Source organism: Cajanus cajan, chromosome 8, assembly GCF_000230855.2.
Source record: "Cajanus cajan strain Asha chromosome 8, NIPB_CcT2T_4, whole genome shotgun sequence".
In the NCBI taxonomy this organism is placed as follows: domain Eukaryota; kingdom Viridiplantae; phylum Streptophyta; class Magnoliopsida; order Fabales; family Fabaceae; genus Cajanus; species Cajanus cajan.
Genome location: NC_138524.1, coordinates 30026356 through 30098444, shown reverse-complemented (window position 1 = coordinate 30098444; position 72089 = coordinate 30026356). Strand labels below are relative to the sequence as shown.

Here is a 72089-nt window from a genome sequence, read left to right as displayed (position 1 = left end):
GGTGGCGACAAGAACTTATAAACTACTCTTATTACACATTATGATATTCATATATTCTTCTTGACTTAGTTTGTGTCCTTGGTCAACTTCAACTCTCAGAATCCATCCTTTGTTATCATCAAAACTCTCGTGCTCTCTCATACTTCAGAGCTTAGTTGATTCATTACCCCATGAATCTCAACACTGTTAGAAAAGAATGGCACAATCCAAGAGGGGGGGTGAATTGGATTCTATGAAACTTTAAAAATTTTCAGAGTATTTAGGATCTTTATTTCAATTAAACTTTTCTAAAAATGAATTTTCAATGAAGTTTCTTAAAGACTTGTTATAGAAGAATGAAACCTATATGTTTTCTTGATTACCCAACAATGAGGTTCAAAGTTAACACAAATATGTAATGATTTAATTCAGTTTAAACCAACATTATTCATGCACACATGTTAATCAAGAACAATCTTCTTTAATGCACAATCAAGATATTATACAAAGTAAAAGATAAGGGTAAGAGAAGATTGCACAAGTCTTTTATCCTGGTTCAGCCACTCCAAATGTGACCTACATCCAGTCCTCAATCACAACCTGATCAAGATTTGTTCCACTATCTTAATGAAGAAGGTTTACAAGCATACCACACATGCATATACTCCTACATTCAAGATAACCACTTTCTTGACCTCAAGAAAGCACCCCTTGTAGAAACCCACTACAAGAGTTCCTTACCACTTGAGAAACCCTCTCAAGATTTACAAGTATTCACAAAGAATTAAGGAACGAATTCACCTAGAATTCAGAAGCAAATCTTAATCTCTTCCCTTTCAAGAATGTGATGATGATGATGATCCTTTCAAAGTTTTTCAAAAACGTTTTTCTTCTTGGATTCACAAAGAAAACTCTCCAAGATTGTCACAAAGACTTCACAAAAATGCTTTTCTAATTTTGATTCTCAATTCTAACTCTGTTATGAAGTTTCAAAAAGTTCAAACTATTTATACAAGTTTCAGAACCAGATAATCGATTATTTTAAATAATAATCGATTATTTTATTCTTCATGATTTCTGAAAATCAACCAAGAACAATTTAATCGATTATTTTGCTAGATAATCGATTATTCCAGAGAGTCGTTTCTGGGATAATCGATTATTTCACAAATAATCGATTATTGCAGCAAGGCATCCCCATTTTCCTGTTGCTGGAATAATCGATTATATTTAATGATAATCGATTATTTTGAGTTAGTTTTCAAAACTTTGTTTTAAGTCTCAAAATAACTTCTTAACCTTTAAACTCATCATCATACACTCCCTAATCAGATTATATATAGATTTAGCTTATGCACACAGCACACACAAAAGATAAACTCAATCAAAACAATTTTATAAACTATTTCCTATTACATAGCACTTTCTTCTGACTTTGTTTTTGACTTCTAAGTTGTTGTTGTCCTTGGCACATATTTTTTTATCATCAAAACTCTTCAAACTTCAAAGGTGATCTCATCAAGCTTAGGCTCCCCCAATCTCAACAATCTACCCCTTTTTGATGATGACAAACCAAGCTTAGCTTTAACCATTTTGCTTTTGTTTTTTTTTTTTCACATTCAACACCTGCAAAACACAAAACCTGCAAAGCACACACACAACCTTTCTCCCCCCTTGGGCATCATCAAAAACAAATCAAGCTATGTTTGTTCACAACACACAATATAAGCCATATGCACACACCTTATATGCTCAGGACAATACCAAAACTGGTTTAACATATCATAGGTATTAGTCAACAAACAAACTTTGTGAACTTTGAACTATAATATCCAAGTCAGAATTATTAGATCAGCAACTCAAGCATGAATTGGTCAGCCAACATCACAAATTTCAAACCACAATTCAGAATTTTACAATCCAAAAACATTATCAATTTAGCTCACCAAATATCAAATATCAAAATATCAATGCTCAAGAAAAAAACAGAACATCATCATGCTCAAAAATAGAGCATCATAACATCAATCAACCAAATCAGAATTTGTCACACCATCCAAACTAATATATCAGCAATGCAAACTTCAAATTCCATCAGAAATTAAATTGTTCAGCAGATTTAAAGCATTAAAATTGTTCCAGAATTAAAAATATTACAACCAAATTGAAATGAAAATCCAAAAACAGAATTTAAACTTCCTAATTAAAACAGAACAGCAAAAACAGAGCATCAATCTGAGTCTTCAGGCATCCCAAGGTGATTCTTGAGTCGATTAATTTCATGATTAAGGGTATCAAACCTATCAAGAATAGCCGAATATATTGACTCATGCCTTCTAGACATCTCCATCACAGCATCAAGCTTATTAATCATAATTTGCTTGAATGGAGAGAATAGCTTAGGCTCTGCTTCTTGCTCCCGGTCAGGTTCAGCTTCAACCTGTGGTGGCTGATCTTCATCATGTGATGGAACGCCATCTTCATCTGTCGCCGGTTCAAAGGTTGGAGGTACATCTCCCTTGAATACCCACTTGTCTTCCTGTTTGAGCATCCCCATGTGATGCAAGGAAGATTTCTCAATTTTGTTAGAAGCATGGAGAATTATTTTCTTCTCCCCTGTCAAGTCTACCCCTGCATTCTTAAAAATTTTCGACAGCAACAGAGCATACGGAATCGGACCATCCTCTTTCCGTCTTGCCTTCCACATACAGTCATTTACAATTGATACCCAATCAATCTTGATTTTCTTCTTAATCACATGCATTAATAAAATGTCATCCTTGACATTTAGGCATGGTTATGCAAACGGGGTTTTAACATCCAAGCAATTATAAAAGAAATCAAACGGGAGTTTTTCTTCATACCTCCCGCCAGAAACTTGTTGTAGTTGGTGGTTGTCGCCACCTGCCGAAACAGACCTTGGCATTCGCGACGATGGTTGGACTCTTTTTTTAGTTTTGAAAGATGATGGATTGTTAGGACGACTTGTTCTCAAACTGAGACCTCATCGAACTAACAATTTTGTTAAATGATTCTCACCAATCCATGTTAATCCCAAGCGGGACCCTCCATGGATTAGTGGTTTTCGCAAAAAGGGGTTCTTGGAGTCGCCACCAATGTTTTACTCAAAACATTGGAAAAAGATATAAGGCAATTGATTTTTACAAATCAACTTGGCCATCACAACCAGAGTTGGGTAAGGGAGTCGATTACGTGCGGGGAAGGTGTTAGCACCCCACAACGCCCCTTTCGGGTTCCCTATGACGGATTATTTCATAAATAATAGTGTAAAGTTACTAAATTACCCCCATTTATTAGAAACGATTATGAGTAAAATATTTACATGATGAAAACTCTAAACATGCAATGCAACAATCAAAAAGCAATAAATAAAAGCGGTAAAAGAAGGGATTTGGAAAGAAACCTTCGAAGCGGGCTTTTATATATTCAAAACGAAGTTTAGGAGGCTTTTTGGCGCTCCTTCCCACTACACGTCTGCTCGCTCCTTTCCCTAAAGATAATTTTTACTATGGAAATCAAAGAGATTTCCCTTCGACTTGTTCGAGTCTCAAGCTAATGGCTCATGACTCAAGAACTTCGTCGGATTGGCTCTCGGAGAGACTTCTAGGGCAGAGAATAGCTCAAAAACCCAAGAATACTCAGCACGAGGGTCCAGAAGTGTGGAAAAAGTGTGGAATGACGTGCAAATGACGTCCTATTTATAGGATTGAGGCGCAATACGGCCTGGGAGGTCAATACGGCCCGTACTGGGTTTTTGAACTACAGTACGGCCGTATTGAATTTGGTACGGCCGTACTGAAGTTCAAAAACTTCAGTACGGCCGTATTGAGTTCACTACGGCCGTATTGCAGTTCAAATGGCTCAGTACGGCCGTACTGAACCTCTGGGAGGGTGTATTGAGCTCCAATCCTCGCACACCCTTATTCTAAGCTACTCTAAGACTTCTAGACCTACAAAGAATCATCCTAGGGTCTTCCAGGAGTCCTTCCGGCTGACTTTCCTTCGGTCTTCGAGAGTCTTTGAGTCTTATTTCCGACCGGACAATTTTAGGGGTCTACAGCTGCCCCCCTTTACTTAGTCGAACGGCTTTTTTTGGTGTACCGGTTGACAAGTAAAGGAGTTGACCCAATTGTCCGGGGAGTAGGCCATCCTTCCGACTTGTAGTGTCTTCAGGTGGGAAAATTGTTGAGTAGCCTCTCCAGGGTGAGCATTAGTCGTCGCCTCTCCAGGCTCGTGCGTACCTCGGTGTTTCTGACAACCTCGGTAGCGTGAGTTTGCCCTCTCCAGTGTCTGCATGCCTCCGTGTTTCTGACGACGTCGATAGCTGAGTATTAGTCGTCGCCTCTCCAGGCTCGTGCATACCTCGGTGTTTCTGACAACCTCGGTAGCGTGAGTTTGCCCTCTCCAGGGTCTGCATGCCTCCGTGTTTCTGACGATGTTGGCAGCTGCATACCTCCGTGTTTCTGACGACGGCGGTAGCTGAGTATTAGTCGTCGCCTCTCCAGGCTCGTGCATACCTCGGTGTTTCTGACAACCTCGGTAGCTGCATACCTCCGTGTTTCTGACGACGGGGTAGCTGAGTATTAGTCGTCGCCTCTCCAGGCTCGTGCATACCTAGGTGTTTCTGACAACCTTGGTAGCTGCATACCTCCGTGTTTCTGACGACGGGGTAGCTGAGTATTAGTCGTCGCCTCTCTAGGCTCGTGCATACCTCGGTGTTTCTGACAACCTCGGTAGCGTGAGTTTGCCCTCTCCAGGGTCTGCGGTTTGCCTTCCCTAGGGTTGCATACCTCCGTGCTTCTGGTCACTTTGGTAGCGTGAGTTTGCCCTCTCCAAGGGTGCATACCTCCGTGCTTCTGGTCACTTTGGTAGCGTGAGTTTGCCCTCTCCAGGGATGCATACCTCCGTGCTTCTGGTCACTTTGGTAGCGTGAGTTTGCCCTCTCCAGGGATTTGTGATGATTTTGTCTCCACAGTCCACGATGCTGCTTCGACGGTTGTTTTTGATTTTGGTGCCGCTGAGGGCTGGATAACGCAGGGATCCGTCTAGGGGATGTGCAGTTACTCATAGGTTCTTGTGTCCCAACTTTCCATTGCGTAGTTGGTGCCCATTGGGGAAATTCTGATTCCTTGGGGATGCAGACACAAAGATGCTCTTTCTGAGGTGAGCGATGCCTTATGATTGGCTGACGTCCTTTCGACGTTGGTGGAGTATCCCGGTTATCCTTATTCGGGTGACTCTTTTGATTTTCTGGTTTTGTTGCCTCTGCGTAGGCTGTTATCCTGGGGGATTCTGTTGTGATGATTTTGTCTCCACAGTCCACGATGCTGCTTCGACGGTTGTTTTTGATTTTGGTGCCGCTGAGGGCTGGATAACGCAGGGATCCGTCTAGGGGATGTGCAGTTACTCATAGGTTCTTGTGTCCCAACTTTCCATTGCATAGTTGGTGCCCACTGGGGAAATTCTGATTCCTTGGGGATGCAGACACAAAGATGCTCTTTCTGAGGTGAGCGATGCCTTATGATTGGCTGACGTCCTTTCGACGTTGGTGGAGTATCCCGGTTATCCTTATTCGGGTGACTCTTTTGATTTTCTGGTTTTGTTGCCTCTGCGTAGGCTGTTATCCGCTGGGGGATTCTGTCATATTGATCTTGATTGGCCTCTTCTGTTAGGCGGATTATCTTGACGTTCGGTGTTTGGTTGAATACCGAATTCCGCTTGGGGAATGGTTATTGATCTTTTCGGATTTTCTCTTTTTGAAGGAGTGCCTCTGAGTAGGCGAATGGGGGTTGAGGATCTTATGTATCCCAGAGTATTATTTAGAAAGCCTCTTCAGGCTTAGCTTCACTCGTCGCTTGAGTTGGAAAGCTATCTTCCACTGAGGAAGTCTATGTTCTTTGACTTGGATATTTTGTTTGGATGATCATGCTTCCATTGGGGAATCTTGCTGATCTTGCTCTGATAGCTTTCACTGGGAATTCGGCCCAAGAGTGCAAGCTGAGATGTCTCTGGGGAGTATTATTTCGGCAAGCCTCTCCAGGCTCAGTTATTCTGTACAATTTGTTGGATTTTCTGAATTTTTGCCTTTTTTGTCGATTTTTTGGCTTTTTCTGTTGGCTGCTGTCATACACAACAAATTTTTCCTATTTTTTCTATTTTATGCGACTGCCTCATGATAAGGTCTTTGAATGTGCAACTAATGTGGTGGACGTTATGGCCAATACGGCCGTATTCATTTCAGTACGCCCGTATTGAGTTGAAAATTTGTTCATAACCCTAATTTTAGTACGGGCATACTGAACATGGTACGGGCGCATTGTTTTTTCTGAAGTTCATTTTCATTTTTTATTTTTTATTTTTATTTTTATTATTATTATTTTTTTTTTCAATAAACAGAGAATAAGTGATCTTCCAGTACACCTATCATCTGTATGCATGTATGCGGTATGATGCACCTAATTCTATTTGATTTATTTTTCAAAAGAATTAACCGATGCGTTTCTTTGCTTGGATTTTGCCATTCCTCTAGGCGGGCTGTGCGCTGCCGATTTCTGTAACCGAGGAATGATGCGTGTTATATCGGGATTGGTGTCATCAACCCAGTGATCCTTCCCTTCCTTTAGAAGACGTATCAACCCTCCTATTGACCACTATATCTCCATGTTTCCACTAGATTATTCTAAAATCGTTTGGGACAAGAGAAAAGAAAGGAAAGATATTTTTGTTCAAAAGTTTGTGTTTTAGAGGGGATTATTATTGTTTTGAAAACGGTTTTTGTAAGAATGGTTGGCCAAGGTAGGCTCATGTGTTTAGGCTTGTTTGATTAAACACTTATGAAGTTAAGAAAGTCTTGTTATTGACGTTGTGATTCGACAACTTAGATAGTTTCCCTTGAACCTTTCTTTTTGAATTCAGCTCATGGTACCATCATGGATTTCTTTTGCTTTTTTGATTGTCCTTATTTTTGCCTAAAACACCCCTTTGTGGCGTCTCAGCGGACCTTTGTTTTTGATTATTTTTGCAACCCTAATTTTTGCCTAGGTCACCCTTTCGTGGGATTCCTAGCGGGTTCTTTGCTCTTATTTTTGCGCAGCCCCCTTTTTGGGTTTCCTGCCGAGCTTTTTTGTTTTTATGATTTTTTGTTTTTAAAGGATTTCTTTTTTATCCATGATGGCACTTGTCGAGGCCAAGGAATGGTGCTCCAAGTTGTCATACACACTTCCACATAAAAATGATGCGGGTTTATTGTTATTAAGACAATTTTAACCTCATTCATGCTTATTCAAACAGGGTTAAAATAATGTGGTCTAGAAATTTATTGCAAGCAAGAAAAGAAGCAATAAGAAATAATAAAGAACGATTTTATTATAATTATAGCGGAAACATGTGCCCTATCGAGGCTCGGGGGTCGGGCTGTCCCCGAGGAGTAATCTCTAACAGTCATCAGGTCTATACATCCCTATCGGAAGGAGAAGAGCACTTGATGACGACGACCGGCCTTGACGCTTGTGAACCGGCCTTCCTAAAGATCTGGCTTAAAGAACGTCGAGAAGGATCTTGGTTCCTCTTCGTCCTTTGATCTTTATTAGGGTTGTATCCTAACCCTTGTTTCCCCGGATTATCCTTAATAATGGGTAGCTCGGGAATTCCTTGGGAATCCTTGCCAAGTCCTTGTCCAGGCAAGTATCCGTTCTTGGTGAGCATGTAGGCTACCTTCTTCATTTCTCGGGGAAACGTTTCGACATTGGCAATCTCCAATGCTTGGAAGGCGGTCTCTAGAGCTTCCTCTGCTGCATCCACGTAAGGTATGGCAGATGGCTTGCTGATGAGTATGTCATCTTCGGCTTGTACGGTCACCAGCTTGTCACCCACTATGAATTTGACTTTCTGGTGGAGCGTAGAGGGAACAGCTTTCGCATCATGAATCCAAGGTCGGCTGAGGAGACAGCTGTACGCGGGAGTAATGTCCATCACTTGAAATTCGACATTGAAGATGGTGGGTCCAATTTGGATTGGAAGATTAATTTCTCCCACCACTTCTCTTTTAGAACTGTCGAAAGCTCGGACGATCATGTTGCTCGGGCGCATTTGGATTCCCTTGATTGCCACTTGATCAAGCGTTCTTTTTGGCATCACGTTCAGGGAAGATCCATTATCCACCAAGACTTTAGCGATGTGATATTCCTTGCACTTTACAGAGATGTGCAAGGGCTTGTTGTGGTTCGGTCCCTTAGCGGGGATTTCTTCATCGGTGAAAGTGAGGTGATCATTAGCCGTGATGTGACTAACAATCCCCTCAAACTTGTCTTGGGAGATAGTGTGCGACACGTATGCCTCGTTCAAGACTTTCAACAGAGCTTGCCGATGCGGTTCGGAGCATAGGATCAACGACAACAGAGTAATCTTTGCTGGCGTCCTATGAAGTTGATCCACAATGGAGTACTCGCTCTGTCGAATATATTTTAACAGCTCGTCAGTCTCCTCCTCGGATTCTTTATTTTCCTCGGTTTTCTCTTTTTCTTTTTCTTTTCCTTTATTCTTGGGAGCTTTATCATGAAGATCTTCGGGAGTGTAGATCCTGCCACTCCTAGTCATGCCCCCAAGTCCAGCGATGTTAGAGATATCGTTGTCGGCAGAAGAATGAATGTCGTATATCCATGGCACAGCCTTATTCGATTCGTAGGGAAAAGGTCTTGGAGCAGTGATCCTTAACGGTGTCGGACCTTCCCCTTTATTCGTCTTGATTACCAACAACGAAGTTTGATGTGCGTTCGCTTGGCGCGGTTGTTGGCTTACACTTAATAACAAACGCGTGCGATCCATTCTGAACATACGCATCGATTAATCCTTTCTTTTTATTAATATTATTAATGAATTACTAGGAGAGATGTATGAAATGCAAACCTAGATCCCTCCATGATCTTTGATAAGAATGCATGATATGAGATGATGGCGTTGAATATGCATGTATTGTGTTTATTCAACTAAGCATTATCATGTTTTCAGGATGCTCCTAAGATGATGCATGATATTGCTTGGTTTGGATAAATAACCCTTTCTTTTTTGGGTATTTTGTTTTTTTGTATTTTTTGGGTGACAAATGGAAACTACCTACATGAATGTGATGAAGGTAGATGTTAACACCATGTAATGGAAGATTCTTATTCCTATTTATTCTTATTCTAAAAGGGGAATGTTGTATGTTTAAAGAATGCAATGTATGCTCAAACAATGTCACATAAACAATGCACAAACAATTCACTCATCCACGAACAGTCACGAGCGAATCACGAGGTAGGGGTATCCTGCAGAAAAGTGCATATTCAAGGAGGTTCTAACTGTTCTCACAGGTCCAAGGCCCCCAAGGTGCCCCCATTATAGGGACCCAATTTCTCTCGTCGTAAGTCGATGGAAAGCTCCAACGCACTGTCGGACTCGACTTCATGGTTTTCACCTTGAGTGATGTTTTCCGACAACGGTCTACGGGCACCTATAGACCCATTCGACAACCGGCCGTACTAATATCCACTCCCTATGGCTTTCCACTCATGCCCCCGGGTATAGAGGGAACTGTTGTGTGCAAAGGTTCGTGTGCAGTTTGTATTTCAAACAATTGCGAAAATTTTAAACATTCAACAGTTATTAAAGCCAATTAGATAAAACATATTATCATACAAGCGAGGGGTAATGAAGTAATTTTGAATTATCATTTTAGAAATAATCCATCACTAAATGGGACTGACTCTCGAGGCTTCCCCAGTGGAGTCGCCATCTGTCGCCACCCGCCGAAATGGACCTTAGCATTCGCGACGATGGTTGGACTCTTTTTTTAGTTTTGAAAGATGATGGATTGTTAGGACGACTTATTCTCAAACTGAGACCTCATCGAACTAACAATTTTGTTAAATGATTCTCACCAATCCATGTTAATCCCAAGCGGGACCCTCCATGGATTAGTGGTTTTCGCAAAAAAGGGTTCTTGGAGTCGCCACCAATGTTTTACTCAAAACATTGGAAAAAGATATAAGGCAATTGATTTTTACAAATCAACTTGGCCATCACAACCAGAGTTGGGTAAGGGAGTCGATTACGTGCGGGGAAGGTGTTAGCATCCCACAACGCCCCTTTCGGGTTCCCTATGACGGATTATTTCATAAATAATAGTGTAAAGTTACTAAATTACCCCCATTTATTAGAAACGATTATGAGTAAAATATTTACATGATGAAAACTCTAAACATGCAATGCAACAATCAAAAAGCAATAAATAAAAGCGGTAAAAGAAGGGATTTGGAAAGAAACCTTCGAAGCGGGCTTTTATATATTCAAAACGAAGTTTAGGAGGCTTTTTGGCGCTCCTTCCCACTACACGTCCGCTCGCTCCTTTCCCTAAAGATAATTTTTACTATGGAAATCAAAGAGATTTCCCTTCGACTTGTTCGAGTCTCAAGCTAATGGCTCATGACTCAAGAACTTCGTCGGATTGGCTCTCGGAGAGACTTCTAGGGCAGAGAATAGCTCAAAAACCCAAGAATACTCAGCACGAGGGTCCAGAAGTGTGGAAAAAGTGTGGAATGACGTGCAAATGACGTCCTATTTATAGGATTGAGGCGCAATACGGCCTGGGAGGTCAATACGGCCCGTACTGGGTTTTTGAACTACAGTACGGCCGTATTGAATTTGGTACGGTCGTACTGAAGTTCAAAAACTTCAGTACGGCCGTATTGAGTTCACTACGGCCGTATTGCAGTTCAAATGGCTCAGTACGGTCGTACTGAACCTCTGGGAGGGTGTATTGAGCTCCAATCCTCGCACACCCTTATTCTAAGCTACTCTAAGACTTCTAGACCTACAAAGAATCATCCTAGGGTCTTCTAGGAGTCCTTCCGGCTGACTTTCCTTCGGTCTTCGAGAGTCTTTGAGTCTTATTTCCGACCCGGACAATTTTAGGGGTCTACAGTGGTCTTAGGATTCCTCTAACAATCTCTGAAGGTCGTCAGCTCGTCAAAATCACCAAAGTTGAAGGGTTGGGGTTTTTCACGTCACGTGCCACTCAGCCTGGCAGCCGCCTTCAAAGTTGGCCTGTCAAGCTTAATCAGCTTCCCCTTCACCACTGATTGCATAATGCCTTCATTGCTTGTTGCAAAACAAAGAAAAAGCCTAATCAACTCAGGGTAGTAGGGTCCCTCCATTTCCAAAAGCTTCCCAAGTTCTTGGTGCTCCAGCAGGGTTGGAAAGCTAAAGCCTTCATTCTTGAACCACTCCAACTTCAGGTTCTTGGGAGGGATGATTCTCCGACCCGCATACCACTCGAAGTAATATTCCTGGGTTTTCTCATCCGCGAACCATTTGGAAATCAGTTTCCCTGAGGGCAGAGGGCGCTTGCTCCCCCTCACTTCCAGCTTTTTGGGTCTCTTGGAGGAAGAAGCCATGAATGGGTCTTGGTGGAGAAGAAGAGAATGAGAGAGATGAGGAGGTTAGGGTTTGAGGGTTTGAGAGAATGTGAGAATGTGGAGAAAAAGAGAGGTTTTGGAGGAAATTATGCCCTAGCACGTTCTGAGTGGGAGAGGTTTCTCAACTGAAGAGTTATGGGAAGTTAAGGGTTTGGCGCGCATATAAACGTTCAAAATGCTTCAGGAATGTCTAAAGTCGCCCAGATAATCGATTATTTGTATCAATAAAACCCTTTAAAAACACTATCTGCTATGAATAATCAATTATTTTTAGAATAATCGATTATGTTTAGAATAATCGATTATTCCAGAGGGTGGTTTTTTTCTAACTTCACCCAGATAATCGATTATTTTCAAGATAATCGATTATTCCAGAGGCCTTTCAAATTGCTCTTCCCAGATAATCGATTATTACCCTAGATAATCGATTATTCCAGAGACTCTTTAGATTCTTCATACCAGATAATCGATTATTGCCCAAATAATCGATTATTACAGAGGCTCTTGGAATTCTTCATCTCCCAGATAATCGATTATTACCCAAATAATCGATTATTATTATGGGTTTACTTGAAATAATCGATTATATTTTAAGATAATCGATTATTCCAGAGAAGTTCTGCTTCTCAGAATTTTAACCTTTCAAATTACTCTAAGTCTAATTTGTTCCTTGAATACTCTCTTTTATGCATCAATGTATCATACTTGCTCCAAACAATCATACAAACATTCTCAAATCATAATCAATTCAAACATGATTCATTGATTATGCTTAGTTCAATTCTTAATTGGTTAAATCTTTCCCTTGGTAGAGGTTTTGTAAATATGTCAGCTAATTGCTTACTAGTCTCTACAAACTCTACAACACAATCATTCCTTTGAACATGATCTCTCAAAAAGTGGTGTATTATCTCTATATGTTTTGTCCTAGAGTGCAAAATTGGGTTTTTGGTCAAATTTATTGCACTTGTATTGTCACATCTTAGAGGTATTTTATTTAACTCAGTTCCATAATCTCTTAGTTGTTGCTTCATCCAAAGAATTTGAGCACAACAACTCCCAGCAGCTATATACTCAGCCTCAGCTGTACTCAAGGCAACACAAGCTTGCTTTTTGCTATGCCATGAGACAAGTGCACTACCTAGTAGGTGACAAGTTCCACTTGTGCTTTTTCTATCTAGTCTACACCCAGCATAGTCTGAATCTGAGTAGCCTATCAGACTTAGTGAGACTCCCTTTGGATACCACAAACCTACATTGGTTGTACCTTTCAAATATTTAAGAATTCTCTCTTCATGTGAGATTCTTTTGGATTAGCCTGAAATCTTGCACACAAGCACACAGCAAACATTATATCAGGCCTACTAGCTGTCAAGTACAAGAGTGATCCAATGATACCTCTATATTTTGAGTTATCAATAGCTATGCCTTTCTCATCTAAGTCAAGATTGTAATTGTTTGATATTGGTGTTTCAGCCTCCTTACACCCTTCCATACCAAACTTTTTCAAAAGTTCATTGCAATACTTGCTTTGACTTATGAAAATCCCATCACTCATTTGTTTTATTTGCAACCCCAAAAAGAATGTAAGCTCCCCCATCATTGACATTTCAAATTCTCCTTGCATGGTTTTAGCAAATTCTTTACATAGAAAGGCATTGGTAGATCCAAATACAATATCATCCACATGGATTTGAACATACATTGTATCATTTTTAAACTTCTTGACAAACAATGTATTATCCACTTTCCCTCTCACATAGTCATTTTCAATCAAAAATTTGCTCAACCTGTCATACCATGATCTTGGAGCTTGCTTCAAGCCATAGAGTGCCTTTTTAAGTTTGTACACATGATTAGGATTTTTAAAATCCACAAAGCCTGGTGGTTGCTCCACATACACTTCCTCTTGTATCAACCCATTGAGAAAAGCACTTTTCACATCCTTTTGATAAAGCTTGAAATTCATTATAGAGGAAAAGTAAGAAGTAATCTAATGGCTTCTATCCTTGCTATAGGGGCAAAAGTCTCATCATAGTCAATTCTCTCTTCTTGATTATACCCCTTAGCCACTAACTAGCCTTGCCTTATTTCTTATAATTATCCCAGATTCATCAAGCTTATTTCTAAAAACCCACTTGGTTCCTATAATTGGATAATCAATTGGTAATGGCACTAAATCCCATACTTCATTTCTTTCAAATTGATTTAGTTCCTCTTGCATGGAAATTAACCAATGTTCATCTTTTAGTGCTTCATCAATGTTCTTAGGTTCAACTTGTGACACAAAAGCCATAGTATTGCAAATATTCTTAATGGCACTCCTAGTTGAAACTCCCTTACCAATATTTCCAATTATGTTATCCATTGATAAGTCCCTAGAAGTTTTCCATTCCTTAGGCAATTGTTCACTTATTTCCTTTGTGTTTTCATGTGATTCACTCTCTTTAGGCTTATGATTAGTTTCACTCTCCAATAGAGGTTGATCAAGCAAATCAGTCAAGTCTTCAATTTCAGTTTGCCTTGTCTCTTGTTTGTTAGACTCATCAAATACAACATGGACAGATTCTTCAACAACTAGAGTTCTCTTGTTATAGATTTTATAGGCATTGCTATTTGTTGAGTATCCTAAAAAGATTGCCTCATCAGCCTTGCATCAAATTTTCCAAGTTGCTCTTTTCCATTGTTCAGCACAAAGCACTTACACCCAAACACTCTAAAATATGAAATGTTAGGCTTCCTTCCATTGTAAATTTCATAGGGTGTTTTCTTTAATATAGGCCGGATCAGAACTTTGTTTAACACATGACAAGCTGTGTTAATAGGATCAGCCCAAAAATATTTTGGCAATTTTGTCTCATTCAACATTGTCCTAGCTAGTTCTTCTAGAGACCTATTTTTCCTTTCAACAACCCCATTTTGTTGAGGTGTCCTAGGTGCTGAGAATTTATGGTTTATACCATGTTTCTCACAGAATTTTTGAAACATAATGTTTTGAAATTCACCTCCATGGTCACTTCTTATAGAGGTAATGTTTGAATTCTTTTGATTTTGAACAAGCTTGGAAAATTTTCTAAAGGCATTAAAAGCATCATTTTTATTTACAAGAAACATAACCCATGTGAATCTTGAGTAGTCATATACAATCACTAAACCATAGTAGTTTCCACCTAAGCTCATGGTTCTTGAAGGTCCAAACAAATCCATGTGAGTTAATAGCAAAGGTCTAGTTGTGGAAATCTGATTTTTGCTTTTAAAGCTAGCCTTCACTCGCTTGCCCTTTTGACAAGCATCACATAGTTTGTCCTTACTAAACTTGAGTTTAGGTAATCCTACCACTAATTCTTTCCTACTCAGTTTATTTAAGTGATCCATATGAATATGTGCATCTCTCCTATGCCAAAGCCATATATTGTCTTTTTGGGTTATTAAGCACTTAGTGTTGGAAATTGCTATTGAGTGTTCTAAGTCAAGCATATATATGTTGTCAATTCTTTTTCCAATGAATCTGATTTCTTTAGTCTTTTTATCACATATCAAGCAACATGTATTATCAAATTCAATTTTAAAACCTCTATCACTAAGTTGACTTATGCTCAGCAAATTATGTTTCAACCCATCAACAAGCAATACATTTTCAATCAATGTTTGAGAGGAGGAGTTACCAATATTACCATGACCAAGAATTCTCCCTTTGTTGTTGTCACCATAGGTAACATACCCTTCATTCTTTAATTTCAGACTTGAGAATTTTGAAGGATCTCCAGTCATATGCCTTGAGCAGCCACTATCAAGATACCATAGTAAGTTCTTGGCCCTCAAGCATTCCTACAACAAAAATTTAGAGAAACAATTTAGGTACCCATGTGAAGGGTCCTTGTAGGTTAGTTCTCAGCCTTTGGCTCTTTTCAATCCAAACCATTTCTCCATTTGGAACTCCATATTTCCTAGAGTAGCAATTCCTTATTGTGTGACCTCTTTTACAACAATAATAGCAAGTTGTTTGTCTAGAGAAATTGCTTTTAAATTTTCTGAAATCTTGGTTTTTCTTAAAAACTCCTTTCTTTGACTTGAATGGCATGCTCATGCTTTGATTAAAACCAAGTCCACTCCTATCAAAAGTGTTTCTTTGTTTTCCTAAAAGAATATTTAAATTTGCATTTCCATTTGTGAACTTTGCAAGAGTGGATTTTAAATCAGCATTTTCTTTTTCAAAAGTCTTGCAATTTTCACAAACATCTTTTGAGGAGGAGGAGGTTTCACAATGAGCTTCACTAAAGTTGAAAATAGTTTGAAGATTTTCATGCTCATGTTTCAAATCCTCAAGCTCTTGTTCAGCTTTAATTTAAGCATTTTCATACCATTTCAGCTTGTTTTTAAGCTTTGAATTCAAGGCATCTAATTTCACAGCCTCTTTATGAATTTGTATAAAAGCTTCTTGGAGTTGATCATAGTCCGGATTAGATTCAAGGTCAGAATCACTTACAATTGTGTCTTGGTCAGCTCCAGCCATCAAACACAAGTTGTTCTCTTCAAATTCAAATTCATCACTTGTTGTGCTTGAGTCATTATCTTCCCAAGCAATGTAGGCTCTCTTCCCTTTGCCATTTTTCTTCATTTTCTTCTCTTCTTGTTGCTTCTTCAAGAGGTTTGGACACTCAGCTTTCATATGTCCCGGATTTCCACACTCAAAGCAATTAAAGGAAGATGTGTTTGCTTCCTCTTTCTTATTGGTCTTTCTATTGAACTTGTAGGGGGAATTCCTCTTTCTCCTTAAGAATTTTCTAAACTTCTTCACCAGCAAGTTGAAGTTCTCAGTTTCGGAATCATCGGAGCTTGACTCTTCACACACCTCTTTGCCTTTGGCAGATTTCAAAACCTTTAATGACACTCCTTTGCCCTTCTTGTCCTGCTGTTCATTTTCTTCAAATATGTGCAGATTTTGCTCATGCTCTCTTAGCTTCCCAAAGAGAGTACCAAGTGTCAAGGAGGTCAAATCCTTTGATTCTTCTATGGCTGTCACCTTTGCTTGCCATGATCTGTCCAAGCATTGCAACACTTTCAAATTTAGCTCTTCTTTTTCAAATTTCCTGCCAAGGTCAACAAGGTGATTTATCAAGTGTGTAAATCTCTTTTGAAAGTCAGAAATAGATTCACCATTGTTCATTCTAAACAACTCATATTCTCTTATGCGAGTGTGCTTTCTAGATCTCTTTACATCACTTGTTCCTTCATGAGTGACTTGCAAAGTATCCCACATTTCTTTAGCAGATTTGCATTGTGATATTCTAAAAAACTCATCAATAAACAATGCAGATGTAATAATGTTTTTGGCTCTATAGTCATATTGGGTTCTTTTCTTTTCATCATCACTCCACTCACTCCAATGTTTTTCTCTCTTCTCATCATCATCTTTTGTCATAGGGATATAGGATCCATTTTCTATTGCATCCCAAACAGCAATATCAATTGCTTCAATGAAAATTCTCATCCTAATTTTCCAGTAGACATAGTTTTCACCATTGAAAATAGGAGGTCCATGAATAGACACACCCTCACCATAGGGTAGGTTTCTATTGACCATTTTTGAAATCTTGAATAACTCTCAAGAACCTTGCTATAGATACCAATTGTTAGAAAATAATGGCACAATCCAAGAGGGGGGGTGAATTGGATTCTATGACACTTTAAAAATTTTCAGAGTATTTAGGATCTTTATTTCAATTAAACTTTTCTAAAAATGAATTTTCAATGAAGTTTCTTAAAGACTTGTTATAGAAGAATGAAACCTATATGTTTTCTTGATTACCCAATAATGAGGTTCAAAGTTAACACCAATATGTAATGCTTTAATTCAGTTTAAACCAACATTATTCATGCACACATGTTAATCAAGAACAATCTTCTTTAATGCACAATCAAGATATTACACAAAGTAAAAGATAAGGGTAAGAGAAGATTGCACAAGTCTTTTATCTTGGTTCAGCCACTCCACATGTGACCTACATCTAGTCCTCAATCACAACCTGATCAAGATTTGTACCACTATCTTAATGAAGAAGGTTTACAAGCATACCACACATGCATATACTACTACATTCAAGATAACCACTTTCTTGACCTCAAGAAAGCACCCCTGTAGAAACCCACTACAAGAATTCCTTACCACTTGAGAAACCCTCTCAAGATTTACAAGTATTCACAAAGAATTAAGGAACAAATTCACCTGGAATTTAGAAGCAAATCTTAATCTCTTCCCTTTCAAGAATGTGATGATGATGATGATCCTTTCAAAGTTTTTCACAAACGTTTTTCTTCTTGGATTCACAAAGAAAACTCTCCAAAATTGTCACAAAGACTTCACAAAAACGCTTTTCTAATTTTGATTCTCAATTTTAACTCTGTTCTGAACTTTCAAAAAGTTCAAACTATTTGTACAAGTTTCAGAACCAGATAATCGATTATTTTAAAGAATAATCGATTATTTTGTTCTTCATGATTTCTGGAAATCAACCAAGAAAAATTTAATCGATTATTTTGCTGGATAATCGATTATTCCAGAGAGTCATTTCTGGGATAATCGATTATTTCACAAATAATCGATTATTGCAGCAAGGCATCCCATTTTTCCTGTTGCTAGAATAATCGATTATATTTAATGATAATCGATTATTTTGAGTTAGTTTTCAAAACTTTGTTTTAAGTCTCAAAATAACTTCTTAACCTTTAAACTCATCATCATACACTCCCTAATCAGATTAGATATAGATTTAGCTGATGCACAGCACACACAAAAGATAAACTCAATCAAAACAATTTTATAAACTATTTCCTATTACATAGCACTTTCTTTTGACTTTGTTTTTGACTTCTAAGTTGTCGTTGTCCTTGGCACATATTTGTTATCATCAAAACTCTTCAAACTTCAGAGGTGATCTCATCAAGCTCAGGCTCCCCCAATCTCAACAAACACCTCTAACCTGAGTATTTCCTGCTTTGCAATCCTTAGCCATGTGACTCACCTTGCCACATTTAAAACATACAAAATCCTTTATAGATTAATCCTTCATCATGTGTGGGCCTCCACACCTGAAACATCTGAAACTCTGAATAGCTCCTATAGTAGTAGTCCCCACTAGTTTCTTATTAGCATTCCCCTTCTAAAACTGATATGGTCTCTTTTGTGAATGTTTTCCCCTTCCAAATCCAGATGATCTTTCTAAACCCTTTGCCACTCTATTTCCTCCTTTAAACCTTTCAACTATTTTTTCATTTTCAACTAGAACTAGGAACTGCACAATTCTCATAGGAACAATAGTCATTTTCAACTCATACCTTAAACCCTTACTAAACTTCCTACATCTCCAAGCTTCAGTGATAGCTTGAGAATAGTATCTAGCCAAGTGTTCAAACTTGACCACATATTCTTGCACTGACATATTCTCTTGCTACAGTCTCAAAAACTTAGCTTCCTTAGCATACTTGGCACTATCTATAAAATATTTCTCTAGAAACACCTTTTTAAAGTTCTCCCAATTTACCGCTTCCCATCTAGCCTCCATCATAGCTTAAGCACCTTTCCATCAAAAACTAGCCTCACCCACCAGCATATAAACAGCATAAACTAACTTTCTCTCCTCAGGACAATTCATCACCCTGAAGATTTTCTCCATCTCCTTAATCCACTGGTCAGCAGCTTCGGGTCCATCAACACCTATAAATTGAGGAGGATTCCCTTTTCTAAACTCTAACAAACCCCTGTACTTATCAGGAACTTCAATCCTAGCTACTTTAGCTGCAGCCCGGTTGGTCTACATTTGAGCCAACAAAGTATTTTGTTGTCCAATAGCAGCAGCAATCAGCTCCATAGCCTGAGCAATCTGTCGCTCATCCACGCCTGAAGAAGGATTAGAATGGTTTCCCCTACCAACCATAATAATTAAGAAAAAAGATCAAGGAACCCATGAGTTTACACTAAAACACATAAGAAATTCCTTTTCAAAATCCATTTCCTCACAATAGAAACATAACAAGACCATTTCTCACAAACCCTAAAGAGACTTGACCAGCTCTGATACCAACAAGTGTAACGACCTGCCTTAGGTCATCACATCAATAACCAACCAAACAACTAGAATAAAATAATATATAATAAAGAAAAAGAAAGAGCAAATGCCAGCTACCCTAGAGTGAAAATAATTTAAAACAAATTGTTTTCATCATATAAAACATAACTTTATAAGAGAGTTATGACCAGTAAGGTTATACAGTCATCCAAAAAGATAATATATTTACTACATCATGAAAACATCAAAATAAGATACCCTAGGTGTTGGTCAAGCTCTAAGTCTAGCCACTTCTCAAACCAGCTACCAAAAGACTCTTTGCCATCCAAAAGCCTCACACGTGATCTACTCCCCCACATAGTGAGATCATCACAGTCCACATCATGGAAATATAAGGGTTAGCACGTATAAAACCAACCATAGTACAATACAATGAAATATCATCAAAACAGATATTCATCAACAACATTTATGCATACCAAGGGAATGATAACATTATTACATGTCTATCTCCATGTCAATATAAACCAAATCCAAAATCCAATGTATACACATCCATACCAATGCATACATAATCTATAATAATAAAGAATCCATAACCAATGTATACAATCCATACCAAATGCATACATATTCCATATCCAAACCAACGTCACACCACTGTATAATCCCATGAAGTAGCCAACACATCCAAACCAAATGTTGACCTCGACACATCCAAACCAAGTGTTGAATTTGTGAACATGTCACCTGCCCATGTCACACACCTAACCTCTCATGGAAAATATATAGTTGGATTACATCGTCATGTAACCCTGGTGATCCTGGCCACTTCATCCATCAGTATGACTCGACCTTGCCCTCATACCGGTAGCAAATAGAATGCTTAAAGGAGTACTTCAGAATCCACCTAACATCTGAAGTGGTTTTTTATATAATCTTTGGAAAAGTTCCATATTAGGATCCTAACCATGGTACCCCCAAATTCCATATTTTCCAAAGATTATATCCCGACCTCACCAAGAGATCTCCCAATCCATACCATAACTTTACTCCTCTAAGTCCTATTAGCTTTCCAAACCAAACACACATAAGCATATTCCATAATTACATACAATCTTTTCCATAATCATGCCACATTCCATACCAAATATATAACATCAAAAGATGATATAATTCAACATTTAAAAGTTTCACAACAACTCAATTATAAAAGGTTTTTCTCAAATAAATCACGCACCCAGCGCAGTGGTATTTGTGCCCAGCATAACTAAAACTGGGAGCCTATCAGGCTTTGCTCGCTCAGCGCGTCACCATGTGCACTCAACCTATGGCTATATGCGCTCAGCACATAGACTTGTGCGCTCAGTGCGCTTGAGACAGAGAGCCACTAGAAATAGCCTGCTCAGTGCGTAGACCCGTGCACTGAGACCATTTCAAAATGCGCTCAACCCATGGCTAAATGCGCTCAGCGTGCTCTACATAGAAAGCTCTATTCTTCAACGCGCTCAGCGCGTTATCGCATGCGCTCAGCGCGCATTCTGACAGAAAGTTCTGTTCTTCAGTGTGCTCAGCGCGTCGTCGCGTGCGCTTAGCGCGCATGCATTAGACAGCGCATCGAAAGTTTGAAAACTCCGATTTTCACCCCCAATATCCATTCCAACATGAATCCCAAACTAAATTACATGATTCTAAACCATTATAGAGTATAAACACCATCCAAAAACAACATATTAAGTGATAAAAATAAGTATTAACCATTAATCCATGTAAATCATAGGAAATCATGAAGAACCCTAACCAAACCCCCTCCAGCTCAATCCAACCTCAATCATGCGTAAAACATGGAATCAATATGATATTTCAAACCTATACATACTAGATTCAGTCTTATAAGTACTACCCTTACCTTAGAAACCTCAAAAATGCAAGATTTGAACAAAATCCTCAAATCCCAATTCAAACTTTGATCCTATTTTCCAAGCTTTTAGAGGCTAAATCTCTTGAAATTCTAGTTGTGAAGATTGATCCCGACTTGATAAATTTCCAAAATGTATCCTTAACTTCCCTTTGGACCAGAGCTTCTCTCTTTACTTCCTCTCTCTAGAAACTGTGTCTTTCTGACAAATGAAATCCTCTGGTCTTAAGCCCTTATATATAGCCATTTTTCAAAATTTCCAAATTTCACCCTTAGCATCTATTCATCTCAAATATCCTATTCCTTGAAGTATTTCAAATCCCTAAGCTCTAAAACAACCTCAATTTCACTCAGAAAGACCAAATTTATCTTATGTTCCTATCCTCCAATCTCCTACCATTCCTACTCCTTTCCATGCAATACGCACAACTCACCACCATATGAAATGCAACATGTATTAACATGCAAACAAACATCACATTCATATACATATTCTTGGAATAATGAGTTGTTTGTCATAATACTTCACTTAACTAAGATAAGAAGGAAGGTGATCAGTCTTCTTCCCTCGTAGTACCAGTTCAATATAATGGTGTACAATGCATCATTCACCACACTTATGCATACACATGCTTATATAAACATCTCGAAACAACAATATCTCTCATTTTGCAAAATCACTATATGCCTAAACAACTAATCAAAAACCACATAAATATACCACATGCACAAAGATAAGTACACCTCAAATCCACACATCTAGAATCCAACCCAAATCGATATAAACAACATATACATACATAAATTTATATATACATATATATATATATATATATATATATATATATATACATAAAGTATATCTACCAAATAGCTCGATATTTCCATGGCGTTACAAGATGTGCTCATTAAATGATTCCTATGCATGTTATTAGTCCTAACATGTTCTAGAGTCAATTTTGTGAACCTCAATCGCTAATTGTTTCATAGCAATCTTAGGTCAGCAATTCTTTGTGTCTTGAGTGCTTATTTTGAAAAAACAAAACAGAGTAAGAAGTGTAAGAAAAACGAAAATGAAAAGTGTACAAAACGAAGAAGAAACTAGTAGTAAAACTAGTGACTAGTGACATTGAATTTTGACTTGTACACTTACACTTCTTATTTCTTTTCTCCACCACTTGGAAACCTTTTATAACATTGTTTGGTCTCTGTTTTTAAGTGTTCATATTCAGTATAAAAATAAATAAATAAAAGAGCCAAGAAGGCAACAAAAGAAAAGGAAAATAAAAGAACAAAAGCTAGAAAAACAAAGTGAGAAAATAATTTATATTCTACATCAAATTTTAACAATCCGTTTATTTAAGGAGTAAATCTACCCAGAATTAATTTATTAAATAATTTATATTCTACGTCAACTTTCAACGATCCAACCGTTAAATTTAAAGTTTTTAATATATAGATTAAGTTTGCAAATTTTTAAAAATTCTAAAAATTATTTGATGCTTCTTTTCATTAATTCAAATGACAGATAATCATAAAACCATTTTACATGTTGATTTGAGTTAATAAAACAAAATATCAAATGATTTATAAATTTTTTTAAAAATTTGCAAGCTTAATCTATGCATTAAAAACTTTAAATTCATTAATTGAATCATTAAAATTTGATATAGAACATGAGTTATTGAACGGAGTAAATCTAGATAAACTTACTCATATAATATACGGATTCCTCCTTATTATATATATATATATATATATATATATATATATATATATATATATATATATATATATATATATATCATCAAAGAGTCATATATAATTCTACACATTTAAAAGTTAGGAAATTATAAAAAAAAAAAAAGAAGAAAAAAAAACATCAGACGTTCTAAAACTTAACAATTATTCTTTTCATTTCAAATTAAAGTACTAATGTTTAAGGTATAGTACACACAAATTAAGAAGTAGTAGTATTTAATAAGTACAAGTTATTAATATATATAGATTACGTATACTCTAAATGGTTTTCGGCAAGAAGATACTCTAGTTTATAAAAATACTATTATTATTATTATTATTATTATTATTATTATTATTATAATTATTATTATTATTATCCTAACTAAATTTATAACCAAGTCAAATTTAATAACATTTTTTTCCACTTAAAAAAAAACGTTAGAATCACGTACATGTTCTTATGAAGCAAAGTTTTTCCGTTTTTTTTCTTCTTTGGCGTAGAGACCAATATCATTTGGGGGAGATAATATTCTCGACCCAATTGTTGAAAAATGTTAAACAAACCTCTGTTACAACGTTCTTAATTAGTGTTTTTTTTTTTTACAAGAAAACGTTCTCAATTAATAATGCGTTAATATCTATACTATCAGTTTAATGCATCTAAATTACGTATTTATTAAATTCATATATAATTTGAATCATTTTAAAAAAATATATACTGGTTTCTTAATTAAAAATGTTTTTTTTACACAATTAAAAGTGTTTCAGAAATAAATAATTATTTCTTATAATTTCAAAATGTTAAAATCCAGATATGCACCAAATTGTACAAATATTACATTGCCTTTCATCTTTATTCCAACATATGAATTTTGGGTCAGTTTGTCCCCAATTTAATTTTCAATTTTCCTTATTTGTGATGTTAAGACATATTCGTAAGGAAATGTGAATCATCCGTATTAAGAAAGAGGGGGCGAAGGAATTCTATATAGTAATGTGACTTGTAAGTTATTTACCTGTAACATTACCAAAATGAAAAGCATTTTAAAGGAAATAAAGAAAGAAATTTTAAAAGAGCCCCAATTAGCATTACAAGTAAAAAAGAAACCAACCAACAAAAGAATCAAAACGAAATTTTAAAAAAAAAAACTTAATTAGTATTACTTATCAAAAGGAACCAACCAGCCAGCTAGCAAGGTTTTGTGGTATTCTCACTTCCTTTTTGTAATGCTTGTCCAGATCTTAATTTAACTTATGTATCTTTTCTTTTCTTTTGTATTTGTGGTTAAGTGGAAATTGAACTCCTTCTAGGCACGGATCAACTTCAATGAAGATAACACCAAATGTATCAACACTTTAGGAGAAGGAGAACTTTCGGATTGAAGGCCAAAGCCTTAGAGGGAAGTATTCAAGCTCAAGCACTCAAGGGATTGCACACTTCAAAGAGAAGGAAACTAGGTTTTCCTAAGGAAATTTGAAGGCACTCTCTATGGCTCTCTCTTGGAATTTCAGTGACTCTTGAAGATGGCTGAATTCAATTCAGAAATCTCATATATTCAAAAGTGTCTTAACATGGTAGGAAAAGATACATTTATAGGAGGGAAATTAGGTTAAACTTGGCAGCAACTCAAATAAGCCTAGTTGGCACCAAGTTTGAATTTCAAATTTGAATTTGAAATTCAAACTTTGGCCACTCACATGCTTAATCCGGATGCTACCATCATTTAGGTGTCATTTAGGAGTTATTTGAAGTGAATTTGGAGCTCACATGGCCGGAACCACTCCATGCCATCCATGGGACTCAAATTCAATTCAAATTACTTCTAAATGACACATGAATGAAACCTAATTCTCCTATTAATGTATACTTCATATAAACCTAATCTATTGACCGAAATACATTGGTCTAATGAATACAATGAATAAGAAAAAATACAAGAAGAAGAATGAGTCTAATATTGGGTATCAAAAGCCCAAAGCCCATGAAACCCAAATATAAGCCCAAAAGCCTAAATTCTAAACTATGGTCAAAATACAAGACCGAAATCAAAGCAATTTCCTATACTAAGAAATATACAATAAAGCATGGTGTTTAATCAAGTAAAGTCCATGTGAGAAGCACCCTAGGCCCACCAAGCCCATTGGGCCCACTAAGCTCTGAAGCAAACAAGTCTTCAAGTAATCTCCTGGCCATAGCTCTAGTGGTTGGGCCTTTAGCCCATGCTCTTCCATCATATCCAAATTTGCTTTTCATTGTGTTGACATTTCGGATGTTGGGGATGTGATTTGGTTCGATTAAAACAATAATTTTTATAAAGATTAAAATAATATTATTTTAAATTATAGAAATTAAAAACACTAAGTTTTAAATTTGGATGATACAAAAAATATATGCTTCAAATTCAAGAGACTAAAAATATAATTAAACCTTATTATTTAGTATACATTTATTTACTTTTAAAAAAATTGGGTTTTGCAATAACCACCATAATTAATAATTTTAGTTCCTAGATGAGATTTTGAAGTATCTTTTCAAGCTTCATTCCTTTGAATTGATTATGAAATTAATCCTCGGTCTAGCGTTTATTCTCGCTTAAAAGACCCTTTCCTTTCCAATGATGTATTATGAAAAAAGAATCAAATTAAAAAAATGAATATGAGCATGGTTGTGGCCCTTTTACTAGATTTATGTTTGACACAGTGTCATTGACTATTCAAGATGCTCATGTTTTGAGCCTCTCATAGTGGCTTTTATTATTTTCTCTCCTTTTGTCTTTTATATATATGTGAGCAATCCTAGATCCCAAGAACACTACATAAACACACAAACATAACTTTTCCCTCTTTTATAAAACAATCATGAAAACACTTCTCAAAGACTTAAAGCTAGCACCAACAGTTCCTCATAGTTCCTACACCACCCTTAATATCTCTTCCTTCACACACTAGTAAGTTGTGACAATCTAAATTTCCACAAAACTGATGAGCTTCCTAGCTAGTAACTCAACAACCACCATGTCAAAGTTGTTCTATGTTTGTTCTTGTGTCCTTATTATTTTACCTACCATGGTCTTAGGATACTCTTGTTCATGTGACATAGAAGAAGGTAACAAGAGTGATCCAAGTGAAGTCATCCACTACAAACTTGGCTCAATTGCTTCTATACTTTTTGTTGGTGCTCTTGGTGTGAGCCTTCCATTGTTGAGCAAGAAAATCCCAACACTTAATCCCAAGAATGACATATTCTTCATGATTAAGGCCTTTGCTGCAGGTGTGATCCTTACCACTGGCTTTGTCCACATACTCCCTGATGCATTTAAGAACTTGACTTCACCTTGCTTGAAGGATAACCCTTGGGGCAAGTTTCCTTTCACTGGCTTTGTTGCCATGTTGGCCTCCATAGGGACCCTTATGGTGGACTCATTTGCTACAGGATTTTACCATAGGCAACACTTTAACCCCTCTAAGCAGGTTCCTACAGCTGATGAGGAAATGGGGGATGATCATGCTGGTCACATACATGTTCATACACATGCCACACATGGCCATGCTCATGGACCATCAACTCTCTCCTCTGAGGGCTCAATAATACCTGAAGTACTTAGGCAACGGATCATATCACAAGTAAGATCAATTAGTTGTTTTTAATTTTTATTGGTCAGAATTAAACTTGATATCAAGGGATTTACAACACTCACACAACAGTGCTCAATGATCTGAGCTAAATTAATTAGTTGTTAATGTGTAGTACTAGTACTTTTTTCTTGGATATAATGGATTTTGAGTTTTTTGTGTTATCAATTAATGTTGTTGAGTTTGGATTGTTGGTTTGTGTGCTAGGTGTTGGAGATAGGAATAGTGGTCCACTCAGTGATCATTGGAATATCATTGGGAACTACAGGGAGCATTGATACCATAAAGCCACTTCTAGTGGCCCTTTCTTTCCATCAATTTTTTGAGGGGATGGGGCTTGGTGGTTGCATCTCTCAGGTATTGCAATTTGGTTATTATAGTTTCATAAAAGAAATTAAGGTTATGCGTAGATTCTCCATGTAAGTATTTATTAAGAAATTGATTTGTACTTTTCTCTTAAATTAAAATCTGACTTTTATATTGGAGCTCATTTTATGCTACTTCTCAAAAATAAAATTACATCGTCACTTAAAGTGAAATTCTAATTTTAATTAGAGAACAGTATCAATAGTATTGTAACTAAGTTTTTTCCTTAAAATAATAAAAATGGACTAAATTTTTCATATGGGGTTTAGAAAACATTGAAAAATGAAGTTGGATTCATTTACTATTATGAAATGTAAGTTTCAAACAGAAGAAAAGAGTAAGTTGCGTGTGATTTTATGCAGTTCAAAAAGTAGCATAGAATGGGCTCCAAAATGTTGCCATGGTGACAATATCGTTACATTTTCATGGTACTTTTCTCATGAAGGAAAAAAGAGAAAGACCAAACAGTCACTAGTGAATTAAAACATGTTTTTGGTTGGTACTGTAACTTTAAAGTTGGCTACTAGGTTCAGAAAAGAAAACAAGCTTTTAATTAATGCTAAATAGAATTATATTATGGCAGGCAAAGTTTAAGTCAAAGTCTATGGCAATTATGGCAACCTTTTTCTCCCTAACAACTCCATTTGGGATAGCAATTGGAATGGGAGTGTCAAGTGTGTACAAAGAGAATAGTCCAGCAGCTTTGACCGTTGAAGGGATTTTTAATTCTGCTTCTGCTGGGATTTTGATCTACATGGCATTGGTGGATCTGCTAGCAGCAGATTTTATGAACCCAAGGTTGCAGAAAAATATGAAGCTGCAATTAGGGGCAAATATCTCTCTTCTTTTAGGTGTAGGTTGCATGTCTCTATTGGCCAAATGGGCTTAAGTTTTGGTCTTTTACATTCCACTACTCAGGAAAATAGAGCATTTTCTTTTACTCATTTTTTGTCACTATATCTATTTCTTTCTCTTCATTTTCTTTTGGTTTAAGTGCACTTTTAATCTCTTTTAAATGAAATAATAGTACAATCTTAGTAATTTTATTTTCATAAATTTAGTTCTTCAAATATTATAATTGTATTATAATTGTATATGTATGTATATATTCTAGTTTTCAATTTTTGTTAAATATTTAATAAGTTTTATTAGTTTGACAATAATATATGATGACATAAAAATTCAATGTGTCAAATTATCATATCAACATGTGTGGTGAATTGACACAAATGTTGAATTGTCATTTCATCCCGCCACATAATTTATCAATATTATATTACCTAAATTTGTTAAATATAGAATAAAAAAATGAATGAAAAAAATCAAAATGACATTCTTTAAGAGAAAAAAAAAGTTATATATTAACCGCATAAAACAATTTCATATTATTATTCAATTACAAATTACCATATATATGATGGGTTTGTTAATTTTTACAATAAAATAATTAAAGTTATATTAATAATAATTTTTTATTGATTAATAATTTAAATATTTTTATATTGACATTATATAATCATTAAATTTGTACGATAAGTAATTATAATATTTAAAAACTAAATTACAAAATTAAAGATATGAAGAAAAAATTGTACTATATAATACCTGATAAATCGAAGGTGCATTAAACATTTTTCATTTTAACCGTGTTTTACATCAAAATATGCACCACAAGATATATGAAAAGGCCAAAAATAAAAATGCAGTTTATGCTGCTACTTATGGAACTTTTACATCAGAAATATAAAGTATTGGATGCTTTTTCGATCATACCCTTCAATGATTGATGATGTGGAACAAAAGCTTAAAATATCTATCAAGCATTCCAAAGTAAAACAACAACTTTAAAAGATAAATAAATTGAACTAGAAAGTCAAAATGAATTTTTTAAACAAATCCTTGGTTCGAGAAGTACTTGATTAAGTCTTCTTAAGAAAGTTCCATGCTATTGATTTTTTAAAAACTCAAATTACAATAGTTGTATTTTGATATTCTTCTTCTAAAAATATTGTACTAAGCAGCAAAATATTAGAAAAATATATATGTAAAAGAAAAAGTATTAAAGTGGAATATAAACAATGATTATGTAGCTTTGTGGAGTTGTGGTTTGTCAATGGTCAACCACTCAATAGAACAAGTTCTTATAAGAACCCCACGTTCAAATTGTTTCCCAAAATGGTCACGATGCCTTATAACACTAGGTTACAAGGATAACTAAGCACAACATGCATGTTGTATATAATTGCATGGTGGGTCCGAGGGAAACTAAATTTAATTTTTTAAACAAGTTTTTAAATTTAAATCTTTTAAATAAAAAAAATAGTGAAGAAGAGATATCTTACTAAAAATGGGAAAACTAAATTCTTAACAAAGATTAGTAATCAATAAAATAGATGTATTGTGTCTATGTTGAAACACTTTCTAGATAAAATAATTACAGACTTAATCGCTACATCAAAATTTATTTTTTGTGGCAATTAATTTATTTTTTAGCGGCCATATAAATAGTTATTATTTTTTTTACCAACATTTAAATAATGACTAGTGTATCTAGGGTCGCTAATACTCTTACCGGCATTTATATAAAATACTAGTAAAGACTTATTAAATTCTCGGAAAAACTTATTTTTTTAGTGGCAATTCTAGTAACCATTTTAAAGGTTATTAAAAGTTTTTTTTTTCAATTGTCTCCTTTCCATCCATTTAGTGACTTTTATCTTTTGCTAGTAAAACTTTAAATAATTTATTCCTATAATTTTCTTTTCTAAATTCATAACTTATATACTTTTTTATCTCTAGTCAATGTTATTTGTAAGATGAGGGTTGTCTTCTATTTATATATTTTTTAATTTATTTTTTTAATTGTCTTGTCTCTTAAGAGATGTGAAATTTATAAGGTGAAAGTTGCTCTCCAATTGTTTTATAGCACTATTGAACTTGGTAATAGTGGGTGATTTGATACCAATTTAGAATAATGAATTAGGAATCTAACACAACCTTATAAAATTAACTTGTAAGGTGATAGTTATTACTCACTTATATACTATTTAATTATCTTATCTCTAATCGATGTGAGACTTAAGTTTTTTTCAATAAATAATTATCGCTAATAATAAACTTTAGTGTAATATAAATACATTTTTAGTGGCTATTATATATTAGTCATTAATATTTTTATTATATAATTAAATAGTGATAATTAAATTATTACCATTAAATAATTGTCGTTAATAACAAATTTTGTTGTAATGAATCCATGATTTGTCAATGGAATTGGCATAGATGAACAATTTAATGACTTTTCTCTTGTACATAGAATTTGTTTAGATAAATAAATTTATACAAAAATATTTATAAAAGAAGAATTTTCCTACAAGTTACAATTATCTTAAGTATAAGTTAATTTATGAAAATTTTCTCATATTAATTTCTCTATATTTGTAAATTATATATAAGATAATTTTAATTTATAATAAAGAACTCTCTAATAAATACTTCTAAGAATTTTATCTAATCATTTCCTTATTCTTGTCTATCTTCATGAGTGTAGGAGAGTATATAATGAAAATGAGATATGTATGTTTGTCCCATTTCAAAGCCTATATATGTGAGACTTTAATTCCAATGTTCTTCTCATTATACTTAAGTTATTAAGGTTTATGTAGAAAAGTACTTGACTACAATTTTCATCCCTACAATTGGAATATATTGACAAGACATCAATCTATGAGAATAACATGTTGTCTTTGAACTCTGAATCTAGCAATTTCTCCCATCCATTAAAACTCATTGTGCAACGTTTTTAGTGGTACAATACACATACATTTCTATTCATGAATTATATATATACCAACCTAAATAATAATAATAATAATAATGCATCACATTTGGTGTTTTAAAAGTGAGTTAAATAATACTTGAAAATTGTTATAATTAAAGTTTTATATAAATAACTTTAATGATAAAAATATACATTTTTAAATTAGATAAATTAAAATAAGATTACTTTTTTAAAAGACTAAAATTGAATTTGAGAAATTTAGAGGACTTACAAAATATGACTTACTCTTTTTAGATTAAAATGATATATATATATATATATATATATATATATATATATATAATAATTAAAAAAAATAAACCTTGGTGATGTGGAACTCTTTGCTTTGGGAAGTTGTGAATCATCCATTGTGACCACTTTATGAGAGATCAAATCCACCGTTTCCACCCGTTCACGTTTTTCAACCCAGTATCCTATACCCTGCATTTATGAATAACAATCCAAACACAGAAACAAGAGAAACCCCAAAGTTGTACTCTCCTAAAGAAGCTGCTCCAAAAAACAAAAATTGGTTATTTTAAGTAATATTTGGCAGAAACAATAATCATTCTGATAACTCTAGTAATAACTTTCCAAAAGAGAGACGTGTTGCACCAACTTTTTTCCCATAACTTTAACAATATAATCAATCGTAACCTTTAAATAGAGTTGAGGTGTTAGGACATAATATCAACATATTAACCAAATCAAGACCAAGAACGAACCCATCCTAGGTAAATCACACATGTTAAGGAGTTTGCATATGACATCATCTTGTCCACATAAATGCATATTTTATTCAGTCTTTTTATTTTAGGTAAGATATCTTTTCTCACTATGGATGCACGTCTTTCCTTTCTATGACCCCATTTTTGCTTTTAAGACTCTTTTTCATTCCAAAGGACTTAAATGCCCTTGGGTGCTAAAAGGTATTTTTGCCTTGCCATCCAAAAGCATTGCAAATTATTCAAATTAGTAATTTACATCTAGGAACATGCATAAATGCTCAATATTCAGATTGCAGTATCTTTTTAGAAAAATCCTTCAGGTTTTACTAATCCACTATTGCCTAGCTCAACCCTTCGAACAAATCACATCTATATATGTTTTTTGTATACCATTTTCGTACACCGTTTATATATTAATTAATATCTAAACATCAAATCATCCGGATTCTATTCATATTATTTTACATTAATATATTTTTTAATTGATCAGTACTATGAGTTAAACATAAGTTTTTAATTAAGCATGTCAAAAGAAAAAGGAAAAAGTCAATACATAATAAAATAATTGCATCATTGTAAATCATACTCACTAGTAGTCAAGTATACAAAATAGATTTGGCATCAAAATAATCGGATTAGGGTAATAAGTTATAATTATAATTTTTCTAAAATATACTTATAATAAAGTTTGTTAACGTGTTATGAGTAAAAAAGCAAGTAAGTATACATTAACAAGGTGATGATGGTAATAACAATAATAATAATAGTGACTATGGTAGTAGTGAAGGAAGAAGTGGTGGAGGTGATAACGTTGATGTGATAACAACGATGATGATATGGATTGTGTGACAATGATAGAGACAAACATGTTGGTGGTGGTTAGCGTCAATAGCAATTAGCGTCAAAATTACTAGAATTATCTTATGATGCTTCTTGAGATTCATCGTCGCTTAACATTCAAACACTTACATTTCTTACGTAAAATGGAGCTTACTAAGATAAAAATCGTTTAGCGCACACTAAAAGGTCAATCTTTATGGCTTTTGCACACTTATAATAAAGTTTGTTAACGTGTTATGAGTAAAAAAGCAAGTAAGTATATACACACTAGTACAAAAGAGGTATTTTACGTCGGCTATTTTAAGGTTTTCACGTCAGAAAAGGGTCCGACGTTAATGCGGGAGACATAAATTTACGTCAGCCGTGACAGACGACGTAAATTTACGTTGGACACACCATGTCTGACATAAATTTACGTCGGACAATGCTATATCCGATGTAAATTTACATCGGACATGGTGTGTCCGACGTAAATTTATGCATTTTTTTTAAAAAAAAATTATTATTTTTTGATACACCCAAAACATGCATACAGTCCAAAATACAAAACCTAATCTAGGCAGTCTATAATACAAATTCAAATATAATTTATATTTCAAAATTGAATGAAAAAAAGAAAATAATATATAAATCTTAAAAAGCATAAATTAAGACAATGTAAATCCTATTATCCTAAAAAAGCTATAAAACATATGTTTGTCAATGCTATCAAACTAGAAACATAATATCCAACTAACTAAACTTAGAAATCTAACTATTATATACTTTGAAGAAAAAAAGTTGTCCATTGTTATCTTGATGATTTCATCTTCGGGCAATGGAGATGGATCTTGAAAGACCTGAAACATTAATTTAAGTGTCATTAATATGCAATGTTAATTATTATAAAGGTAAATATACTTAAATAAATTTTGATATGAATTACCTGCCCCAAGAATCAGTAATACCCGCAAAAACTATGGCTTTCATCCAATACATGATGTAATAGCCACATTCATACGAGTCTTGTTGCTTATTACACTAAAATGATAAACAAATAACTATTATTTCCAAAGTCGATAAATTCAAATATTATTGCCTCTATTAATTAATTTGCTAACCTTAGGGTATATGAATTGCAATGTCTTTGATCTGGCTCTTCCACTTAAAATATTAGCTCTAGACATGATTCTAATTAATTGAAATAAAAATAGATGTTAGCCAATATATATAGTTACAGTTTTAAAACATAATGAAAAAATTTAGTTACCTTTATAATTGACATTTAATTTCGTGGCTTGGTTTTCGATGTAGTGAACAAAACCACACCACGATGTATTCCTTAGGAATGATTACCATTAACTACCAATGGACCTATATTGTATGACAAAAAAATTAGTTATAAAATTACCATGATTAAAAAATCAATTAAAAAACTAACCTGTCAATGTATGGAGCCATGTATATATCTCTTCCTGATTCACTCATCCATGTTTGCATATATTGCTAGATCTGGACCTGAGTGTTTCCTGATTTTTGGATGGATTAAGGCTCAATAAATCCATATACTTGTGCTTGTGCTTGCTCCACACTCAATTTGTCCATGTACCTAACACAATTAATTATTATAAGTTAAATGTAATTATTGTAATTTTAGACTCATAAAAGAAAATATCACTTACATGGCCCACAACTGTATGATAGATATATTTAACATGGAGTTTCTCCCAACAATCTCTAATGCATCGGGCAGGGATACGTATAGTGGAACATTAGAACTATCAACTCCAAAAACTCTAATGTCCCACTGCAATTGAATTGGTTTCTTCTTCAATCGTGGTAATATGGTTAGAAGCCTAGATATGGGATCATCCTCAGCTTCTGCGATATCAGCATCATCAACAACAGGTTCTCTCATGACCTCGTTACCACGATTGATAAAATCCTAAAGAAAGAATCAAAATTAGTTAAACAATAATAGAATAATAAGAATATAAAAGAGAAATAATAGAATTACCTTTTCCCGTGCTGAAAGCGGCATCACCAAACATTTTGGCCAAGCTAAGAATGTGTCGGTTGCCTGCCCCACTAGTTGAACCTCTATATTGGGAAAAGGCACTGGAGTAGCAGCATCTTGAACTTGGTCAACCATAACCTGTGTCTAGCCTGGCTCTAGAGGGACACCATGGATGGTTGAGCCACCCTCAAATACTCGACCAATAGCCACTAACCGTGGGGGGTCATCCTTAACATATAACTCATACTAGTTTAGTACATCAGTGTGAGTCTGTTCCCCTGAGGGATCTGGAGCAGCACAACTCCTTTTAGTATTGACTCGAACACCATCATGAGCAACTGCAGTCTGTTGCTGAGAATGAGCCAAAAACTCAAACTTCTGTTCAAACTCTTCTTGAATGTTCTTCAATTTCTCTTCAAACTGCATCTCCATTCTCTGCATAGCCTCCTGACTACAAGAGTCAATAGTACTGCTCCTCGATGGTGGTGCACCAAAGTAATCTCGGTGACTCCAAGAACCACCAATACCACGCACACGCCCTGTGTGCTCTGGCCTTCCTATGGCCGTTGTGAGTATATCATCCCGACCATGGGGAAAAAATGAGCCCTGGGTGGTCTGCTCAACTAAACCCTCCTACAACATATTAACAATAAGTATACCCTAAACTAAACTTATGAATTGAATGAGTTGAAATGAAGAGTCTTAGTTTGTATATTTTTACTTACTATTTTATCGGCAATGACCCTTGCAGACTTAGAAGTCATTTGCCCATCTGATTTTGTTCGAGCTGCTATCCACATCTCATAGCGGGGAGGTGAATCCACACGGTCAGCAGACTCAACCCCTGATGTCTCTATCCTAGCCTTCATCAATTTCTTTTTTTTTTAATTCATATCCCCCTCTTCACAATATATGGGGTGCATCATTCTTGCTCTGTTGTTCTTGGGCAGCTACTCTTTTGGCCTGCAATAATACAAATAAGAAAATGAGATTAATTAAAATATGCCTTAAGTATTTGTGTCAATGTAAGAATTATCAAATAACTAACCTGTCAAGAAGGGTCCAATCGAGTGGCACGAAATTGCATCCACTCCTCATCAGTAATATGGTACTTTAGACAGGGAGTCTCATTTTGTCGCTCTCCAAATACATACTCCCGTGTCAAGAAAGTCTTAAAGTCTCTCCACCTGGTGGCAAGGGCAGATAACATCTTCCTCCTCATGACCTCAGTGTTAGGAATGTAAAAATTTTGCTATCAAAATAACAACAAATACTAAATAACGTATTTAAGTTATATAATATTGAAGGGATGTGAAAGTATATACCTGAATATCCTGCCACGTGAGGTTCTTGTCAGCCTCCTTAACGTCATCCCATGATGGAATGATAATAGAAACATGACGTCGAGCTAGGACTCCTAAATAGCTCCTAAACTTTACAGCATTTGGGCTGATGCCGTGCCAGAATGAGGATCCACCTCAACCGGTGTCCTCTCCTTGGCAATGCGTCCAGCTGTCAACCTAGACAATCGGGTGACAGATCTACCTTCCCTCCTTCCACTGCCAGACCCCGAATCTGTCATAATCCTGAAAAAATTAAACTCTCATTATCAAAACAACGAATTAACTAAATAGACAAATAAAGTAAAAAAGATAATAACAACATAGCAACAAAACAACTAATAAAAAAATGAATAATACACAAACACAACCCTAAAAAATCGATAGTAATTTCGGATAAAATTGATAAATACTTCTACTAATACAACGCTAAATTAAAGGTTAATGCGTAATTTGGTCCCTCTTAATAATTACATTCTCCTTCTTTAATGCATCTGGAACGGCCCGTTCTGAAACCAGAACAGGCTGTTCCAGATGGACAATTAACACAAAATTAATGTGTCTGGAACGGCCCGTTCTAAAAACAGAATGGCCCGTTCCAGCTGCATTGTTAATCTGGAATGACCTGTTCTGGTTTTGGAACGACCTGTTCCAGATGAACAATTAACAAATAATAAATTCAAGTAGAACGACCTATTCTAGTTGCAGAACGGGCCATTCCAGATGAACAATTAACACAAAATAATGTAGAGAAGAGAACTAATTAAGTTGAAACTAACCTCAAATGTGCAGGCCCAATGCAAAACAGCTTAGAAAGAGAACGTGTGCAGAGACTAAGATATGTAAGTTTCTTTCTCTAAACTTAGATGACAAAATAAGTAAACTAAGGCGCGCGCAGGGAGGGAACGAAATGGTGAGCATATAAATAATATTTTACGTCGGACTAGGTGACGTAAATTATACAATCTATGTCGGACGTGTATTGTGGCCGACGTAGATTGTGTATTTTACGTCGGACCATACCTAGTCCGACGTAAAATAGTCCACTTTTAATTACAAAAATGTCACCGCTTATTTTTTACGTCGTATTTTCGTATATATAACATAAAAGAGGTGACGTAGTAACCTTATTTTGCACTAGTGACATTAACAAAGTGATGATGGTGACAACAACAATAATAATAGTGATGGTGGTAATAGTGAAAGAAGAAGTGGTGGAGGTGATAACGCTGATGTGATAACAACAATGGTGATATGCACACTACAACAAAATTCCCATATAGTGACACACATCCTATAGTGACACTATACATGTCACTAAAAATTACTTTTACCCACACAATAACTACAATATATGTTGGTATATTATTAAAAAGTGTGGGTATAGACTATAATGACACACAAAATATGTTGTTAAATCTCATTCAAAATCAACACTAAAATTGTGTGTAACTATATGTCAAATAGACATATACCTACATATATTGTACCTATAGTGACACTTTTTGTATGTCACTACTATATGTAACATTTCTTGCAGTGGGTTTGTGTGACTATGATAGAGACAAACATGTTGGAGGTGTTAGCGTCAATAGCATAAGGAGTATGAGTTGCTCTTTGTGTTTCTCATACTTTATGTGCACGTCATGCTTAATGTCAAAATCACTAGAACTATCTTATGATGCTTCTCGAGATTCATCGTCGCTTAACATTCAAACACTTACATTTCTTCCGTAAAATGGAGCTTACTAAGATAATGATCGTTTAGTGCCCACTAAAAGGTCAATCTTTATGGCTTTTGCATTTAACATGTATGTTTGTGCTTAGTGCCAAAAGCATTGGGCTCTTCGAGCTTTTGTGCTTAGTGAAACTCTTGTCTCTCTTAAAGACAAAGGAACAGAAGCAAGCTTTGTATCTCTAAGATTCTTACACTTAGCGTGGGTACTCTTGTGCTCAATGCAGACTCACAAAAATGTCCACATTGAGGTTTTACGAAACCCTTCTCAACAATACTCAACCTAGTTCAATTCTCTTGATCGATTTATCCCATCAATTTCATCACAATTCTCATATTATGAGTGTAGTTAAAAGAAACATCTCATTATATTCCAATTGTACATATTCATCAAATTCATCAACCATCAAGCACCACTTAATCATCGTCAAATGTACTTATTAATACCCTAATATTAAATAAGATTAAAAATAATTATTTAAGAAATTCAATCAATCCAAATATCACACAAATAATGGGTTCAGTTTATTCATAACCCATCCAAAAAATCAAACTTTCAATATCATTATCAAATTAAAAACCTATGAAGTTGAGGGTCAACTCACTACAAGAAAAATGTAAATTTTCGACGGAAATATAAATCTGTCGGAAATTTCTGACGAAAAAATAAATCCGTCGGAAATTTTCGACGGAAATATAAATCCGTCGAAAATTTCTTATTTTTATTATTTTTAATTCTTATTTTTAATTTCTTATTTTAATTTCTTATTTTTAGTTTATTATTTTTAATTTATTATATATATTTGTAGTTTAAAAATTTTATATATAACTTTTAAAGGTATAAATATATATTATCATTATTTATTACGTTTTTTATATCTACGATTAGTATTAAAGATGAAAATAAATTAGCTCACACTATATTTTATTATAATTTAGTTGGTTTGAACCTAACTTTCTTTAAAAATATATATCTTAAGTATGACTTATTTATCTATCATAGACATTTTTTAAATGTTTGGGTAGAACTACAATCATAAAGACTTATTTTATAATAATTTAACACTATTAAAAATAAAAATAAATATGTTAAATTTTATAAAAATAAATTTTAATTTATTTATGATATAAATATGTTTTTAATATCTAATATATATATTTAGATGATAATTTATTTTAAAATATATCTTATAATAACAATTCTAAATGGAAAATAAATCTTCTGATTTTTCTTAATTTGATTTTTTTAATCAATGTATACAATTTTACTATTTTGATTTTTTCAATCAACGTATATAATAAATAAAAAACAAAAAAGATAAACATGCATGCTACAAATTTTATTTTATCAAAAAATTATTTATTTTAATATATTACATTATATATGTAAATATTAAGACACACACACACATATATATATACACACATATATATATATATATTATAATTAAACTTTTTAAAAAAATTAATTCATTATTAAGAAATTTTTTTTATCACATGAGAATTAATTTCTTTCAAAAATTTGACAGATATCAAATAAATAAACATTTTTTTCTGAATCTATATATTTATTTTATTAGAATATAATTATTATTTTTAAAATATATTCTTTTTTTAGATAAAAAATTATGTATATGTCAAATAGTAGTGGAGGCAAGTGCCCCACTATTCCAAACGTGCATCCATCCCTATATATATATATATATATATATAGCATCATCAGTACTATCAAGAGCAGTTTGATATGCTGTAGAAACCATTGTCATATGTTGGAGAGTACTGAGGATATTATACTCGGTTAAACCATCTATATTCCATTCATAGATGTTTGTGGCACTGAATGATCGAAAACTTTGATCATTCTTTTCCTCAAGAAGGAGATCAGGGGCAGTGGCCCGATTATAGTAAAGTTTGGATGGCTGCTTCCAGTTCACACACACACACACATATATATATATATATATATATATATATATATATATAGGGGTTATAATTATACCGGTGTAACTTTTACTAAGTATTATGCTGCTCAATAACTTTATATTAAATGTGAATTTTGTAAATCCAACCTTTAAATTGAAAGTTTATATCACTTTATACGTGTATATCAAATTTTGTTAAAATTTAACAACAACTGGAAGGTAATCAAAGTATTCATATTTTAGTGTATTTTGAAATGAATATATTACATCAATTTTGTTTTATAAAAATGAAGTATCAAATTATGTTGGATTAATATAAAGTTTTGTATATATAATCTATAAGAGATATGAACTTTCAAACTAACAGTTGGATTTACCAAATTCACATTTAATATAAAGTTATTGAGCGGTGTAATACTTAGTAAAAGTCACATTTAATATATATATATATATATATATATATATATATATATATATATATATGGGGGGGGTTATAAATACATTTTTTGAATTTTATATGTTTGATTTAAGGTAACTTACAAAATAACTCTTGGTAAAGTTATTCCGCTCAATAACTCATGGTGTGTGTTGAATTTCATCGATCCAATTAATTGCTAAATTAAAAGTTATTAAATTTTACTAATAATTAATATAAAAAAATTAATTAGTTTTGGAATAAATTATTTGCTAATTAACAATATAATTGAAACATTACTTATTTTAAATTATTTAACTAAAATCTTATTGATAATTTACTATATGATCTTAATATTTTTGTATAACTAATATCTTGTCTTAAATTTGATATGAGAATATTATATATAATTAGATAAGATTTTAAGTTAATATTTTATTAATAGTTGATTAAAAAAAACAAGAATAAATACATTTTTTGAATTTTATATGTTTGATTTAAGGTAAATAAATATATTAAATTAATTAATAATTTATTTAAAATATTAAAATTTAATTTATAAGTATGTAATAAATAAATATTTATAATTTTATAAATTATATTATCATTATAAATTATAAAATTAAATAATTTAAATTATAATTTTAAATAAAAATAAGTAGATGTTAATTATAAAAGTAAGTACATATAAAAAAAAAAGAATAATTAAATATATTATTATTATTATTATTATTCGTAATATAAAATTATTATATATTATTATTATAGTTCAAATATGAGATTGTATATTTGAGGATGACTTAAATGAATTAATTTGTACAAGTTATACTGATAACATACATATACATTTCGATAGCTTACTCATCAGAACTTCACAGTTAAGCGTGCTTGACCTGGAGTAGTACTGGGATGAGTGACCTTTTGGGAAGTTTCCCAGAAATTGCACAAGTAAGGATAAAACACGCTAAACAGTGAAATATCGTGAAATAGAATCCTTGAGAGGCCAAATATGAGGGTTGTTACATTAATAAATTTATTAAAATTTAAAAAAATTATAATTTTTGACGGAAAATTCTGTCAGAAAATTCTATCGGAAATTTCCGACGGATAATTCCGTCAGAACTTTCTGACAGAATTTTAAGACGGATATTTCTGTCAGAAATTTTCGACGGAATTTTTCGACGAAAATATCCGTCGGAAAAATTATTTCCAACAGATTTTTTTTTTCGACGGCGTTTTTTCCGACGGATTGAAATTCGTCGAAAATCCGTCGAAAAACAAAAAATCCGTCAGAAATTTACCTCTTTCCGCCGGAAATCAGCATTTTTCTTGTAGTGACTTTGCTACCCACATTTTGAATCACACATTGAGTGTGTAATTTGCTCCTTTATTATCTAGAAAATGTTTCCTCCAATGTAATGTTTAACAACACTTCACTCCTCAAACTCCTTATTCCTCTAAGAACAATTTTACAACACCATGATTCCAAGAGACAAACAAGACAATAGTCAATAGAATATTAGGGGAAAAATTTCGTTGAAACCCTATGATTCTAGGGAACAAAATTGGGTCAAGCTTGATACTTATTTTTAACAAAAACTCATCAACTATTTAATTTCTTATTTTTTTTATATCAATTCTTTAATTTCTAAACCCCCACTTTTTAGCCCATATATTAACAACCAAAACATTATTATTTAATTGAAGTTTAAAATAACTATTTACTTAATTATTAGGATCGACCTAGTAATGAGGCCTGTGGGAATTGAGGTAAAATGCATAGGTTCTTATAGGTTGAAACCTAGTACCATCATTATAATTTTGATGGATAAAAAATAAGCTATTTACTCTTGATATATGTGGTTTTTATTAATATACTGTCGTCGGACGTCACTTGAGGTGTGTTGGGCATTGTCGAGGCCGAGAGTAAAGTTTTCTCTTAGGGTCTCTCATGCTAGGCATGGGATGACCCTTACTAGATGCATAAGCTCTAAGGAACCCCTATGACACTTTTTTCAGGCGTGAGCTCACTCTCGTTGAGCGTGGAAGCTATAAGGACTCTTTGTAGTGTTTTTGCTCGCGTGAGTTTAATCATGTCAGATGCAGTCTAGACAGAGACCAATGTGGTTCTTTAAGGGTATTGCGCCAAGTGTGGGACGTATGCCATCATGTGTCATTTTTCTTGCAACTCTTCTATTGTTCTTTTGTTTAATTCTATGTTGTGATTCTTGTATTATGATGTTGATATAGGTATGAATCGATCTTTGTTGATGAATATATGAAAGTGGATGATGAGTAATGAGGTATATGTGAAATGTGAAATCATGGAACCATGTGCATGTAATGCATTGAGTCTATTTGACATGCATCATTTGCATAAAAGTGTTTTTTCTAGGATACGATATTAAATACACTACTAGAGAAGGTCCCTTTGCTTTTGTGTTGTTGTTCTTGTGCTTATTGTAAGAGATCATCAACATGGTGTTATGGATGTTAGTGAAGAGACCTAGTCTTCAATGATGGGTTTTGCTCTGATAAGAATGTCATGACATCAGGGCATGATTATGACTAGTTTAGGAGTTGGTTCATATTATTAATTTTGAGAGTTTGGCTTTAATCCCGTTATAATTATGTTATTCTGTTAAGTTTAATTTATGTTAACAATGTGATTCTTTCTACTTGTAAGGATTTTGAGTTATTTTATTATATATGAGGTAACTTAATTTTTGTGTTCTTCATGTGTTATGACATACAGGGTAGAGGGTGTCACACTATTGTCTGTATGCTTCCCCTTCTCCTCTTGTCGCTACCATCACTGGCCTAGTCATCCCTCACCTCCATTGTGCTTCCATCACCATAATAAATAAGTCTTATTTGAGATATTTACTAATAACATTTGAGTAAAGAGATAAATAATAAGTTTTTTTTAAAAGAATTAAAATAATATTTTTAAAAAATATAGAAACTAAAAACATAAAATTTAAATTTGAAGGAAAAAAAATATATATACCTCCAATTTGGATTACTAAAAACATAATTAAATACATATTTACTTTTTTTTTAAAAAAATTTAGGTGCTGCAATACCATAATTATTAATTTTGGTTTTCAGAAGATATTTTGAAATATCTTTTCAAGCTTCATTCCTTTGAACCGATTACAAAATTAATCCTCAATCGAGCAGTTAAACTCACTTAAAGGTTCCTTTCCAATGATGTATTTTGAAAAAAACAAAATCGGATTAACAAAAGAAAATGAATATGGCTGTGACCCTTTTACCATATTTATGTTTGACACATAATGTCATTGGTTGTTCAAGATGCTCACGTTTAGAACCTCTCATAGTGGCTTTTGTTTTCTCTCCTTTTGTCATAGTCATTTGCTGTTCAAGATGCTCACGTTACCAGCCTATCATAGTGACTTTAATTTTCTCTCCTTTTTGTCTGATATATACATATGAGTAATCTTAGATCCCAAAAACACTATATCAACACACAAACATAACTTTTACGAATTCTAACGTAGACCATTCGATATGCATATCAGTAGTTACGAACTAAAAACACCAACCGGATGGAAGATAAATTTTATATTCATACTTTTAAAACAAAATCCATGTGTTATATTTAAATAATATTCTTTTGACCAAGTCACATTCATCGTCACCAAAATCTCCCATTCTTTTCCCGTTTTCTAGCTATTTGTTCTTCATTGCCTAAATATAAAAATACGTCAACAGTTTAAATAAAAAAATATATCATTATATATTATTTTATTTGTTTTAAATCTCTCAAACTTAAAATTGATATTTTTAAAAATTAACTTATCCTAAATTTGAAGCACTAAAATTATATTTAATCCATCTTTTTAAAATTTATTTATTATAATAATTTTATTATATTTTTTAACTATGTTGTCAAAGAACTTGAATGGGTCACCTTTAATAAGATTTCATTCTCTAATTACGTTTTTTTCAAATACAAGACTCGAACTTAAAACTTTATTTTAAGAGTTTGTGTCTAGTACAATTTTCACCAACCACATGTTTGTAATAATTTCAATGCATATATACACATATATATATATATATATATATACTATAATATTTTCTCACTTAATTATTTTTTATTTTATTTTTAATAAAACATGTTCACCTAATTATGATTATCCGTCAAATTTCAACGATCCAACATTAAATTAAAAGTTCTTAATGTATAAATCAAGTTTACAAATTTTAAAACAAAATTGATTATATGATACTTTGTTATATAAATTCAAATTAGTGTATAAAATATTTTTATAATTATTAGTCAATTTGAATTAATAATATGAAATATCAAATAAATTTCAAAATTTCTAAATATATATAGACTTTATATATGCATTAAGAACTTTTAATTTAATAATTGAATCGTTGAAATTTGATATAAAAGATGAGTTATTAGGTCGAGTAAGGTTACCAAAACATACTCTTATAAGAGTAAGTGGATCTCTTTCATTCTTTCTCTACACATACATATACATATGCAAATATTGTTAGGATAAAATTTCTTAAGCCAAATAGAAATTATTCATTAATCAATATTAAGAACCGTTGTCTCAGATTACAGAGTTAATGTTAATAATACATACCTGTATCCATTGACGTTGATCAAAAGGTTGCAGCGGAATAGTCTTTTGCTACAATGATCTTCCTCAGCCAAATCACTGGATTCCTTGATGGGACTTGATGTTACTCTTTTGATGGGAAGACAGAGAGACGTGTATTTCTGATTTGGCATATTGGGGACCATGACCATCTTTATGATTTTAAACCTATTAGGGTTCCCATTAACCCCTAACGGGCCAAATCTGGTTTCCACTTATTTGGGCCCTTATCAATTTTTTTTTCTGTTGGTAGTCTAAAGGCTCACTAAAATTAGATCACTTTTATTGAGCCCAACTAAATGTAAATAACTAATATAAATACTACAAATAATATATGTAGCCCACAATAATTATTAGAAATAAAATTTCTAAAAATCTCTCACTTGGGCTTTATGTTCATTTAAGTGCTTATATCACAAAAATCTTTAGGCGCACAACCGTATGTTATTTACTTTTAGACTCCCTTTAAACAATCTGGTCCATCTCATACAACAATAGGGAACCACTACAGCTTTCATCACTATCTAATGCGACTAAACCATAATGATCATGATGGAGGAGGCCCATGGGCTAAGGGCCCAACTACTAGGGCTATGGCAAGGATGATGCATGAAGAGTGGGCCCAAGCCCAAGGAAAGCCCACCACTTTATTTTGTTGGGCTTTGTCTCAAGCCCATTAGATTAGGGTTAGTATAGGATTGGGCCTTAGTGCCTTTGTACTTTCTTTTGGGCCTTGTAGTTCCGGCCATTAGCTTAGTAATTTCATTTCATGGCCATTTAGATTTAGGGTTAATTTAGGTTAACTTGTACACTTTCATTTGAATGTAATTTGGAATCATTTGAAGGTGCATTTCGGCCATGTGCACACATGCACATGGTGTGACCTAAATGCAACTCAAATGGACACCAAATCACATCCAAATGAGTGCACATGGAGGGGGTGGCCGGTTGGCACCAAAATTTGAATTCTTAAATTCAAATTTTGGCGCCTAGAGTTAAGTAAACCATACCATGGTTTTACTTAACTCTAGGTAAACCCAACTTAAACCCTTAACCTAATTTATCTTATAAATCTAGCTATGGTCGAATCATGTATCACTTTTGGACGTATATTGATGAGATTTCTCTCCATAGAAACTCCTATCCGAAAGTCACCTTTTCCTAACTCTACCTTACTTGAGATCTTCTCCTTGTAGAGCTAGGAAACTCTTCCTTCTTCCGGACTTAGCTAGAAGCAAGCTAGGGTCACATTGGTGCTTCTTGGAGATGCCTTTCCTTGTCATTCTTCCAAGGAACCGAGGAGCATTGAAGGATTCTTGAGGATTTCCAAGTGGAACCTCATCAAGTGGTATCTAGAGCATTTGGTTCTTCAAGAGATAAGTCACTTTTCCTTGTCTTTTGAAGTGTGGATCCGTGATTGGATTGTGTTCATCTTTTGTTCATTGTGTTCCTTTTGAGTCTTTGTCATTTTAGAGTTGATTCTTTCCTAGATCTATTTTCTTGTCTTAAAATTGATGGATCTAGTTTCTTGTTGCTTGAATGGTTCATATATGCACCTTTGATTATATGCTTCCATGAATCATGCTCCAATTCTTTGTGCTTATTAGGAAAATTCTGCCTATGATCTTTTTGTTTTCTTTGAGTCATATTTGAAATTTTATTCGGTCCATGTGTATTTGAGTCATTTTTATTTTGAATCAATGTTTAGTAGTCATGTGTAGTTCTTATTATGTTCATACTTCCTAGCTATGCTTGAGTGATCCGTTTGAAATTTGTTTTGAGTGAATTTTGAATCATTTTCTGGATTTGGCCGAGATCTATTTTTCTTTGGTATAAGCTCATCATTTTGGTTTTGTTTGAGTTCATAAACTACTACTAGATCATTAGTAGTTTTCTTAGAAATTTTTAGGTTTCCAAAATCTTGAAAATGTCTTACACAAAAATTTTACATCCGTGAGGTTTGATCTTGTATCATTGATGTGTGCTGGAAAATTGTGTTTGAATTGCAATTTGAATTTTAAAATTTGGAGCCAAAACCGTGCATGTGGTACATAAACCAACCAAGCATCAAAAGCATGTTACATGTTCATTACATTTTAACCTAATTTGGGTGGTATTTGAATTTCAATTTGAATCCGGTTTTGGTACTTCAATTAAGGTTTGACCAGACTTGTGTGAATCTTTTTGATTAAAAGAAAAAGGCAACTCCTAGGATTAAAAAAAAAATGCAAAAGAAATTTGATTAAAAAAAAAAAAAGTGCTAAACCTAAATTTGAAAGGAAAAAGCCAATTAAGGGGTTGAATCTACATTGTTGTCTTCTCGGTTTGGATTTGAAATTGCATCTTAAAATTTTCCGCTCACATTTTTCTTGAGTGTTTTTGGTTTTATGAATCAATTCTAGAACCTTTCTTAGGATTGTTCTTCCTTGACCTAGCCTAATCTTGTCTTTTGTCATCTATATTGACTTCTCCTACCCTAATCTTCTTTCCTTTAATACCTTTGCTTTTTGTATTCATTATGGAACTCAAATGTGACCTATGCTTGACCTAGCCTATCTCCTTAGAAGCTAGTTCTACAAGGGTCATCAAAAGAGGACTAAGAAAAGGAGGAGGAAAGGAAAAAGGAGACTCTTGGATTTGGCTATCAAAATTCAAAAGATCAAACACCAAACACTTGTGGCTGGAATTTTTGAAGTTGCTGGACTAGAATTTCCGTGAAGACCTCTTGGAGATTCAATTGAAGATTGTACTTGAATTTTAAAAAAAATATATATAAAAGTGTTAGTGACGAATTTTAGTGACCAATTTCTCTTACTAATTTGAAATTTTGTTGCAAATTTGGTCACTAATCTATCACTAATTCTTGGTGGCTGTTTTCATATTTTATTTTGAGCCACTTGTTCTTTGTTTTTCATACTTTGTAATTGGCCATTTCAAGGAGTGTCTTGGGGGTGTCTTTGGTGCACAACCATCTCTCCTTAGCTTTTCCATTTTCGTTAGTGCATTGGTGGGAGTGGTCCTTGATTGATCTTTGGTATCTCTCAAGCTCTCACCCTAGGACACGTTAGATAGTTTAATTTGTTGCTTAATACTTGTTTTACTTGCTTTCACGTCTAGTATATCATAGTTCATAAAACATCAAAAATAATTTTCATTGAAAAGAATTTGGTAAAGATTAACTACAAAGGGGATTAGTAATTTTTACTTGAAGAGGTTTGGTTTTTAAGTGGCTCTTAGTAGCTCACCTCCCTCCAAAGTTCAATTTGTATACATAATCCTCTAAGTACTTAGTCTTAACCTTGCACAAAAACAATTGCTTTTCAAAGTTCATTCATAAAAAAGAATCTTTCACCTATAATGGAAGAATTTTCTACTCCTCATAGTGATACTAATTCAAGTGACAACAAAAGTTTTACTAAATTGTCACGTGAATTAAGATCACTAAAGCTATGGAAAGAGCAAGAATTACAACAAAAACTTGAAAAAGAAGCTCAATTTGCTCTAATGGAGGAGGAAATTCGTTTATTAAAGGAGAAAGATAAAAGAAAACATCACCATGGTCAACATAGTTCCTACGCTCATAGTTCCACACTAGGAGAGTCAATGCATGATAGCCTAGCTTTAGGAGATCATTATCAACCACCTCCTAGGAGAATCCATAGGACCTCCAAGACAAGGGAATCTAGGGTAGATCTCCCTTATTTTCATGGAAAAGATGATGTGGAGGGTTACCTAGACTGGGAAATGAAAGTGGAACAAATCTTCACTTGCCACCAAGTAAGTGAAGAAAGAAAAGTTTCCCTAGCCACTTTGAGTTTTCAAGGTCATGCCATGTATTGGTGGATCTCTCTTGTTAGAGATAGGCGTCTCCATAATGAACCTCCAATTCAATATTGGAATGAATTAAGGAGTGCCTTGAGGAGGAGGCATATACCCTCTTACTACACTAGGGAGCTTATCAACAAGCTCCAAAGACTCCCTCAAAAAAATATGACTGTGGAAGAATATAGACAAACGATGGAGTTGTACATCATGAGGGCTGGCATTAGAGAAGAGGAAAATATTACCATTGCTAGGTTTTTGAGTGGATTATCCTATGAAATAAGAGATAAGGTTGAGCTTCTCCCTTATAGGGATTTGGATGATTTGGTTCAACTTTGCATAAAGGTTGAACAACAAAATTTACGAAAAGGTTTTAAAGCAAGCTCATACTCATCTTCTTTTTCTAAGGATAACTACAAGAGGGAGGGTAAGAAAAATGATTTTGACAAGAAAAATACTTCTTCCTCCAAAAATCTAGATAAAGGTAAAGAAAAAGATAAAAAAACAAACACCTCATACACTAGCACCAAGTCTAGTGACATAAAATGCTTTAAGTGTCTTGGGAGAGGCCACATTTCTTCTCAATGCCCTAACAAAAAAGTGATGATTTTACACTACAAGAAAAATCAGCATTATCTACGGAATTTTTCCGTAGATAATGATGAAAATCCGTAGATAACTGATAATTATCTACGGATTATCTACGGAAAAAAATCCGTAGATAATAAGGTCGTAGATAACATTATCTACGGAAATTTTTCCGTAGATAACGTTATCTACGGATTTTATCTACGGATACAGAATTTATCTACGGATGCGTTTATCTACGGAATATATCTACGGATGCAATTATCTACGGAAATTTCCGTAGGTAAGTTACCTACGGAAATTTCCGTAGGTAAGTTATCTACGGAAATTTCCGTAGATAAGTTACCTACGGAAATTTCCGTAGGTAACTTATCTACGGAAATTTCCGTAGATAACTTATCTACGGAAATTTCCGTAGGTAACTTACCTACGGAAATTTCCGTAGGTAACTTATCTACGGAAATTTCCGTAGGTAACTTACCTACGGAAATTTCCGTAGATAACTTACCTACGGAAATTTCCGTAGATAACTTACCTACGGAAATTTCCGTAGGTAACTGATTTCAACATTGCATGAATTTTGTTTACCTTTCCACACCAATCTTTATAAATAGTTTTACCTGGTCAGAAATATTAATAAAATCACTTATCAGGTTTCTTTAAATATCTTATAACCACAATATGAAATCAAACATCTTTAAAATCTAAAATACCCATAGCAATTATGCATAATTAGTTTCCATGTCATAGTGTAAAATAAGACTATTTTTGCATAAAATTATACATAATAAAATATTTAAATAGTTGTGGATCCATAATCTAAAAAAAACATCTAACTAATAGTCATCTCCATAGTGTCCAGTAGGTGGTGGTTGTTGGTCATCATGGTTGTCATGAAATTGGTTATCCACTTGTTGTTGCAAAATATGCTGTGTATCAGAAGGTAGGAGAGGTAGAACAGCATTGAACAGTGATTGAAACTGGCGTTGCAAGCGTTCATGGTGTTCCCTAGATTGACGAGCCTCCTCCCTAGATTGACGAGCCTCCTCCCTAGACTTACGGACTTGCTCTTCCAATTGAATAATTTTGTCTGAATCTTCAATAGCACGAGCAGAAGATATATTTGTGAAGTTATCCACCAATGTCAATGGAGAAACGACTTTTCCAACCCCATAAAGTCTTCTTTTGTCTGTAACCCCACCAGCAGCAGCAATCCAACTCTTATTGCGGAGTCTTTCTTCCTGAACTGGGTCCATAGAAGACGTTTCAGAACCTCCTGTACAAGATGCAGCCTCAGACCTAGCTTGATTAAATATAGTCTCAAATTGATCCTATTTCACAAATAAAGATGTTTAGAAGTGACATTTATGAAAGATGATTAAAATTGAAAAGAATAAAGCAATAATACGAAAAAAAATAACTCACATATGTTCGCTTAGATCTTTGGTCAACAAAATCACCCGTAAGCTTCCGTACATGAGTTTGGTGGAACAACTCATCAACATGTGGAAGGCGACCCAACTCTTGTGACTATAATTGTATAAATAGTTAATCATCATATTTCTAAAATTATATTAAATAAAATATATTAGTTTAATGTAATTACCATCCGCATAGCATGCTCGTGATGGGTGATGGAGCCACCTGTGTGCAGACTTCCACCTTTCTCAGATGCTCTATTTTGTTGAGCTTGGATACTCTTTGTTTTAAATTCAGGGGCCATCCACTGGGCAATCAAACTCTGCCAAACTGTATCAAACATCCAATCAGGCTTCTTGTTTATTTGACGAGCTTTCTTGAACATTTCAGAAAGCCTATGAGATGCTTTTGTGTGAAATATTTTTTTTATCTTCTCTTCATGTTCAGCTCTCCATGAAACTTTTTTCTGCATTAACAGAATAATGAAGCAATTAAATTATTCATGACTATAAACTTAGTGCATTTAACGTAATCCCTTTAGAACAGAATGATAATAAACAAATTATGTACCTTAAAACGCTGAAAGAAGATATCTTTTTGTTCTTCCGTCATTGCACCCCAAGTCATCCATGGCTCAACAAATTGTTGCTTAATAGTCAATGTGATTGCCTTAGATGCTACCCTGCTTGGATAAAACCTAATTATTGAGGAAAAAAAATTAAATCAGTTCAATGCTGGGAAAGAAAAAATAGGATTTAGAAAGCAAAAATTATAAATTTTACCCATCATTACAAGGCTCAATCATTGGAAGAACAGACCCAGCTGGTGGATCTTCATTGTTGAATGGTGATGTATCATTGTTGGACAGTTGCTCTTCATCTCCAGTAGGAATTTCAAAAAGTCTGGAGGGTACTGACATTGGTGATGCATTGCTACTAGGTTCACAATGTGAAGCTCTAGAAGAAGGTAACTGATTTTGTTTTTGGGGGCATGTGGGTTCAACATTTTGGGTTTGGGGTAATGGGGGTGTAGCAATTTGGGTGTTAGGAGGTATGGTTCTAGCATTTTGGGTTTGGGGAGGTGTGCTCGTAGCAACTTCTGTTTGGTGAGGCATGGGTGCAGGGATTTCAGTTTGAGGAGTTATGGGCTCTAAACCTACAAGTGGCTGGGTTGTTTGTTTAGGTAGTCTAAGAACATACCTTGGTTTTTTCCCCTTTTTTCCTTTGTTGCCACCAAGTGAAGGACATTGGGGAAACTTATCAGCACCTCCTGATGCCATTATCTGCAAAAAAAACAATTTAACAAATTGTGGTCATTCAATATTTAAACATTTCACAACATAGAATTAAACATGATTATGTTACCTAATGGTTTTTAAAACATTATAATTAAATACTATGTAGCAATTAAAACAATGTGATAAGTGTCTAAATGGTGTGATACAAACATTAATTTAAGACACTTATCTAGGAATCAGTTGCTAGAATCATTAGGAATGCATAGGAGGGAGATCGATGAAATTAATCCCGACTGTTTCTTATATTGTTTCTTTAACTTTAATCTGTGTTAGTCACTTAAGGCTATTTCACTACTCATACTTATTGTTTAACACATGTGAATGTTCAAACTTACACATTACAAGTAACAACTAGTCTAATAGAAATCGAAAATCTACTTCACAAGTCCCTGAGGTTCGACAACCTTTTACTATATTACAGAGACTTGAGTGCGCTTGCTCGGTAAACCAACACAATGCAAATATCAAGTGATTACTACGAGAAACAATATATATTGGTTTTATATAAATATTAATTAAACATTGATGTTACAATTGAACATGATATTTTCCTACTCACAATTTCTATAATAGATATAATCCTAGTCAGACGAATCAGAATTCTCATTATCCATCTCCATTTCTTCATTGTCCTCTTCGGAATCATAGTCTTCAAATTCTCCTTCTTCATCATCATAATTTTGCTCCAAATCATTGTCTTCAAATTCCCCTTGTTGAATATGTTCTTCCAAATGAACAGGTTGTATCTCGGATGGTTCATCTTCTTCTTCAACAAGAATTTGTGAATCTTGGAAGCCTAAAATAGGTTCTACTTCTATGACTTCATTGACATGTGACACTTGGTCTACTTGGTACGGTACATCGTCCTCCACATGACATTCTATACGACCTCTAGGCTTTGTTTTAATTGGCACACACCAACCGCGTTTATCTATTCGTGATGTTGGATATGGGACATAATAAACTTGCCTTACATTATGAGCAATAATAAATGGATCATATGCCACATATCTTCTATCCATGCGAATATTGACAACATTATATTTGGGATCTACTCGTGTACCTCTTCGTGATGGATCATACCAGTCACAATAAAATAACATGACTTTCTTGGGAGAACTTGAACTATTGTACTCTAGTTCATATATGTGTTGGATGACCCCATAGAAGTCATCATCACCTCCTTCAGTAAGCCCTTTGACATAAACTCCACTATTTATTGTCTTTTTACCTTGACTCCATTCATGGTTATGAAATTTATAGCCATTCACATATAGAGTGTGCCATTCTTTAACCTCAATGAACGGACCAAGTGATAATTCTCTCAAGTGTTGGTTTCTGACGCTTATAGGTTCATTGTAAACCTACAATATTCAACAAAGTATTTGTTATGTTTTATATAAGTAATGTTAAAGTAAAATAAATTTTGTGCTACGTACATGATCCTTAAACCACTTGGGGAAATCATCATGTATGCGAGAAGGAGCTGTTGATTCACTTATTTGTTCTAATTGTACGAATGAACTATCAAAAAATATGAATGAGGTGGTCAGTTCAAAAAGAAAGTTTGATTTACTATATTACAAAATCAATTGTTGGAAAATACTGACTCAAGATATGGCTTAACTTCTGTACAATTGATCAAAACATGAACATGGGCTGACTTCCATTGTTGCTGGCTTAACCAATGAGATTTTTGCTTCCCAGAATGACGAGCTGGTTGATTAAATATGGACAACGATGATGGACACCTATCACTTTCAGTTTCCAATTCATTTCTACAACTTTGCGATGACAACGTGGAGTTGTGGAAATAATGAGAACAAAAATGAGTTGTTTCGCGGTGTATGTAAGATGCACATATCGATCCTTCAACCCTCGCCTTATTTTTCACTGATCGCTTAGAATCTCCCATAAATCTATAAAATTATATGAATAGGTTACGGTTCATAAACATTGAACAATACTAGTTATACACAATAGTATGATAATTGTAGTACCTTTCAAATGGATACATCCACCTATATTGAACTGGACCACCAAGTCGTGCTTCATATGCAAGGTGAATAGGTAGATGTTCCATTGAATCAAAGAATGCAGGGGGGAATACTCTTTCCAATTTGCAAAGAATAATTGGAATGTTTAGTTCCATCCTATCCAAATCCTCAACCTTCAATGTGGTAGAGCACAAGTCTTTGAAGAAATGACTTATTTCAGTTAGTGGATTTAAAGCATGCACTGGCAATGAACTGAATGCAATAGGAAGTAAACACTCCATGAAAACATGGCAGTCATGGCTTTTCATGCCATGCATCCTTCCCTTTTCGACATCAGCACATCTTGCCAAGTTGGATGAATAACCATCTGGAACACGGAGTTCTTTTATCCAGCGACAAAGTATCTTTGATTCCTCCATAGGTAAAGTGTAATTTGCTTTTGGCTTTAACACTTTCCCATTCAGTTGCAATTTCATTTCCAAGTCAGGTCGACTACAATACAAAGCTAGGTCCATCCGTGCCTTCTCATTGTCTTTCGTTTTACCACTAACATTCATAACAGTGTTCAATATGTTATCAAAGAAATTCTTCTCAATGTGCATCACATCAAGATTGTGTCTCAAAATATTATCTTTCCAATAAGGAAGATCCCAAAATATACTTCTTTTCCTCCAATTATGTGACTCCCCGTATCCTTGTAACCTAGGCAAGCTAGGATTTTCTGTTACTAAAGGTAAATCCCTAACTCTTTGCCAAACTTGATTGGGTGTCAATGTAGGTGGTGGTGCATCAGTTTCAACCTTGCCTTTTATAAACGCTTTTCTGTTCTTCCTGAATGCATGATTGGTGGGTAAAAACCTTCGGTGTGAGTCAAACCAACAATTTTTACCGCCATTCTCTAATGTAAAGGCTTTAGAATGCTCCATGCAATGTGGACATGCCAATTTACCTTGAGTTCCCCAACCAGACAACATGCCATATGCAGGGAAGTCATTAATAGTCCACATTAATGTTGCCTTCATCATAAAATTTTGCTTCTTTGAAATGTCATAGGTTTGGACACCAATCCACAACTTTTTAAGATCGTCAATCAATGGTTCTAGATACACATCAATAGCTGCCTTTGGATTTCGTGGACCAGGTATAAGACAAGTTAAAAACATAAATGGTTTTGTCATGCACATTTCAGGTGGAAGATTGTATGGGGTTACAATTACCGGCCAACAAGAATAAGGTGGAGTTGTTGATTGAATGTATGGATTAAACCCATCTGAGCATAAACCAAGTCGTACATTGCGAGGATCGGCTGCAAAATCTGGATACACTCGATCAAAGTGCTTCCAGGCTTCACCATCTGAGGGATGACGTAAAACACCAGAGGTACTTCTATTTTGATAATGCCAACACATATGCCCAGCTGTTTGCATTGATGCAAACAGACGTTGTAACCTTGGAATTATTGGCAAATAAAACATCGTCTTCACTGGAACTAGTTTTTTTGTGCTTGATCCAGTGTTGCGATCACGATATCTTGGCATATGACAAAACTTGCACTGCAATAATGCACCATCATTTTTCCCATAATCATTGTCATAAAACAACATGCAGCCTTGTACGCAACAATCTATCCTTCTAGCACTCAGTCCCAATTTTGACACTAATCTTTTAGCGTCATAGTAATTTTTGGGCAAACATCTATTCACAGGAGTCACATCCAACAACATTTTTGTTATAAAATCGACGCATTCATCGGGAACATTCCAATTAGACTTGCATGCTAAAAGTCTTACACACATTGATAACTTAGACTCTGATGATCCCTCATACAATGGACAATTTGCCTCAGATAAAAGATTGTAAAATCTTTGTGCTTCTTCATTCGGAGGCTCTTCCACGTTATTATTTTCTAGTATGTCAAATGCCCCATGTTGCCTAAGAGCATCACACATCATATGATGCATTGAGTTAGAGGTTTCAGTTTCGGTCGCATTTATACCAATACTGGAAGCACCTATGAGATTATTGTCAACATTTTCCATCTCTTCACCATGATCAGTCCAAATGTAGTAGTTCGGCATGAACCCATACTTGAAAAGGTGAACCTTCACTGTATGAACACCATCAATCTTTGTGGACTGACATTTAGCACATGGACATCTAAGTTTCCCTTCATTAATATAGCTTTGTTGTTGACAAGCTATTCTTATAAACTCTTCAACCCCGTGTACAAAAGATTCCTTTAAACCTCTTCTCCCCATATACATTCTATCATACATCCATTGACGACTTGCTGGGATAGAATTCATGTTCTGTATATTTATAACATAAATATATTAGAATATGGAAAGACAAAGGTGTTGGAATGGAATTCATCTTCTATATATTAATAACATTTAAATATATTGTCATATGCCCTTTGCATACCAACGCTATATTCAAATTTGTTGGGGTAAACTGGTTTTTAACCAGTTTAAAGTCATTTAGAACCATGTGCCGATGCAATTGGGCAACGCTATTGATGTTGTGTATTTTACTCATATTTTAGCACTTTAATTCACAAGAATTCATAGCATAATCATGCATATCTTTCATGTTTTTAATAAATTTTTATATCATTTTCCTATTTTATGCTTTTCTTGGTATGTGTTGTGTTTTCTCTGAGCAGGATCAAGATTTAAGAATTAAAGAGGAAATGCTGAGCTACAGGGAAAATCACGGCCGTGATTCTAAATCACGCCCGTGATTCACCAGAGAAAATCACGGCCGTGATTCCCAATCACACCCGTGAACGCCACTGACCCTTCATAGATGTGCTCCAGAGAAGATCACGGTCGTGATTCTCAGTCACGGCCGTGATTCACTTCGCGTCCCAGCTTTTTAAGTTTTATGTTTTATTTTTTTTTTATCTTTGTAATTTTTATCTTGGTAGTTTTACCTTTTTACCCTTTTAGGTTATAAATTAGATTAGGTTAGCCTAGAACGGGGATTTATGTTTCTAGAAAAAATAAAATTATAAGTTCTCCCACCTTGGCAACATCCAAAGATGTACATTGATTGACCTATTTGTCACACTATTCTATATTAACAGCTGAAATCACCAAAAAATAATGTTTAACACTATACTACCATGATCTAAAAGAACTTAAGATCATTTCCGGTTAGATGCCTCAATCAAATTAACAAATTGGGAATGGAAATTTTCACATACCAAAAGTTGGTATTCTGTTTGAGAAATCCTGCGACCTCCTTTTATTGCAAAGTGAGCACAACTACAATACTTTCCTTTTCTTCAGTACAGATCAAGGTACAGATATCCTAAGTCACCCTGAAATGATTTTGAGTCTCAATGTGAGAAATGATTAATAAAAAAAAAAAGAAACATTATTGGTTCCAATCATCATTATCAGAATTACAGAGAAGCATTGATTGTGATTGCAGTTTTGATTCCAATCGTGAACCACCAGCTGAATCAGAGAGAAGCATTGATTGTGATTGCAGTTTTTATACGGTCTGTCATGTTGTGAAGATGTATGTATGACTACCAAATTATTTCATATCTCTTTTCTGAAGTTATTGGGCTGTGTTTTTGTGGTGTTGTCTCTTAAATTTCCTAATTCAGTTATCTAAATCCACATATAAGTAATGTCAACATAAATTTGCAAGAAGTGTATGAGCAACTTAATGAATCCCCTTTAAGATTGATGAACTGTTTCTGTGTTTTAGGAGTCTCAAGCGCCTTAGTCTACCTAGCATACTCCCACCTCAACTGGCTAAGCTACCTTTTCTCCAAGAAGTGTATGAGCAACTTAAATACGTTACTTATAGTTTCTTACTGAAAAAAAATTGTAATGAGTTTTCACAAATTGATTTGGTTTCTTTCCAGATATAAACATTTTAAATAGTTCAGTGACTCTTTGATTTTAGAATTTCCAAAAAATTTCCTTATGTGGACAGAGATTTTGCATACAATTGGTTCACTGGTTCTATTCCAAATGAATGGGCTTCAATGAAATTAGCTTCAATGTGAGTTTGAATCTTTTCCAACTACTGCAAGCATTTAATAAATTCTTATAATTATTTAAAAAATAAGTATAAATGATTTTTACATTACATACTTTTTACTTTTATTTCCTTAACTCATTTTAGGAGTACTTATTAGCATTTTGCTTTGTATATCATGGATTCTTCAAGAATTGGAGTAGTACAAATTAAGGGAATGATTGAGTTATAAAAATTGAAAGAGAACAAAATAACTAATAAGGACAAATGAACTGCTTCAAAATAGTTCCAAAAAACAGTATCAGACAAGATAAACATCAAAATTCAATTTGATTCTGTTCATACAAGATAAAACTGTCCTACCACAAGTAATTATAGTGTAATTGAATTTCCTGAACATAAAAGTATCTTCACAAACTTACCTTGCATTTTTGCTTGTTCAGCATATAAGTTCCACCGTACACACCACTCAAACGTGCAAATGCCTTAAGGAAATCAAAGAATAAGTTAGTTCCTGAGGGTGATGATTCCATACTTTTAGCTTAATGGCTTTGAACTAGAAAATTAAGTATAAATTAATAGTCTGGTTTTTTATTGGCTATGAAATTACAATTTTAATTAAGTATTAAGTATTAGCCTTGCCTTGCAGCCTTTTCAAAAGGTTCTGCAAGAGATGTACAATCAATGGCCTTTCTTTAGGGTCACACTTGATTTAGTGGAAATGGTGTTTGCCAAAGGAGACCCAGGAATCGCTTCTCTGAATGATAAGCTCCTTGTTTCAAAGGATCTATGGCCATTTGGGGATCAACTGAGGAGCAAATATGAAGAAACTAAGAAGCTCCTACTTCAGGTAATGCTACTTTTACCATCTAAACATTCAACATTTTCTATTCTTATACTCATAAAGCATTTGTTTATCCTTCCAAATTACAAAAGGTATAGGCACTTGTTTGTACTCTCAACTATATATCATGATTACTTATAGAATGAAAGAGGATTTCAAGTGCTCTAAATGTTTCCTTAACTAGTGTCCATATCCTACAAGCAATCCCATTTTCCATACCATTCACCAACATTTTGGCCAATATTAACCTTTCAACACCTAGTACTTTGATCAACTAGTATGAAGTTGTTCTAATTTAATTGGTTGTCTCAAGTTTTGTTCTAAATTTGCAACCATGTTAAATACTTGAAATGAGAGTTTTCCTTTTTATAGTAATCCTATCTGGGTCAAACAAAATTGCTAGACCGATTAATCATTACCAACAAAAAACTTTCAACACCTAAGAATGAGATTCATTAATAATTTCACAAGATGATTTTTTTTTTGGGCTGTACCTAACTGTAGGTGGCTGCACACGAGGAAGTTCTTGAAGGGGACCCCTACTTGAAGCAAAGACTGAGACTTCGTGATTCCACAAGCTTTTCCAATTTGCACAGCAGCAAGGCCCACACTTCCAAAAGCACCCAAAACCAGCAACACCTGCAACACAATTCCACAATTCAAAGAGAAGAGACAGTACAATAAACAAGAAGAGAATCAAATTCAAAGCATAGATACACACCTGACCTGACTTCAACTGTGCCCTGTGTACAAGCCCCACGTGAGAAGTGCCAAACGCCACAACAAGTGCCCCAGCAGAAACCAGATCACAACCTTGGGGCACTCGAAATCTTCAAAGGCAACAACTTCAGTAAGAAATTTCTAGAAAGCATCGTCAAAAGGTAGAGAAGTAGAAACTCACAAATGGGACTGATCAACGACGATGAACTCGGCGAAGGTACCTAGGCCGGTGAAGGCGCAAACTTTGGGGCCAACGGCGTCGACGATGCTGGAAAACTCGGAGCCGAGAATGAATGGCAGTCAAACGTCGTTTAGGGAGGTGCTTCGAGGAGGTGCTTGGAGGAGGTGGAACGAATGAGAGAGTTAGGGATTAGGGAGGCGCGGGACTTAAAATGAAACGCGCGACTTTCATATTTTAATTATTTTATAAAAAAAATGTTTTACCTACGGAATATTATCTACGGAATTTTTTCCGTAGATAATTTCCTGTTATCTACGGAAATATCCGTAGATAAGTTATCTACGGAAATATCCGTAGATAAGTTATCTACGGAAAATTTCTGTAGATACGTTATCTACGGAAATTTCCGTAGATAACTTATCTACGGATATTTCCGTAGATAACTGGAAATTATCTACGGAAACAATTCCGTAGATAATATTCCGTAGAAAATTAAATATTATCTACGGAAAATATTCCGTAGATAATATTCCGTAGATAATTAAATTTTATCTACGGAAAAATTTCCGTAGATAATATTCCGTAGATAATATCAATTTTTCTTGTAGTGTTAAGGGGCCAAGACATTTATAGTAGCCAAGATGAAGCTACTTCTTCTTCATCTTCAAGTGAGGATGAAGAAGAAGCAAGTGAAGGAGAATCATGTGAGGTCACTTATCCTTATAATGGGGAACTTCTTATGATGAGAAGGGTCCTCAATAACCAACCTAGTGATACACAATCCCAAAGAGAGAACATCTTTCATACAAGATGTAACATTTCAAACAAAGCTTGTTCTCTCATAGTGGATAGTGGATCTTGGTGCAATTGTTGTAGCACTAGGATGGTTGAAAAGTTGGGTTTGACTACCACTCCCCACCCAAAACCTTATCAACTTCATTGGCTTAATGATGATGGGGATATGGTGGTCAACCAACAAGTGGAAGTAGAGTTTTCTATAGGGAACTATCAAGATAAAGTTAAATGTGATGTAGTTCCTATGGAGGCTTGTCATATTTTATTGGGTAGACCATGGCAATTTGATAAACAAACTCATCATGATGGTCTAACTAATAAAATAACTTTCACACATAAGGGTAAGAAGTTTGTACTTCATCCTCTATCACCTTCACAAGTGATGGAAGATCAAGTTCAAATGAAGACCAAACGTGAGCAGGAAAACAAAAAAAAATTGACAAAAAAAAAAAAGAAGTTCTAAAAAATAGTGGAAAAGAGGATTCTAGAGAGACCAGTGTTCCCTCTCTAGAGATAGTTCAAGAAGAGAGTTTTCAACCAAAACCTTTACACAAAACTTCTCTCTTTATTGAACCATCTTCTCATATCCTCATGTGTAGAGGAACATTAACTTGCACTGCCACGTCTTCTTTGGAAACTTCTCTACCTCTTGTGGTTAAAAATCTTTTAAAAGAATTTGATGATATATTTCCCAAGGAAGGCCCAATTGGACTTCCTCCTTTTCGGGGAATAGAACATCAAATAGATCTTGTGCCTGGGGCTAGTCTTCCAAATAGACCAGCCTATAGGACTAATCCACAAGAAACCAAGGAGATAGAGAAGCAAGTACAAGAATTGTTGGAGAAGGGCTGGATTCAAAAGAGTCTAAGTCCTTGTGTTGTACCTGTCATCTTGGTGCCAAAAAAAGATGCAAAATGGAGGATGTGTTGTGACTGTAGAGCCATCAACAACATCACCATAAAATATAGGCACCCAATTCCTAGGCTTGATGACATGCTTAACGAATTGCATGGGTCATCCATATTTTCCAAGGTAGATCTTAAGAGTGGATATCACCAAATTAGAATCAAAGAAGGTGATGAGTGGAAAACCGCTTTTAAGACTAAGTTTGGATTATATGAATGGTTAGTAATGCCATTTGGGCTTACTAATGCACCTAGCACATTCATGAGGTTGATGAATCATGCCCTTAGGGATTGCATTGGTAGGTTTGTAGTTGTTTATTTCGATGATATCTTAATCTATAGCAAATGTCTAAGTGATCATGTGGATCACCTAAGGCAAGTCTTTTTTGTCCTTAGAGACAATCACTTGTTTGCCAATGTGGACAAGTGCACTTTTTGTGTAGATAATGTTATTTTTTTAGGGTTTGTGGTAAGCAAAAATGGGGTTCATGTCGACCCCGAGAAAATCAAAGCCATCCAAGAATGGCCTATTCCTACTAATGTAAGTGAAGTTAGGAGCTTCCATGGTTTGGCAAGCTTTTATAGGAGATTTGTTCCTAACTTCTCTACATTAGCCTCACCTCTCAATGAGTTGGTGAAGAAGGATGTGGTCTTTGAATGGAAGGAAAAACATAACTTAGCTTTTCAAGATCTAAAGCATAAACTTACTCAAGCACCTGTTCTAGCTCTGCCTGATTTTTCTAAAACCTTTGAGCTAGAATGTGATGCTTCAGGACTTGGCATAGGAGCTGTGTTGTTACAAGGTGGCCACCCCATAGCTTATTTCAGTGAAAAACTTCATGGGGTTGCCTTGAACTACCCTACCTATGACAAGGAGTTATATGTTTTAGTTCGTGGCCTTCAAACTTGGGAACATTATCTTGTGACCAAGGAATTTTTCACACATAGTGATCATGAATCACTTAAATATTTGAAGGGTCAACATAAATTAAATAAGAGGCATGCAAAATGGGTTGAGTATTTAGAACAATTTCCTTATGTCATCAAATATAAAAAGGGCTCTACAAATGTAGTAGCTGATGCTTTGTCAAGAAGACATGTTTTGTTGAACACCCTAGGTTCTCAAATACTAGGGTTTGATGACATCAAGGAGTTGATGAGAAAGACCTTGATTTTGCTAACTTTTATTCTTTATGTATTCAAAAACCTTACCAAGGTTACTATATTTCTGAGGGGTTTCTTTTTAAAGAAAACAAACTTTGTATACCCCAAGGATCTATTAGAAAACTTTTGGTTAGGGAGAGCCATGAGGGTGGGCTCATGGGGCATTTTGGAATTGAGAAAACTCTTTCACTTTTGAGAGAGAAATTCTTTTGGCCTCATATGAAACGAGATGTCCAAAGGTTTTGTAGTAGTTGCATTGCTTGTTTACAAGCCAAGTCTACCACAAAACCTCATGGGCTCTACACCCCCTTGCCCATATCCTCTTCTCCTTGGGTAGACATTTCCATGGATTTTATCCTTGGATTGCCTAGAACCCAAAGAGGAAAGGATTCCATCTTTGTGGTTGTGGACCGTTTTAGCAAAATGGCACATTTCATTCCATGCCACAAAGTGGATGATGCAAGTAACATTGCTAAATTATTCTTTCAAGAAATTGTGAGACTACATGGGTTACCTAAAACTATAGTCTCAGATAGAGATGTTAAGTTCCTAAGCCATTTTTGGAAAACTCTTTGGGCAAGGTTAGGAACTAAACTACTATTTTCTACCACATGTCATCCCCAAACTGATGGGCAAACTGAGGTAGTAAATAGGTCTCTAGGGACTATGTTGAGGGCAATCCTCAAAGGCAATAAGAAGTCCTGGGATGACTATCTTCCTCATGTGGAGTTTTCCTACAATAGGGTGGTTCACAAGACCACTAACATGTCTCCATTTGAGATTGTTTATGGCTTTAATCCTCTTACTCCATTGGATTTATTACCTCTTCCCGATGTTGTTTCCTTTATTCATAAAGAAGGCACATCTAGGGCTGAGTTTGTCAAGAAATTACATGAGAGGGTTAGAGATCATATTCAATCCCAAACAGAAAAATACCAAAAATACAATAATAAGGGTAGGAAGGAAGTTATCTTCAAGGAAGGTGACTGGGTTTGGCTTCACCTTAGGAAGGATAGGTTTCCTTCCAAAAGAAAGTCCAAACTTAGTCCTCGAGGGGATGGTCCTTTCCAAATTCTTAAGAAAATTAATAATAATGCCTATGTCCTAGATCTCCCTTCTGAGTATGGTGTTAGTTCTAGCTTTAATGTTTCTGACCTATCTCTTTTTACAGGACTCGCTACCCAAGAAGAGGATGATTTGGATTTGAGGACAAATCCTCTTCATGAGGGAGGGGATGATGGAGGAGGCCCATGGGCTAAGGGCCCAACTACTAGGGCTATGGTAAGGATGATGCATGAAGAGTGGGCCCAAACTCAAGGAAAGCCCACCACTTTATTTTGTTGGGCTTTGTCTCAAGCCCATTAGATTAGGGTTAGTATAGGATTGGGCCTTAGTGCCTTTGTACTTTCTTTTGGGCCTTGTAGTTCCGGCCATTAGCTTAGTAATTTCATTTCATGGCCATTTAGATTTAGGGTTAATTTAGGTTAACTTGTACACTTTCATTTGAATGTAATTTGGAATCATTTGAAGGTGCATTTCGGCCATGTGCACACATGCACATGGTGTGACCTAAATGCAACTCAAATGGACACCAAATCACATCCAAATGAGTGCACATGGAGGGGGTGGCCGGTTGGCACCAAAATTTGAATTCTTAAATTCAAATTTTGGCGCCTAGAGTTAAGTAAACCATACCATGGTTTTACTTAACTCTAGGTAAACCCAACTTAAACCATTAACCTAATTTATCCTATAAATCTAGCTATGGCCGAATCATGTATCACTTTTGGACGTATATTGATGAGATTTCTCTCCATAGAAACTCCTATCCGAAAGTCACCTTTTCCTAACTCTACCCTACTTGAGATCTTCTCCTTGTAGAGCTAGGAAACTCTTCCTTCTTCCGGACTTAGCTAGAAGCAAGCTAGGGTCACATTGGTGCTTCTTGGAGCTGCCTTTCCTTGTCATTCTTCCAAGGAACCGAGGAGCATTGAAGGATTCTTGAGGATTTCCAAGTGGAACCTCATCAGATCACCACAATTTTATGCACTCAATGACATAGATCAAATATGGATAAGTGGCATGGAAATTACATGCAACGTGATCTTAATCATGTCTATTTCCAATTGGTCCAAACTTTATTCTTTATAGAGATCCATTCAAAACGCAACATATATATATTGCACAAAATAAGCTCAGAATAGAATTATGAACATCAACTTTATTTATGTAGAAAATCCAAATAATACAAACATTTGGAAAAATTAAAAATAAAGAAGACACAAAACATAAATGAGACTCCCACTAAACTAAGGTACTATAAGGAATTACACCCATATGAGCAGTGTGCTCATGAAAGACTTTAGGCACCAAACCCTTAGTAAGTGGATCAGCTAGCATAAAATTAGTCCCTATATGTTCTATAGAAATTTGCTTATTCTGAACTCTTTCCTTAACAACCAGAAACTTTATATCAATGAATTTTGACTTGGTTGTACTCCTATTGTTATTGGAATAAAGAACTGCAGAGTTATTATCACAATAGATTTTCAATGGCCTTTCAATGCCATTAACCACACGTAAATTAGTGATAAAATTTCGCAGCCATATCCCATGGTTGGATGCCTCAAAACAAGCAATGAACTCCGCAGCCATGGTTGATGAAGCTATAATAGTCTGTTTAAAAGACTTCCAAGAGATAGCTCCTTCAGCCAACATAAAGATGTATCTAGATGTGGAGCGTTTACTGTCTTGACATCCGGAAAAATCAGAGTCTAAGTATCCAATGATCTCTAAACTGTCAGACTTCTGATAAGTGAGCATATATCCTTTTGTTCTCTTCAAATAGCGCATTACACGCTTTACTGCTTTCAAATGCTGCATCCTAGGATTACTTAAGTATCTGCCCAAAACTTCCACTATAAATGCAATACCGGGACGAGTACAAACTTGAGCATACATTAGACTTCCCACAGCTGAAGCATAGGGAATCTTTTGCATCTCATTTCTTTCAAGGTCAATATCAGGGCATTGTTTAAGGCTAAATTTGTCTCCCTTGGCTATAGGGGTATCTCCTGGTTTACTATCTTTCATGCCGAATCTATCTAAAACTTTATCGATATAGTTCTCTTGTGATAACCTTATGATACCATGAGAACGATCTCTTAGTATCTTAATACCTAATACAAAAGAGGTTTCACCAAGATCTTTCATTTCAAAATTCTTTGTTAAAAATCTCTTGGTTTCGTGCAATATGCCTATATCGCTGCTGGAAAGCAGTATATCATCGACATATAACACCAAGAATATATATTTACTCCCACTAAACTTATGATAAACACAATCATCAACTATATTTGCCTCAAAACCATATGAGGTAATAACTTGATGCAACTTGTGATACCATTGACGGGAAGCTTGTTTGAGACCATAGATGGATTTCTTTAGTTTGCATACCATGGACTTTGAGTCACCAGACACAAAATTTTCTGGTTGCATCATATAAATCGTTTCTTCAATGTCACCATTTAGAAACACAGTTTTAACATCCATCTGATGGAGCTCTAAATCATAATGAGCTACGAGTGCCATTATTATTCTAAAAGAATCCTTTGAAGAAACCGGAGAAAAGGTTTCTTTGTAATCAATGCCTTCCTTTTGAGTGAAACCTTTAGCAACAAAACAAGCCTTATATGTCTCGATATTACCTTTTGAATCCCTCTTAGTTTTAAATATCCATTTACAACCAATAGGTTTCACACCTTCAGGTAATTCAACGAGATCCCAAACATCGTTGTCTTGCATAGATTTCATCTCATCCTTCATGGCATCAATCCACTTTTGAGAGCTAGAACTTTGCATAGCTTGACAGAAGTTGATTGGATCATCCTCTGTTAAACCAATGCCATCCTCATATTCTCGAAGAAACACAATGTAATCATATGGAATTGCACTTTTCCTTTCTCTAGTGGATCTCCTTAATGACACTTCTTAAGATTGTTGAGCTTTCTCTATAGGTATTTGAGGGAGAACCTCAATATTGTCTTGTGTAGGGACAATGTCAGGAATAACTCCATGATTGTCACCTATTACTAGGGTAGGTACTGGAATAGTAATAGGCACGAGGACTTGATCACTGTCAATGACAGGTTCTTCCTCAAAGACAACATTTCTTATGTTCTCTTCCTTCCCAAACTCAACATCCTCAAGGAATCTCGCATTCCCCGTCTCAAAGAATGATCTATTAATGGGATTGTAAAATTTATAGCCCCGAGAGCGTTCAGGATAACAAAAAAAATAACAGCTAACAGTCCTTGACTCCAGCTTACTTTCATGCGGCCTATAAGGACGCGCTTCAGCCGGACAACCCCAAATGTGTAAATGTTTTAAACTTAGCCTTTTACCCATCCATAGCTCATAAGGAGTTTTGTTAACTGCTTTACTTGGTACCCTATTTAGGATGTAGACTACAGTCTTAAGCGCTTCTCCCCACAATGACTCTGGTAAGGAAGAATGACTAATCATACTTCTCACCATATCCTTAAGAGTCCTGTTTCTACGTTCTGCAACACCGTTCATGCTTGGTTTCCCAGGCATAGTATATTGAGGAACGATGCCACATTCCCTTAGAAAAAGCGCAAAAGGCTCTGGACGTTGTTCACCTGATCCATCATATCTACCGTAATATTCACCACCACGATCAGATTTGACGGCCTTAATTTTCTTTCCAAGTTGAAGCTCAACTTCAGCTTTAAAAGATTTGAAAACATCTAGGGTTTGAGACTTCTCATGAATTAAAAATAGGTAGTCGTACCTTGAATAATCATCTATGAACGTAATGAAATATTGTTGCTCATTCCAAGATGCCGTAGGGAATGGTCCACAAATATCTGTGTGAATTAATTCCAAAACGTCCTTAGCCCTTTCGGCACCTAATTTTCTAGAATTTGTTTGTTTACCTTTAATACATTCAACGCAAACCTCAAAGTCTAACAAGTCAAAGGGTTCAAGAATCTCATCCGACACAAGCCTCTGAATTCTCTGTTTAGAGATATGGCCTAAACGCTTATGCCATAAGGTGGCTGAGTTCTAATTTATTTTACGCTTCGTACCACGAGAATCAATGTGAAAATTTTCTTTATTGGAACTAACTACATCTAGTAAGTATAAATTATCAATTAAAGAACCAGAACCAACAACATTTGAATTTTGATAGAGGCTAAATTTATTATTTCCAAATGAACAAGAAAAACCAAATTTGTCCAAACTAGAAATAGAAATTAAATTCGGCCTAAAAGACGGTACAACAAAAGTCTCAAATAAATCCAAATGAAATCTAGTTTTTAACTGTAATCTAAATGTTCCAATAGCCTCCACTGTGACCTTGTTGCCATCACCCACATATATAAATCTTTCATTATCACTTGGTGGTCGGCTCTAAAGGCAACCCTGCATGGATACACTAATGTGAGTAGTAGCACCAAAATCTACCCACTAAGTATCACGTGGTACAAAAGCTAAATTAACTTCAGAACAAACAAAAGAGAGAAAATTACCTTTCTTTACACGCCAAGAGGCGTACTTAGGACACTCTTTCTTCATGTGCCCAGGCTTCTTGCAGAAGAAGCAAGTAGGTGTGTTCTCATCCTTTTTGACTTTCTTTTGCTGAGAAGTCCTTTCTACAACATCCTTATTATTCTTTCTCTTCCTACTCTGAGAGCTTGACGCTAAATGAGCACTTTCAGTCTTTTCTCTTTGCTGCCTTTCCTCCTCTTGCACACAGTGAGAAATCAATTCATTCAAGGTCCATTTATCTTTCTGAGTATTATAACTCACCTTGAATTGTCCAAAGTGTGTAGGAAGGGAAATCAAAACTAGATGCACGAGCAAGTCATCAGACATCTCTAACTTTAGTGCTTTTAGTTTTGACACGAGATTAGACATTTCCATAATGTACTCCCTTATGTTTCCTTTACCTTTGTATCTCATAGAGATAAGTTTAGCAAGCAAACTGCTTGCATCAACTTTCTCATTACTGGTGAAATACTGCTCAACATCATCAAGGAAACCTTTAGCATTTTGGCTTTCAGAAATAGAGCCCCGAAAAACTTCTGGAACAGATCGCTTCATGATCATCAAACACATTCGGTTTGAGCGTTCCCACTTTTCAACCTTATCCTCATCTAGGTTTTCCGGATTTGGAATGGGTTTCTCAGCCCGAAGTGCAATATCAAGATCCATGCAGCCAAGAATTATCTCAATTGCTTCCTTCCAGGCCTTAAAGTTTGTCCTGTCGCCACCCGCCGAAACGGACATTGGCATTTGCGACGATGGTCGGACTCTTTTTAGTTTTGAAAAATGATGGATTGTTAGAACGACTTATTCTCAAACTGAGACCTCATCGAACTAACAATTTTGTTAAATAATTCTCACCAATCCGTATTAATCCCAAACGGGACCCTCCATGGATTAGTGGTTTTCGCAAAAAGGGGTTCTTGGAGTCGCCACCAATGTTTTACTCAAAACATTGGAAAAAGACATAAGGCAATTGATTTTCGCAAATCAACTTTGGCCATTACAACCAGAGTTTGGGTAAGGGAGTCGATTACGTGTGGGGAAGGTGTTAGCACCCCACAATGCCCCTTTCGGGTTCCCTATGACAGATTATTTCATAAATAATAGCGTAAAATTACTAAACTACCCCTATTTATTAGAACGATTATAAGTAAACTATCTACATGATGAAAGTTTTAAACGTGCAATGCAACAATCAAAAAGCGATAAATGAAAGCGGTAAAAGAAAGGATTTGGAAAGAAACCTTCGAAGCGGGCTTTTTTATATATTCAAAAAGGAGTTAGGAGGCTTTTTGGCGCTCCTTCCCACTACACGTTCGCTTGCTCCTTTCCCTAAAAGTAAATATTAACTATGGAAATCAAAGAGATTTCCCTTCGACTTGTTCGAGTCTCAAGCTAAAGGCTAGTGAACTCAAGAACTTAGTCGGATCAGCTCTCGGAGAGATTTCTAGGGCAGAGAATAGCTCAAAAACCCAAGAATACTCAGCAAGAGGGTGGAGAAATGCTCCAAATGTGTGGAAGGACGAGCCAATGACGTCCTATTTATAGGATTGAGGCGCAGTATGGCCTAAGGAGTCAATACGGCCCGTACTGAGTTTTTGAACTACAGTACGGGCGTACTGAATTCAGTACGGCCGTACTGAAGTTCAAAAACTTCAGTACGGCCGTATTGATTTCATTATGGCCGTATTGTAGTTCAAATGGCTCAGTACGGCCGTACTGAACCTCTAGGAGGGCGTATTGAGCTCCAATCCTCACACACCCTTATTCTAAGCTACTCTAAGACTTCTAGACCTACAAAGAATCATCCTAGGGTCTTCCAGGAGTCCTTCCGGCTGACTTTCCTTCGGTCGTCGAGAGTCTTTGAGTCTTATTTCCGACCCGGACAATTTTAGGGGTCTACAGCTGCCCCCCCTTTACTTAGTCGAACGGCTTTTTTGGTGTACCGGTTGACAAGTAAAGGAGTTGACCCAATTGTCCGGGGAGTAAGCCATCCTTCCGACTTGTAGTGTCTTCAGGTGGGAAAATTGTTGAGTAGCCTCTCTAGGTTGAGTTTGCCCTCTCCAGGGTGAGTATTAGTCGTCGCCTCTCCAGGCTCGTGCATACCTCGGTGTTTCTGACAACCTCGGTAGCGTGAGTTTGCCCTCTCCAGGGTCTACATGCCTCCGTGTTTCTGTCGACATTGGCAGCTGCATACCTCCGTGTTTCTGACGACGTCAGTAGCTGAGTATTAGTCGTCGCCTCTCCAGGCTCGTGCATACCTCGGTGTTTCTGACGACCTCGGTAGCGTGAGTTTGCCCTCTCCAGGGTCTGCATGCCTCCGTGTTTCTGACGACGTTGGCAGCTGCATACCTCCGTGTTTCTGACGACGTCGGTAGCTGAGTATTAGTCGTCGCCTCTCCAGGCTCGTGCATACCTCGGTGTTTCTGACGACCTCGGTAGCGTGAGTTTGCCCTCTCCAGGGTCTGCATGCCTCCGTGTTTCTGACGACGTTGGCAGCTGCATACCTCCGTGTTTCTGACGACGTCGGTAGCTGAGTATTAATCGTCGCCTCTCCAGGCTCGTGCATACCTCGGTGTTTCTGACGACCTCGATAGCGTGAGTTTGCCCTCTCCAGGGTCTGCATGCCTCCGTGTTTCTGACGACGTTGGCAGCTGCATACCTCCGTGTTTCTGACGACGTCGGTAGCTGAGTATTAGTCGTCGCCTCTCCAGGCTCGTGCATACCTCGGTGTTTCTGATCACCTTGGCAGCTTGAGTTTGCCCTCTTCAGGGTCTGCGGTTTGCCCTCCCCAGGGTTGCATACCTCCGTGCTTCTGGTCACTTTGGTAGCGTGAGTTTGCCCTCTCCAGGGATTTGTGATGATTTTGTCTCCACAGTCCACGATGCTGCTTCGACGGTTGTTTTTGATTTTGGTGCCGTTGAGGGCTGGATAACGCAGGGATCTGTCTAGGGGATGTGCAGTTACTCATAGGTTCTTGTGTCCCAACTTTCCATTGCGTAGTTGGTGCCCACTGGGGAAATTCTGATTCCTTGGGGATGCAGACACAAAGATGCTCTTTTTGAGGTGAGCGATGCCTTATGATTGGCTGACGTCATTTCGACGTTGGTGGAGTATCCCGGTTATCCTTATTCGGGTGACTTTTTTGATTTTCTGGTTTTGTTGCCTCTGCGTTGGCTGTTATTCGCTGGGGGATTCTGTCGTATTGATCTTGATTGGCCTCTTCTGTTAGGCGGATTATCTTGACGTTCGGTGTTTGGCTGAATACCGAATTCTGCTTGGGGAATGGTTATTGATCTTTTCAGATTTTCTCTTTTTGAAGGAGTGCCTCTGAGTAGGCGAATGGGGATTGAGGATCTTATGTATCCCAGAGTATTATTTAGAAAGCCTCTTCAGGCTTAGCTTCACTCGTCGCTCGAGTTGGAAAGCTATCTTCCACTGAGGAAGTCTAAGTCCTTTGACTCGGATATTTTGTTTGGATGATCATGCTTCCATTGGGGAATCTTGCTGATCTTGCTCTGATAGCTTTCACTGGGAATTTGGCCCAAGAGTGCAAGCTGAGATGTCTCTGGGGAGTATTATTTCGGCAAGCCTCTCCAGGCTCAGTTATTCTGTACGATTGTTGGATTTTCTGAATTTTTTGCCTTTTTTGTCGATTTCGGCTTTTTCTGTACAGAAATTAAAGTGCTAAAGAATTTTGAACTCGAAAGCGGAAAATTTCATTAATCAAACGGAATGAAATTTGTACAATGATGATAAAAAGAGTGGGGCACAGCCCGATCAATCAAAATAAACAAAAAGCAGGAAAACACAGCAAATGGCCGGTCTTCATTCCTCTGCCGGCGGATCCTGTGGAGGGTCTGGGAAGCGACGATGCAGCCAGACTGACAGGTTGTCAAAATCCTGTCTCAGGGCGTCAATGTTGTGCTGCGCATTGTCGAATCGGGCGTCGATGCTCTGCTGCAACGCGTCGAAACGAGCATTAAAGTAGGCCCTGTCTTGCTGCGAGGTGTCGGCCTCTGTCTGCGGGTCCCCTTCACCCGGGAGCTCGATGTTCTCGAAAAGCTCACTGAAGGTGTCGTGGGTGGTCGCACGTACATATTGCCTCCCTGCCTTAGCAATGATCTTCATATTGAGCAGGGTGGCAGCATTGATAGGCTTGG

The 72089-nt window shown here is 35.4% G+C and overlaps 3 protein-coding genes across 3 annotated transcripts; 1 reads left to right on the top strand and 2 right to left on the bottom strand.

Moving 5' to 3' along the window:
• The first annotated feature begins 25977 nt into the window (after nt 1-25977).
• Nucleotides 25978-28123, top strand: LOC109792239 (zinc transporter 1). The gene is made up of 3 exons (XM_020351634.3): nt 25978-26804; nt 27021-27170; nt 27763-28123. The coding sequence occupies exons 1-3, from the start codon at nt 26163-26165 to the stop codon at nt 28066-28068; spliced, it is 1098 nt and encodes a 365-aa protein (XP_020207223.2). The 5' UTR covers nt 25978-26162; the 3' UTR covers nt 28069-28123.
• Nucleotides 28124-49867: 21744 nt separating this feature from the next.
• On the bottom strand, nt 49868-51729 carry LOC145950395 (uncharacterized). The gene is made up of 5 exons (XM_083061483.1): nt 51233-51729; nt 51021-51147; nt 50638-50916; nt 50457-50561; nt 49868-50362 (listed from the first exon to the last, which is right to left on the bottom strand). Exons 1-5 carry the CDS (start codon nt 51727-51729, stop codon nt 49868-49870), a joined length of 1503 nt encoding a protein of 500 aa, XP_082917609.1.
• A 1603-nt stretch (nt 51730-53332) lies between these two features.
• On the bottom strand, nt 53333-58276 carry LOC145950394 (uncharacterized). Its single transcript, XM_083061482.1, has 3 exons — nt 58166-58276; nt 53748-56053; nt 53333-53666 (listed from the first exon to the last, which is right to left on the bottom strand). Exons 1-3 carry the CDS (start codon nt 58274-58276, stop codon nt 53336-53338), a joined length of 2748 nt encoding a protein of 915 aa, XP_082917608.1. The 3' UTR covers nt 53333-53335.
• Nucleotides 58277-72089: the final 13813 nt, after the last annotated feature.

What these genes read in the sequence shown, in the direction of transcription:
- LOC145950395 (XM_083061483.1), bottom strand. Translation starts at nt 51,729, where the DNA reads ATGGCATCAGGAGGTGCTGATAAGTTTCCCCAATGTCCTTCACTTGGT. An exon ending in TCTTCTTTCAGCGTTTTAAG is followed by an intron (nt 50,917 to 51,020) that starts GTACATAATTTG and finishes CTGTTAATGCAG; the next exon opens with AAAAAAGTTTCATGGAGAGC. An exon ending in ACGAGCATGCTATGCGGATG is followed by an intron (nt 50,562 to 50,637) that starts GTAATTACATTA and finishes ATACAATTATAG; the next exon opens with TCACAAGAGTTGGGTCGCCT.
- LOC145950394 (XM_083061482.1), bottom strand. Translation starts at nt 58,276, where the DNA reads ATGGAATCATCACCCTCAGGAACTAACTTATTCTTTGATTTCCTTAAG. An exon ending in TGAACAAGCAAAAATGCAAG is followed by an intron (nt 56,054 to 58,165) that starts GTAAGTTTGTGA and finishes ATAAATATACAG; the next exon opens with AACATGAATTCTATCCCAGC. An exon ending in TGGATGTATCCATTTGAAAG is followed by an intron (nt 53,667 to 53,747) that starts GTACTACAATTA and finishes ATAATTTTATAG; the next exon opens with ATTTATGGGAGATTCTAAGC.
- LOC109792239 (XM_020351634.3), top strand. Translation starts at nt 26,163, where the DNA reads ATGAGCTTCCTAGCTAGTAACTCAACAACCACCATGTCAAAGTTGTTC. An exon ending in GGCAACGGATCATATCACAA is followed by an intron (nt 26,805 to 27,020) that starts GTAAGATCAATT and finishes TTTGTGTGCTAG; the next exon opens with GTGTTGGAGATAGGAATAGT. An exon ending in TTGGTGGTTGCATCTCTCAG is followed by an intron (nt 27,171 to 27,762) that starts GTATTGCAATTT and finishes ATATTATGGCAG; the next exon opens with GCAAAGTTTAAGTCAAAGTC.